At 34.4% G+C, this 72,089-nt stretch overlaps 1 protein-coding gene across 1 annotated transcript; it reads left to right on the top strand.

The window, feature by feature from the left end:
- The first annotated feature begins 45,570 nt into the window (after positions 1-45,570).
- On the top strand, positions 45,571-51,196 carry LOC150106729 (uncharacterized). Its single transcript, XM_090392672.1, has 5 exons — positions 45,571-45,698; positions 47,199-47,303; positions 48,056-48,258; positions 50,489-50,586; positions 51,111-51,196. The coding sequence occupies exons 1-4, from the start codon at positions 45,635-45,637 to the stop codon at positions 50,582-50,584; spliced, it is 468 nt and encodes a 155-aa protein (XP_090248798.1). The 5' UTR covers positions 45,571-45,634; the 3' UTR covers positions 50,585-50,586; positions 51,111-51,196.
- The last annotated feature ends 20,893 nt before the right edge of the window (positions 51,197-72,089 follow it).

Below are 72,089 nucleotides of genomic sequence, written 5' to 3'. Positions count from 1 at the left end.
CATGATAACATAAGATCTTATTTTAACATAAGAACATAAATGTGGAAGAACATAGAAGTTACTATTGCACAATATTATCTATTAACATGAGAGTGCCAGCTGATTAACTTTCGCACTGTTAAGCACAACAATCCTTCTTTTTTCCCCCTTTCTTTTTTTGGGGGGGGTTAAGGTGTCACTTCTATGCTGGAAAGTGGATTATAATGCAGTCGCCATGCTCAGCCAGGAGTTGATTCCGTGGATTCCATTCTTGGTGGAAAAGATCTAAGGTGTTGATTTGCCTATGGTGGTGATGTTCGTGTAGGATCCGACATCTCACCTTTTGTTGGAAGGCTGCAGTGAGTTGGTCAGTTGCCTATCTCTGTGAAGTTGCTGTGCTGCCTGGTCTTGTATGTCTGAGGTAGAAGTTGTATATTACCGCTTTTGCGGTGATGAAAAGGTAATTGCAGAATGAATGGTTATTTGGCTCCACATGGACGAGATTGAAATATTCCTCTTCTGTATGAAGATTACCACAGGTAAGAGCTGCCGTTTCCCGAGTCAAACTGATTAATTTAGTGTTGACTGGGCATTCCAAGTAGATATGCCGGACCGTTCCTAATTGGTAGCAGAAGAGGCAGTTATCTGAGACGTTTGAGTTAAATTTTCGTAATATAGTAGGAGTGGGTAATATATTATGCCACATTCTCCACTGAATATCTGCGTCAGGTTTGATGGCTCTTGTGCGATATGGTAGATCCCATTGAAATAGTGTTTGATCAGATGATGCAGGATTTTCCAACGAAGTGCTTTGGTTCGACTGTTGTGTTAGTGTGCTGTAGATCTTGTTGGTGTTGCTGGGTGTAAGTTTCTCCCATGAGTTATTGGTTTTTATCAGAAAGATAGGCGCCAAAACTTCTGAGTTTGGAGGGCTAAGCCCCACTTCTGTTATGCTATCAGGCATAGCGGCTTGAAACGCGGCCTTTACGGTGTCTATCTGCTCAGACTCACTCCTATATTCTACGTTTTCGACCGAATTTGGAAAGCGCCAGGTGAGGCTTGGAGAAAGAATGTCACCCAAGATCCTCACGTATCGCCAGCTCCATGGAGGAAAGAAAAATTCTTTCTGAGTGATCGGGCTTCTTACCATCGTGTTGTGAAAGATGGGTTCCATGAGGATTTCAGGTAGGGATGCTGTCCTCACTGTGTGCTGGAGGTTTAGCTTCTTCCATCGTCGAAGGGCATCTTTGTAGAAGTTTGTTAAATTTACAGGCACTTGAGCTGTTGTCATTCTTAAGGTGGTGGAGAGAGAGAGACCTCTAGTGGCAGAAGTGAAAATATACTCAGTGGTGCATTTGTGTGATATTTCCTGTTGTAGGGCATTTATGAGAAATCGAGCGCGGAACGTTGTTATCCTGTTGTCAATGGAGACCAACTTTTGTCCTCCATCTTTGAGAGAAATACATAGCTGGGAGTAGGAAAGCCAGTTTGTTTTATTCCGTATGAATCGATATATAGTTGACTTTATTTGTTTGATGAATTGCACTGGTGGAGTAAGAATCTTTAGTGTATGCCAAAGGACACTGGTGGATATTTGGTTAACGATTATTGTTCTCCCTCTTGTGGAGGCAGAGGCTCGTATTGCTGCCCACTTTCCTAGAACTTGCTTGAAACGCTTGTTTAGTGTTTCCCAGTTCTTATCCACATAAGAGGGTGTGTTTCCTAGGTAAATCCCCAGGTATTTGTTTCCCTCTGTGGACCAGGTACCAGACATTGGGGAATCGGTTCGGTTTTTCCATTTGCCACACCACAGTCCTATGGTTTTATGTGTGTTTAGTTTGGCTCCTGAGGCTGCCTGATATTGTTGGTATGCCATTTGTATGTTGTGAAAGTCCTCTTCTTTGCGGGCTATGATTGTAACATCATCAGCATATGCTGTCAGGGTTATGGTTTGGTAGGGAAGTTTAGGGCGGCATGCTTTGAGCAGCATGCTGAGTCTACACGAAAGGGGTTCGATGGCAATTGTGTAAAGAGGACCGGAGAGTGGACAGGTTTGTTTAATACCTCTGCTGTATGGTGCAGTTATGGTAAGCCTGTTGTTTATTTTCATGCAAAAGTGTGCCTTAGCATACAACATTTTGATAGAGTGAATGATGCCTGAGCCAAAGCCAAATGCTTTCAAGCAGTTGAAGAGGTAAAGGTGTTCAACGCGGTCGAAAGCTTTTTCTTGGTCTAGTGTTAAAAGATCCATTGTTTCACTGTTGTTGTTCGCTATGCTTATGAGATCCCTTATGAGGTGTAAGTTTTCGTGGATAGATCTTCCAGGGATGGAATAGCTCTGATGCCTATTTATTATTTTGCTCAGAGCGGGTTTAAGTTTGTTGGCAATGGCTTTGGATATAATTTTGCAGTCGGTGTTTGTGATAGAGATGGGTCTCCAGTTTCCTAGTTTCGTCGCGTCTCCTTTCTTTGGAATGAGTTTGATAACTGATGTTGTCATATTGAGTGGAAAGCCATTGGTATTCGCTTCGACAAATACTCTGTAGAGGATAGGTCCAAGCTGTTCCCAGAAGGACTGATAGAATTCAGTGGTGAGCCCGTCTATGCCAGGAGATTTATCTTTAGGTAAGGAGGTGCAGGCAGTTTTCAGATCGTGTAACGTGATAGGGAGTTCTGTATTACTCCTTGTTGCTGGTGAGAGTCTTTTCACATCGGAGAGAATTATATTCGTGGCCTCCATAGATGTTGGGTTGGCTTGGTACAAATTTTTGTAGTACTGCAAGGTATATGAGAGGATTTCGTCATGATTTTCTATGATGTTTCCATTATCTGTTTTAATAGCAGATATAGTGGTGCACTCTTGTTGGCGTTTTTCTAGTGAAAAGAAATACTTTGTAGGGGCATCTGCGAAGTTAATATGTTTGCGTCGTGCTCTTATTAGTGCTCCTCTTGCAGAGTGCTCTAGGTGTGAGCGTATGGTGGCTTCTAGGGACTGGTATTCCTCAGATTCTGAATGATGCAATTGCTGTTGTTGTTGCAAATTTTTAAGGGCTGAATGCTTATTCAAATTTCTTCGGTGACTATATTTTTGGGTGAATACCTTAACTTTGGATTTAAAAAGCGACCACCACTCGGAAATTGATTGTGAAGTAGGTATATCTCTGATGAGAGTTTCGATATAGATTTTAGAGGTTCTGAGATATTCTGTATCCTTTAGTAGGCTGTTGTTAAATATCCAGTATGCTCCTCCTTTGTATCTGGTGTGTCCAGGAAAGCAAATGTTAAGAAGGATGGAATCATGGTCTGATGCATGAGATGAATGGTATGTAACTTTGGATTTAAAAAGCGACCACCACTCGGAAATTGATTGTGAAGTAGGTATATCTCTGATGAGAGTTTCGATATAGATTTTAGAGGTTCTGAGATATTCTGTATCCTTTAGTAGGCTGTTGTTAAATATCCAGTATGCTCCTCCTTTGTATCTGGTGTGTCCAGGAAAGCAAATGTTAAGAAGGATGGAATCATGGTCTGATGCATGAGATGGATGGTATGTAACTCTCCTGATGTAGGGTATTGTGTGCATCGATGTGTAGTATCTGTCGAGCCGTGCCTGGTATAAGACATTGGTAGGACCACCTTTGGCTTACAGGAAGACCTGTAAGCCAAAGGTGGTCCTACGGTGGAACATCGACACTCACTAGCTCAGCTTCTCATCCTGGAGAAGCTGAGCTAGTGAGTGTCGATGTTCTTGGCATTGCTGTCTGTCCATTGCAGGATCCAGAGTGCAGTTGAAATCCCCTGCCAGTATGATGTGGTCATTGACCTTGCTGAGGTGGTTTCGCACAAACTCCAGTACCTGCACTTCAAGCTGGTCATTTTGTGGGATGTATATGTTAATGATATATATTTTCTTTCCTGTCTGAGTTGTAATGAGTGCATATATTGCACACCCAGGAAAGGTATCGATTATTTCTACTTTTAGAGCGCTGTTTTGGTGAATTCCAATGTTGACTCCCGATCCATGAAGTTGTATGGCAGGACAGTGGTGCATGGTATAACGCCAGTTCTTCCAGTGCTGATATGAAGCTTTGCTGTTGCAATGGAAGTTTGTTTCCTGCAGCATAACTATTTCTAGCCAGTGGGCAAGGATATGCTGCAGGACCAGCCTGTTTCGCAGTGGTGTGGCACATCCTCTAGCGTTTATTGAGAGAAGGTTTATTGAGGTGCTCATTATTTTTATGGTTTAGTTTTATTTGGTGCGGTAATCCTCACTTCCTTTACGGATAGTTACGCTGCCGCTGGGATTCAAGCCCGTTTATCAGGTAGTATATCCTTTTCCTGAGATTGGTGGTTTTTCTCCCTCTTTTTCCTGCCAGAATAGTTCTTAAATCTTCCAGCTGGGTGATAAGGCCACTGATGTCAGCGGTGTAGTCATAGGCTGTCAGTAGTTTTTGTGAAGAGCCTCGAACTTTTTTAAGAAAGCTCTGAAGCTGCTCACTTGTAAGTGGGCCTTCAGTGTGAGGAAGACCTGCATTTCCAGTTTCCTCTTCATCATCTGAGGACTCAAGAAGCTCGATCTCTTCATCCCCCTCTACAGGCTGTTGGGAGGGTTCCAGAATGCTTGGGGGCAAAGGTTCCCTGCTGCAGCTGCTCTGGTTTGTCTTTGGCTTTTTTCAGTTTTTGTTTCTTGCTCCTCTTCGTTATTTGTATCTTTATCAGAGTTAGTTAGTTGTCTGTGTTCCGTTTCCTTTTCTCTAGGATTGCTTTTAATCGATGAAGTTGGAGGTTCTTTCGAAAGTTGGGTTTCTTTAGTGCTACCACTTGATTTTGTCTCCTCGGTACTGGACTGAGAGCTGTTTCCTTGAGATCTTTGTTGTTTGTTAGGGATGCTCTGTTTTTGGGGGTTAGATGCTTGCTGCTTCTGATTCTCTGATCCGCTAGGGTTAGTAGTATTGTTAACCGGTTTCTCATTTCTGGGTATATACGGGCATAACTTCCTTACATGGCCTTCTTCGTGGCAGTAAAAGCACTGAGCAGCAACAGTAATATAAAAGGTGTAGGGTACTCCGTCTATTTCTGTGTTGATTATTTTGGGTATGGAGCCGATTGTATTGTCGCCAAAGTGCATTAGAGCCTGTCTTCTAAAGCTCTTGATGTGAGCGAATTCAGGCCTAGTTGTAGAGGCGCGTAGCGTTCGGATTTTACCTGTCACTGCGCCGTATTTTGATAGTAATCCGCGAAGCATTTGATGGCTTATTTCCGGTGGGACATTTGACACTGTTACTTTTGTGGGAGCAATTGCGATTGGTGAGACATTCACGTGGCATGCTCCGATGTCTATTCCCTTTTCAATTAATGTCTCAGACCAAGATGCGTTGTTAAAGTACATTTGTACAGTTCCGGCAACTCTTGAAATGTGAGTTATATTTTTTGGGGGAACATGTTGCGCTACTGTATCTAGATACTTTTCCAGTGGGGTATTTTCGATTGCGAAAATTACAATTCCGTTATCTCGGGAAAAACGGTTGGCTAGGTGAACGTTTGTACGCGCGGTGGTCGTTGTTGCAGCAGTATTAATTCGCGCGGAAGTATTAGCTACAATGTTAGCATAGGAGACAGAGAGTACTGACCTTTGTCCGTTGTTGTCCGAGGGGCTGAGACTGATGTCTTTTCCTTCTCTGGAGCTGTGGCTTGCGTCTTTTCCTTGATCGGCATTCTGCGACCTTTGACCGATTCCTGCTGAGCTCGGGCGTGGACCGGCTGCTGCTGGTGGTGATATGCTGTGGTTTATACTGGCCATTGCTTCGGGCGAATAAGGGGAAACGCAAGCTATCACAAATTCCCGGTACTCGAAGGCATACCGTTGTAACAATAAGCACACGAAGAAAGAAAATTTTTAAAATTTAAAAATTAATATAACTTTTCCTAGCTTCACAAATTTAGAAAACTAATTTTTTAACGCAATAGATTAGGTGCTTACGATTATGTAGGTATAAATCTTGAAGTTGATTGACGTATTCGACCGCACAAAATACAACTTTAGGCAAGAGCGACCTTGGACACGTCTGCACACTTCAGCGTCGCAGATAGACAAAAAAGTCAAGTTTGCACCTACAAGTATTGCAAGTCTAAGTCTAGCTGACCCTGCACGTAACGCAAGACCAAGGCAACTCATGGTAAAAGTAGAATAAGATCTGATCACTAATCTTAATATGTACCCTTAATGCAAAGCACATCTCCTAGTGGAGATGTATGATGCATTGTATTAAAGGCAAGGGGCCAATAGCAAGACCGGTTTCGACCTTTATTAAGGTCTCATCAGTGGGAGCCAGGCTAGAAATACCAAGATTTTAGTAATGCAGAGCTTATAAGTATTTTACCAGAAAAAGTTATCATAAGGTGATTTTCTGCATATATATATATATATATATATATATATATATATATATATATATATATATATATATATATATATATATATATATATATATATATATATATATATATATATATATTAACGAGACGTATTGTTCTAATATTAACAATGAAAATTTCACGGAATTTTTGAATAATGAATGATAATAATAATATCAAAAATCTTTATTATTAGATGTGATACAACATTACATACATTTGTTTACATGTGATACATTACTTGCATTTGATGACATATGATACATACTTGAGTACACATTTTTCTTTTAAAAGAAATTCAATCCTTTTTTTATTACTAAAATTATGATTAATATTGTGATTACATATTTACAACACATAAGATTACCATTTACAACAGGTTTAGTTTTTTTTATTTTCTTTTTAACAATGAAATTCATAAAGATATTTTTTCTTGCTTTTCTTTTTTTACCCCATATAATGTATTATTATTATTTTTTAATTATAATAGTAGTTTATTATCTCTCTAACAATTACATGAATATACTAATATTTAGGCAACAATGTAACTTTTTCTTGCAAATGGTTCAGTAAAAATTATAATTACTCGTAATATTATTATCATTTGTAGAATTTCTCATTGATACGCGTAAAAAGCATGTACTATTCCCATTAATAATAATCGTAGTAATACTTTACACTTAAAAATTCATAATTGCATGAGTTTTTACACTTCATAATTTTGAGTTTTTACACTTAAAAACTCAAACTCATAAGTGCTGAATTTTGTAAACATTACAAGCTGGAATATCATTAGGGACGATTATTATGATTGTGTAAAAAGATTTCAGAACTAAATGTGATTTTTATAATCTTTAAATTTTGTAATTTCTATAATTTATAATGTAATTATAATATGTATGCAAACAAAATAAAGTGTTAAAAATTAGTAAACAATTCTAATCGTCAGATAGGAGGGCACCGTCCTACTTACTACAGTCTCAAAAGTACTTTCTCAAAAGATGAAGATCGTAGTACTCAAAGTACTACGCCAATCGTAGTACTTTGAGAAAGTACTACGATTGGCGATTAGAAAAGTACTCCTCCAGAATCTAATCCTTAACTTAATCATAGTAATACAGAGCAATATGTTATTTTAACTTTATAATATTTTTGAAGTTAGTATTCATAAAAAACTGCGTGTGGACTACAGTCTGTATAAAGCATGCTTATAACACTTACAATATTAACCATCTGTACACTATCAATACATGAATAAACTCTCTTGCACCAAAAAAATAAATAAAAATATTATTATTATTATTGTTTTGAGACCTAAAACGAGACAAAGACTCATCGAGGGACACGAAGAATTACTCAACCTAGCTGTTAATCAGAGTTTGCAATCCACATACCAGCAATCTGTCCTCATAATCATAATCCCATAATCCAGTTATAATCATGGTAATTCTTCTTTGCACCCTTTCCACAGCTTCATTTTCCCATTGGAACCTGGGAGAATAAATATGCATAAATAATCCTGGTGTGGTCTTATCATATTCTTTTAAAGAGACAAAAGGACTTCCTTATCGTTACATGATAAGGTTCGCCTCAACATCGCAATCATCAGCTGAGTTGGAACTTCAAATTCTTACCCAATAATACGCCAAGATATCTTGTCTCCTCCGTTTCTTCTTTCGTTTAGCATAACCCCGCTATATAATATGCGGCTGGAATTCTAATCATTCCGAAGTGCATAGCTTCACACTTACTAACAATTAACCGATAGCCATTTTCATTTGCTCAATTTCCAGTGTATTCAAATCATTTTGTAAGTGCTGCATATCAGTAGCATCCTAGATATCTTCGCATTATCGAAAAAAAATTGCACATCTGATGTGAGACCATGCCAAATGTAATTAGTGTACCAAGTGAATTACTTTTTCTTCTGAAAAATGACCAAAAATGGTGAAAGAAGTAATATATATTTCAAAACAATATAATTATTATATAAAGAAATATTTTATTACTTACATTGATTTATTGAGATTTTCTGCTGCATAAATGTATTACTAGTTTCTATTGCTCGGCGAAATGTCTTTAAACAATGACCGGAATTTATCAGCATAACTACATTTCATTTTATCACTAGCATACGAAATAGATTTTATCTAGTTAATTTATTTTTATGAACAGTAAAATAAATTTGAAATGTGACTAAAAATGGAGGTACCGGTAAACTACTGTTCCCTCTAAAAGTCAATTCACTTTCATAGTTTTTTGGTAGTGCAGGATGTTAAATTTGAAAAGTCGACTGAAAGATGGCAGCACTGATCAAACAATATTTCTCTCGAAAAATGGTAGTTCGAGATTTATACTTAAGCATGTTTCATTATTATTTCCAGCAGATTTATAGGTGGCATTGTAACTGTAGTTGGTGCGACAGGTATCCAGCCTAATTAGAGTATTATAGTATTTATCTATTTATTTATTTTTATAAACAATAAAATAAATTTAAAATTTGACTAAAAATGGCGGTACCGGTAAACCACTGTTCCCTCTATGACGTAAAAGTCACTTCACTTTCATAATTTTTTGATAATATAGGATGTTAAATTTGAAAAGTCGACTGAAAGATGGCAGCACTGATCAAACAATATTTTTCTCGAAAAATGGTAGTTCGAGTTTTATACTTAAGCATGTTTCATTTTTATTTCCAGCAGATTAATAACTAGCAATGTAACCGTATTTGGTTACATTGCTAGTTATAAATTAGATAATTTAGAGTATTATACTCATAGTTTGAATTACCGATGAAGCAAATTGACAAACCGTTATTAAAGGTTTCTTGCGTTTTAGACAGAATTGTAATCCAGATAATTTCTCTTCAATAGCACAGTAGTAATTTCTTTTAGTTCCCAGTTCAGGTTCTGAAACACATCGACAATGTGCGTACCACGTATTTAATAAATTTTCGATATGTAGATTAGGTTAAAATTTCCTAAGCTTGTTGGAAACATATAGGATTATACTTATACGAATTTTTACTTGGAAGACTGTACCTCTCTTAGGTGTCGGTGGATATTTTTAGTATTTTAGGCTTATTGTGATCTATTTCACAGTGGCAGACATTTTGTTGCAATCATTAAGATATATTTTAAGTATTGGCTGGATAATATGCATTTTTGTGTTACAGACTCTTATAAGTGTACATTCTGCCATTAAAGGAATAATAAAGAAACACCTTTACTTTCTTCTTGATTGAGACCATCAGGAAGACCATCAGAAGACATAATAACCGGTTCTGGATTCTGTATTCCCTTTCATGGCGTTTCAGCATTTCAAGAACAAAAACTAATCTGTTCGCAGGAATGTTTCTATTTGGAATCGAATAGGAAATTCTTCATTTTGTCAAAACTAACACCTCCCTCAATCTTCCTTTTCAATTTGTTTTTCGAAAACTGTTATTAGGTGGTCTCTAATAGTAGGTGGTAGAAGCGAAATAGTGTTGTTGAATATATGAATAACAATTTTCAGTTAGCGTCCTCAACAAAACTGATATATTTCAAAGAACGTAGTTTCAGGACAAAATATGCCACAAGAATTGATATAGCATACAACCAGGACGAATGTATGTAGCACCCCTGAATCTTAAATTAAAAAATATGTTCAAAATAACAAATTTCACATTTAAAATGAAACTCGTATTCCATACTTTTTGAAATTCCTGCATATCGAAATGTGATACTTAGTTCAGGATAAGAGTTCATTTGTGATAACCTTAACATGATAAACTGCATACATTTACCTTCTTTCTTGTTACCATAATTAATTCTACGAACGATTGAATATTTAAGAAACTGTAGTCATAAAGTAAGATTGAATGGCGATTACTGATTTTATAAAAAAAACGAACAAATATTTTAGAGCGTACAAACGGTAATAAGACTATGAATTCTCATAAATAGTGAAAACTATTTCCGTTACATGTAATCCATTTATGTTTAATGCAATACGGTAGTTTTGGTTTGAAAAACAGTCCTGCTTGTAATTTTTTTACTAGGTGGAACACACATTTTCTAGCTGTCAAATTTAAAAAGTAAAAATCATCGTTTTATTACTACCTTTCCCAACTCCCTGCCGACATATCGAAGGCTAATACACCTTCCGTCTCCCCACACACGATGAGATATTACTTAGGGTAAATTCTTTATTTACTTGCAGGAAATTACATAATTGTGATCGAGTTTACGATAAAGAGATAAACTAATTTTGAGACTCCTTAAAAAAAAAAGAAGAAAAAGAAAGAAAAAAAAGATTTCGACTCTTCTTTTCATTGTATTGTCTAGTGACAATGGCATCAATGGATGAGAAAGAAGACATTCCATTACTGAAGGAACGTCTCATCACTTAACGAAACTTCGGGTAGTACGGAATGAGATTTTCTTTTTGCAAGATAAATTGAAAATTGTTAAAGATAGACTGAATCACCTTCTGCTACAGTATAATCCAGAATGCCTTATCTTACAAATTTCCTTTCTTGCTTCTTGTTTAATAAAATGATTGTATTTTTGTGTTTGACGAAGAATTGAAACATGTTCAGGCCACACCAAGGGCAAAAACAAACCCTCCTACACTATCCTTGTAACAATACCATAAAAAAAAAAATCAGCTAACGCCTTTTTATTCCCGTATATACGGGAGTAGGCGAGGCCATTTAGCCCTATCTAACTTTTGGAGACTGAGTGGGCAATTCAATCTCCACTGGGACCCAATCAGAGACAGATGGCCCAAGCCTATCACTAATTAAGCGGTACGCAGTGAAGAGAGACGGCTCAAATGTGCCGCCATCTCGTGGTGACTAACCCTAACACAATATATTTAATGTCTGAAATAATGTGGGTTCTACGGTCGATTTTCTTGAGTTTACAGGACGAAAAACCCGAGTTTCCGGGAGGAAAAACCTGCTTGCCCGTGCCAGAGATCGACTAACTCGGGAACCGGTCGAAAAAAGGCTTAGAAAAATTTTCTCTAGTCGCCGACTAGACTCGAAACCAAGACTTCCTTCGTGCGGCCTAGCGCGATGGTGTGCAAACGCCACATCCACTGAGCTACACAGGCTCTGTAACAATACCAATAACATAATATTCATTAAATAAATCATTATTAAAGTAGGAAGAACAGCAATTTCACTGAAAAGCAAAATTCAGAAATAGGAAACGTATTTTGTTTGTTGTATACACGATGAATGCAACTAATGAGCTAATTTGATTGTTGGTTACGTTTGTATGCAAATTTCATTATCATTCGCCATCAAAACTAAACACATTGAAGATGTATTTTTTATTTTCTTCCAGAGAGTTTTATTTTCTGTAAAGAAAAAAAAACAATAAATTTCCTTATATTCCTTTAAGGAGGAAGTAATATTCCAGTCATAAATTTAATTAAATTACAGCATTGTATTCCACTATGATAGCGCCGTAGACAAAATTTCAGGTATCCATCAATTAAAATGCACGTATTTCCTCCATAGTTTAGCAAACAGACAAGTAAGTCAAGTCTGTGTGATTTGACTTACTTGTCTGTTTGCTTACTTGCGATAGGGATATAAACCAGGTTTAAAATAGCTCGGTATCTTTAACTTATATTATACCCAAAGTAAAAACTTTCTACATCTATGTCTCATCCTGGGATTTTTATTTAATAAAGTGAAAGCACCTTATGGTAACTTGTTTTGGTAAAATACTTATAAGCTCTGTATTACTTAAACCTTGGTATTTCTAAGCCTGGCTACCACTGAAGAGACCTGAATAAAGATCGAAACCGGTCTGGGCAGTAGCCCCTTGCCTTTAATGCATAGCATCATACATATCCTCAATGATATATGCTTTGCATTAAGGGTAAGTACTGAGAATAGTGATCAGAGCTTATTGGGGGGGGGGGGGGGTGGGGGGGGGGGGGGGTGGGGGGGGGGGGGGGTGGGGGGGGGGGGGGGTGGGGGGGGGGGGGGGTGGGGGGGGGGGGGGGTGGGGGGGGGGGGGGGTGGGGGGGGGGGGGGGTGGGGGGGGGGGGGGGTGGGGGGGGGGGGGGGTGGGGGGGGGGGGGGGTGGGGGGGGGGGGGGGTGGGGGGGGGGGGGGGTGGGGGGGGGGGGGGGTGGGGGGGGGGGGGGGTGGGGGGGGGGGGGGGTGGGGGGGGGGGGGGGTGGGGGGGGGGGGGGGTGGGGGGGGGGGGGGGTGGGGGGGGGGGGGGGTGGGGGGGGGGGGGGGTGGGGGGGGGGGGGGGTGGGGGGGGGGGGGGGTGGGGGGGGGGGGGGGTGGGGGGGGGGGGGGGTGGGGGGGGGGGGGGGTGGGGGGGGGGGGGGGTGGGGGGGGGGGGGGGTGGGGGGGGGGGGGGGTGGGGGGGGGGGGGGGTGGGGGGGGGGGGGGGTGGGGCTCTCTCTCTCTCTCTCTCTCTCTCTGTCAGCCTTCCTTTCTTCGAAGCACTGAATTCTTCGAAGCTTTGAGACGTGTATTTCCCATCCATTCTTTGAGAGTATAGCACAAACTTAATGTGGAAATGCATGGTGTGCAGATTGTAAATATTTGCAAAGAGGCAAATCTCTCTCTCTCTCTCTCTCTCTCTCTCTGTCTGCCTCTCTATCTTTGAAACACTGAAGGCTTTGAGGCATGTATTTGTCTTTGAGAGTATAGCACAAACTTAATGTGGAAATGCAGATTGTAAATATTTGCAAAGAGGCAAATATCTCTCTCTCTTTCTCTCTCTCTCTCTCTCTCTCTCTCTCTCTCTCTCTCTCTCTCTATCTATCAAAGACCCCCTACGACTTCGTACCCGAAAGGAAGAGCAAAGTTCACCGGGGCTATGTACATGGAAAACAGGTCGGTCAATTCAAAATCTTACGCTAATGTTGAATCTAATGGAAATATCCCATCGTCCCCCAAAACACTGATCTCACACACGAATGCCACATCAGTTAGCAGTAAACCGATTAACGCAAAAATAACTACCACTGTTACGAACGTCATTTCCCGAGAAAATGGGATTGTTATTTTCGCCACCAAAGAAAATATCCCATTAGAAGATTATCTGACGGCGATCGCCAAATTGTACCCGCAAAAAATATTACTGACGCTTCCCGCGTAGCTGGAAGTGTGCAGGTATATTTTAGCCATATCTGATGGGCACAAACGGTACTGCAAAAAGGCGCCGATATTGGCGATTATCACTTCGAAGCAAATAGCACTGGCCCCAACAAAAATAACAGTATCAAATGCTCCCCCTGAAATTCCTCATCAACTCATTAGATCCGTATTATCAAGATACGGTTTTGTCACAGGAAAATAAGCACATTGTCAGCAGCCACAAAGAATCCCGAATTTTCCCATGTCAAAAGCTTTCGGAGACAGGCATTAATGCCCTTTCCAAACAACGACGCACTACACGACCTCCCAAAATTAATCAACACGGACATAAATGGAATAACCTACACTTTCTACTTATCTTCCGCATCACAATGCTTCTTCTGTCCTGAAGATGGTCACATTAGGAAACAATATCCCTATATTACCAATAGTTCATCAACAAACATCCCAACCCAGAATTGCAAACCAGTTGAACAGAATAACATCGTACATGAAAAAAATCAAAGCATAGGAAAAATTAAACCAAAAATTCTCTCCCCATCACGAACTTCAGAGGAAAGAAAATACCGAACTGGAAAAGACAGCGCTCATTTCGCTCTTGAACGTCTGCCAAGTAATGAGATCCAAGGCTCTGATAACGAAGTCTCACAGCACGAAAACACCAATCCTCCCAACAGAGATGGCAAGGACGAACTAATTAAAAGCAATCCCCACACCCAGCAACCAGAATCACCAACCCAGCCTCCCATAAATTCAAAACATCACCCTATTGAAGAAACTACTCAAAATGACCTTTCATCACCTGCAGCCAGCCAAGGAGAAACAGAGTTCCCAGACGATGAGGAAACTGTATTTCCACATGACGACCTAGAAGAAGAGGAAGCTGAGGGCGAACTTCCCCACACTGAGGATCCCCTAACCATGAAGCAGCTGTCATCATTCATACAGAAAGTGCGAGGCTCTCCTCACAAACGAACTATAGCCCTTAAATACACCACAAGAATCCCGGAACTAATATCTTAACTTCAGGACCTACACTCGAAACTGAAATGTAAAAAGAGCAGAGCAGAGGTCAACAGGAGTAAGGCGTATATACTACCTAATTAATGGGCTACAAACATACCAGTGCCAGTATTAGATTAAACTTACAATCAAACTTTCATAAATCATAATGTCTATAAGCCTTTTCTCTCTCAATGCAACAGGATGTGCCTCTGCTCTACGTAACAGAATAGTCCTTGACCAGGTACAAAAATATCATATAGACCTAATACTTCTGCAAGAAACAAACAACAAAAGACTAAAGGATAGTGCCAACGTCAAACAGTTGCTCTCTCTACGACTGCAAAGCCAATCCATATTCCTATTCATAATGCAATAAATTAAATTTAAAAATTTGCTACAAGATGGCAGCGCTCTCATGTTCTCTCATCTCTCTCTCTCTCTCTCTCTCTCTCTCTCTCTCTCTCTCTCTCTCTCTCTCTCTCTCTCTCTCTCTCTCTCTCTCTCCACAACCTTAAGAATGACAACAGCGCACGTGTCAGTGCATCTAACAAACTTCTACAAAGATTCTCTTCTAAGATGGAAGAAGCTAAACCTCCAGCACACAGTGAAGACAGTATCCCTTCCTGAAATCCTCAAGGAACCCATCTTCTACAACACGATGGTAAGAAACCGGACCACTCAGAAAGAGATTTTCTTTCCTTCATGAAGCTGGCGTGGCGTGAGTATCTTGGGTGACATTCTTTCTCCGAGCCTCACCTGGCGGTTTACAAAATCGCTTGAAAACCTGGAATACGGAATCAGGCTGAGCAGATACACACTGTAAAGGCAGCTTTTCAAGACGCTATGCCTGATAGCATAACATAATAGGGGGCTTAGCCCTCCAAACTGAGAAGATCCGATGCCTATCTTGATAAAAACTAATAATTCATTCGATAAACTTACACCCAGCAACACCAACAAAATCTACAGCACCCTAATACAACAGTCGAACCAAAGCACTTTATTGGAAAATCCTGCATCATTTCACCAGAGACCATTTCAATGGGACCTACCGTATCGCACAAGAGCCATCAAAACCCGACGCAGATATTCGGTGGAGAATGTATCGCAATGTATTTCCCACTCCAACTATATTACGAAAATTTAACTTAGATGTCTCAGATTTCTCCTTAATGCCCTGATCCTGATCGGTAGCAGAACAGACTGCTATATCCTGATTGGTATATGCTGATCGGTAGTAGAACAGACTGGAATCCACGGAACCAACAGGAGTTGGTTCCGTGGATTCCAGTCTTAGTGGAAAATTGATATCATCCCCCACGCCCCAAGGAGAGGAGAAGAAAGTTTTTTTGTGCTTAACAGTGCGAATATTAATCAGCTGTCAACCTCACGTAAATGTATAATATTGTCCTATAGCAGTGGGTGTTCAATCCTTTTTACTACGCGAGCTACTTTTCTATAAAACGTTATTCGGCGATCTACTCTTATATAGATCACGTTCCCCCAACCTGATATCTGATTACGCACAAATAAACAAGTAAAACAAATACACAACAAAAAAATAATTTCTGTATTTAAAAATGTGTTTATCACTTTTAATTATTTTAATACAACAAACAAAAATAAGTTTGAAGAAAATATTTATTTCTCTATTTTGGAAATGGAAATTTCAAGAAATGCTGGTTGATGAAAAAAAAAAATAATAATGTGAAATTTGGCATTGTTTGGACCTCGCAATATTTTCATAGTCAAGTTGATATGAAGAAGTGGCCAATCGCATACAATCATCCAAATGACCATTTGTAATTTGGTTTCTTAATTGATTTTTTATGACGGTCATATTGAAAGCGCGGATTCTGACAAGTATGTCGATCCGAAACACGACAGAATTTTTCGCGCAATATCAGTTAATTTTGGGAATCTTTCATGTGCATACTTCCAAATAACTTCATTTTTGTATTGATTTTAAATGTAAACTATTCTGAATGTTTATTATCTCAAGTTCTACTTCAGCTTGGTTTATATCAAACAGCCCACTAATTTCATTTGAAATTTCTGTGATGAATTTCATCGTCTCACGAATTTCATCGTCTAGTCTGCTTAAAAGATCAGAATAATATTACCCGGTTATTGTCTTACCCTTTTCAAAAACATTAATAAACAAAATGCCTTTAGTATCCCAAAACACCGATGCCATGATCTTGTTTTCTTTCGCGATGAACAACCGGCTTCTGCCCACTGATTTAACTTCTGTTTGGATTCTGGTGTGTACTGGTGAATTCAACCTCATTCATAGTAATAAATCGACCCACAAAATCAGAATACTGAACACTGAAATCTGAACACTGTTCATAGATTTTCATGCGATGCGTTTTTGATCTGCGCGGCACAAATCCTGAGAAAAGCTTTTTCATGCAAAATATATCTTATACGTTCTGTCGAAATGCCTATAGTTAAAATGTCTATATGTGCCAATTTCACGCACTTTGACTCGACGTTCATCAAATATCATATCCTGTACTTGATAAATGATTTTTGGTTTCTAGGTTATGTTGAAAAATAAAAATAATTTTGATATTATAAATTTCTTATTTCATTGTTAGGCCGAGAAATTTTCAGACAACCCACGTAGGGAGGTAGATGGAATGGGAGAGGAGAGTTTCCTATTTTAAGCTGAAACGAAATGATGTTGACCAGAAGCTCTGTGTGTGTTTTGCAGACTTTGGGTCAAAGATAAAAATAATGAAGTATATGTTTGGATTCTGGTGTACTGGTGAATCCATGTCTCATCCATAGTAATAAATTCACGCACAAAATCAATTTTATTCTTGTTAAAACGCTACAATCACTGTTCAGATATTTTCATGTGACTGCGTTTTTATTGTGAGCGGCACCAATCCTCCGCAAAGTTTTTTCATTTGAAATTCCTTATACGAAATATATCCTACACGCTCGTTTAAAATGCCTATAGTCTCAGCAATTCCACTCACTTTGACTCGCCTGTCATGCAATATCACATCGTGCATTTGATCAATTATTTCTGGTGTTGTTAAACTTTTTGGACGCCCTTCCCTAGGATCACCTTGAAGGCTGGGACAGCCATGTTTATACCCGGCAGCCAATTTCTTAATTGTAAGAAACAAAAGAGAAGAGTGTCCATAAATTTTTACGAACTCCGAATGAATTTCTTTTAGCGTTAAACCTTCTTTTACAAAGAATTTTATGACCGCACGGTTCTCAAGTTTATCCATGTCAAGAGATACAGACAACATTTTTGTTTCAGACAGCAGCAACTTAGGAAAAAAAAATCTTGCCGATAGTGTTGCGATCTGTGGTCGAGGCCGAGAACTTTTCCGACCACTCACAGATATATATAAATTTGTATGCATATACAAAATTACAAGAATTAGGATTGAACACCCTACTCCATTAAATCTACTTTCGAAAGCTGAATTGTAGATGAGGCTCAACGAATAAGCCTGAAAGACAAAAGATAATTATTTTAATAATAGACAGAATGAATGTGATAATTTAAATCCAGTTTACATGAAGGTTTGTGCCCTTACAATTAGGTTACTTCAGTTATAAAAGAATAACTACGTTCCGAGACGAAGACGTGACGAAAGATAATGCAATAATTGATTGAACAGAATATTGACTATTTAAGAAATTGTAGATGATATCCACATCTCATTCGGCTTAGTCCAATATATTTTTACAAAAATGTTGAGCGTGAAACGAGGGAACACGAAATCCGTTCAGTGCATTTTGAGTCCGGGCAAAAGGACAAGAGTTGCTAATTTCGTCGGAATTCGATGATGTGATTTCAGATCAGAACTTTTCCAAAACTTCATAATATTAGATGAATCGGGAATGGATTGTTTTGACATTGACACCAACATTTACCGTACATAAAGGAAAACACTCAAAACACCTCTGCCGAAGATGGTCCGGCAATCACAATCCAATATGAATATCATTTTATTTATTTATTTTTTTTTGTCTTTTTTTAAAACTTGAGGGAACTGTGAGAGAGGTATTTGTACTCATCTAACTATGGTTAATTCTGAATATTATAAAGGAGTAATGGAACGCTTGCCAAATAATGTACGTCGAAAAAAATCGCATATGTCGGCGAATGGTGAGTCGCACACATCTGCTCTTATTCGACAAAAACATTACATACACTTTATCGTCCGATTTACCGTCATGTAATGTTTTTCCTTCCAGAGTTGAAATAACGAAGAAGGGAAAGGTTCTAAATCCATCACCATACCCTATATCCGAGACACCTCAGAAAAAATTACGGAAATCCTACAAAAACATGAATTAAATTCTTGTTACAGACCATATAAAAAATTGGCATCCCTTATCCGCTCTACTAAAGACCAACCTCCCCCCCCCCAGACCTACCTGGTGTATACCAGGTCCCTTGCAGCTGTAAGCTGTCCTACTTTGGCCAAACAGGCAGGACAGCAAATATCAGAATCTCAGAACATAAGGACTACATCCGGTTTCACCAATACAACCATTCTGGTCTTGCTGACCGTGCGCTGGATACCTGCCATAGATATCCACATAAATACAAATATGAAAGACTTTTCATGGAATCAGCTTCAGCCCTTCCAAATCTCAACAAATTTGGCTGCATGTGACTGCCTCAAATTTGGGAAACCTATATCAGAAGTGCTTCAGCCCAATCGCCCAAGAATATCAATATTGCCCACTAGGGTCACCATCAAGACTTCAGGAGAAATAATAGCTTCCTGCTTCTTCCTCACTTACTGTTTGTTGCGTCTGCGTGCACGTGTCTTGTTCTTAAGTTTCTTGAAAATGGCAACGTGACGTTGCCGAAATATTGAAGTATATTAAAATTTATTTTAATGTATATCCTAGTTGACGTTGTAATTTCTTTAAATTATTTAGTAAAAAAAATAAAAGAGAAAATAATAACACTTGAAGATAAAACATTACGGTTAACATTTTGACTTTCAGTTAGAAAACGGAATTCTTGTTTCGATATATCTGTGAAAGTACACATTCCCTTTAGCATCTCACGATATAATTTCAAGGGATGAACCATTTAATAAATTCAAATCATGTTACAGAGTGTACACTACTTCTATCACATCAATACTTGTGAAAAACGCTAAAGACAATATTAGAATTAAATCGCCCATATTTATGGCGTCGGCCACCTCACAAAAGTTGACTCTCATATTCTCGATTGTATTATAAAGCCATCTGTGGAAACTATATGAAATATATCTGAATCATATAAGAATGGATTACAGTGCCATCTATTAAAATAGGGTAAATTCTCTATTAATTTTCAGACAATTACAAAAAAGATGTAAAAAGATGTAAATATCTCAAAATGCTTGCTAAAATATTCAGTTACTCAATTAAAATACATATTAAAAATCTTCAGCTAAAATTCATATTGTGACATATTAATATTCTGAAAGGGATGAGGCTCATAGATTGAAACTCATAGCCCATTTGGACGGGATATCTTCCTCTCCTTTCAAATTTACTCGTGCATTTTCAGTGCAGTTCATTTTTTAGAAAAAACAAAATCAGTAACTTTAACAAGATCATTTAGATCAATTCGAAATAGACTATACTTTTCAAAGTTCAGTTTGTATAAATGAGTCAGGTAGGAATCACAGCAATTTATATATCCTCTTAAATACTGGAAAATAAAAACTGAATGAATTCTTGGAAATGTAAAGTTTTGACAGTCGTTTGATTGCCATGAATTTCCCCGAAATAGTTTTCAAAAGAATTCTCATCTTTAAACCTTGGATGTTTTTTTTACAGTGTCTCAATTGCTCATTCACTAAGGACGAGGAATTTTAGTTAGATAATGTAAGTTCGAATAATTACCTGAAAGCGAGGAAATTCATGAGGCCTTTCAAGTATATTTATATCTATCCTCGTCTTTAATAAACACAATGTTGATAAAAGTATTTGGACACATTTCATGTCATGCAGATCTCGGATCCAACCATAAACAGATATTCGAGGAATGTCTGCGCAAGACTGATAATAAAAAGGTGAGATGTACCGCGTGTTTTACATTGTACTCGATGTCAAGATGCCATGAAAAGATGCCAGCTTAACTGACAGACTTCGAGCGTGTAAAGGTAATTGGGTGTCACATCTTTCTCTTTCTGTCCTTGTTATTGCTACCAGTCTCGGTATGCCGAAACCCACCGATTTTAATCCTTTCGTAGATAGAAAATTGGTGGTGTTACCACGGCATGAAAACGAACTGGCTAGCAACCGACACTCACTAACCGATAGCAACGCGCTCCTCTCGAAATGTTCGACCTTCCTGCACGTAATCAGCTTATCAGCATCAGTCCTGGCAGTGAATCTGAAAAATACTGCAGAGACATGTGTCTGCACTATAACTGTCCGTATGCAATTGTATGTCTTAGGCAAAGTTGGTGCGAACAAATCCACATCAAACCCTCAACGCTAAAAGATATTTGGACTGGTGTGTTTCACACCGTTCCTGGGCCGTAGATGATTGGAAAAGTAGGTTCTGAGGAGGAGCGACTAATTATTTTTCCAAATGTTTCACTCTCATGGTCATGTTTGCATCTAGAAATTACCATGGGAACGTTCTCGGCGGGACTGCATTATTCCAACTGTCAAGTATCGGGGAAGTTAGGTAATAGTATGCTGTTTGGTCCATTGATGAACGGGCACAAAAACATGACGTCCGAGGACTGCCTGGATATCCTGGACAACTTCATACATCCGACGTTCTGGAAGTACTTTGGCAGTGAATCTTGTATGCTTCAGTACGACAATGCTCCATGCTACGTCATACTGCACTGCGTGTCCGCTTGGTTTCCACAAAACAATGTTGAAATGTTGAGCTAGCATGTTGAGAGTACAGACTTCGACCCCATTTTTAGGATCAATTAGAACGACGAATAATCTCAAGACCACAGCGCTCATCGTCATCCATGGTGATAGCTTGGCTTGAGGAATGGAAGAAGATTTCTTTTGTGATCGCTCAAACATTGGTTGATAGCATACACTGAAGTGCAGTTGCTGTTATTGAGTCCAAAGGTGGTTCCACTCGGTACCAGAAATGTAATTAAAACACATTTTTTACCACTATTAGGACACGAAGTTGTGGTGTCCTAATACTTTGATAATATAGTGTATATTGTAAAGAACTTCTTAACATGTAACAGATATGTAGATAAATCAGTTGCCTAATTATACTCCATAAATTGCGTTCGTGAGAAACAACTAAATTCACTGTGATTACCTATTAGAAGAACTAAAATAAAAAGGAAAGTCTAATCATCTTCCTCACTATTCCTTAAAGTTACCATTTTACATGAAAAATGTATGTTTTTGGAGAAAATAATCATATCATCTCAACAATACTAAATGCTTACTAAAAAACATTTATCATTAATTTTATCATATAATAAGCACTGAGTAATATTAACGCAGAAAATATATTATATGGCATGCTTTCTATGATGATAATTTACTCGGCATTGTTTGTAAGTTTTTTTTATTTTTTTTTATTTTAAAGTTTTCAATTCACCAGCACATAAAAATATCGATAAAACAACTACACCTTAATGGAAAAATAGAATGTCATATCAAATAGAAATAAAATGATTTTTATTTCTATTTGATTTTTAAACACATATACTATACTTTATCGCTAAAAACGAACTCTTTCCTGTTTCAGGGATTGTTTGATTTATTTAATAATTTAAATTAAGGAGATATTAAATCCCACATTATTTCAAAGCCGAACAAGAAACTCAAAGATAGAAATCAAAGAGTTTCATGCCGAATATATAAACTATAAAGTTTCGGCGAATTGTAGCATAAGCTAAAGCACGTGGTTTTGGCTCTTTATTTCAGTATTGTTTTCATTATTAAAGTGCTAGTGACTTTTCCGGCAGTAAGTGGAGAAAATGTGTTATTTTTAATTATTATTTTTTTGTCGATAAACGCTAACAAAAGTTGTAATTTTTGTAATCTTTCTTATAAGAATTAGTCTTCTTTTCTTTCAATTAATAAAATGTGTATGCATTTATTCCATTTCCAGAAGTCCAGTTTGGTTCCTTGTGACTGATTTTATTGATGCAGCGAATAAAAATCTATATAGCTACAATCAGTGATTATTTAAGTATTCTCTTAAGTTTTGTATAAACAAAACGTAAGAGAAGATTTAATGATCAGATTTTGATATTTATTCGGAATGGCCATTTGATTTATATGAAATCTGAAATTGAAGATATCAATAAACATAATGAAACTTTTCACCTTTCTAGTAATTTCCAATATCTGTTAATTATTCAGATAAGATTTTAATCAAAATAAGACTAACTTATGAGGTAATGACAAAACATGTCCAATAATTAAAAACAAAAAAATAAGGAAACATATTTCTGTTAAACGAGTAAGTATTATAAGTGGGTGCACAAATTAATTTACATAGGCTACTTTCCTGAATATACTCAAAGCAATTGTGAACTACGTTAAAATTTAAAAATTATAATTTTTAAAATGAACTACGATAATTACTTTAATAAACTACTATATTCAGCGAATGAATTAGAGTACAATTTCTTTTTAAATTATATTGGACACCTAAGAACTGCGCGACACAACTGTCTAATAAGTAAGACAGTGATTCGAAAAAGAGTGGGCGTGCACAGCGGCACATTACGAAACTGAGAGAGCAAACAGGTACTTTTATAAACAAGCAAAAATACCAAGTAGTACTGATAGCATCCTACAAGATGGCATATGGAGTAGCGAATGTAAAAAAAAAAAAAATCCTAGGGGATGCAGTGGAAAAATAAATATTCAGACACACTAATGGCGTCATGGCAGAAAACAAATCTCTGGCTTAATTAAGAGAAGAATAATGCTATCGATGCCCGAGATGGCAAGGAAATGGAGACTAACGTTAGTGAGGAAAGGCAGCCAGCAGAAAACTCATCCAAAATACGTGGTTGATCTAAAACGTTCTCGGCGCTGACCATAAGTGGCAACACTATTGGGAAGATTTTTTTCTAAGTCCGTACATCTGTCCTGAGCATCCACGTGAAATCGCAAGTCATTCTATCAAGTAGTCTTTTTATACAGCTGTCTGAACCAAAAGTGTTGTCTGTATCCTTTGAAATGGATAAAATTGAGTATCGTGCAGTTATAAAATTCTTTGTAAAAGAAGGGTTAACCAAAAAGAAATTCCTTCGAAGTTCATAAAAATTTATTGGAACTTTTCTCCTTTGTTTTAGACAATTAAGAAATGGGCCGTCGAGTGTACACGTGGCCGTACCAGCCTTGAAGATGATCCATGTGACGGACGTCCAAAAAGTATTACAAAACCAGAAATCATTGATCAAGTGCATGATATGATATTGGATGACCGGCGAGTCAAAGTGCGTGAAATTGGCATATATAGGTATTTCAACTATAGGCATTTCAACAGAACTTGTAGGATGTATTTTGCATTGAGAATTGGAAATGAAAAAGCTTTTCTCAGGATTGTTGCCGCGCAGGACAAAAACGCACTCGCATGAAAATCTCTGAAAAGTGCTTGGAGCGTTCAAACAAGAATAAAACTAATTTTGTGCTTCCATGTATTACTATGAATGAGATTGAATTCAGTAGTACACACCAGAATCCAAACCGCAGTCAAAACAGTGGGCAGAAGCCGGTTGTTTAGTATTTTGGGATAAAAAAGGAATTTTGTTTATTAATCATCTTGTAAAGGATAAAACGGTAATCTGGGAATATTAGTTTGATCTTTTAACTAGACCAGACAAAGAAATTGGTGAGAAAATACCCGGTTTGTCGAAGGAAAAAAAAACATCTTTCATCAGGACAATGCAACTGCCCACAAAGGTGTTTTCGCAATGGGAAAATTAAGGGACCTGCACTATGAATTGTTGGAACATCCACACTATTACACAGAATTGGCACCCTATGTCTTCTATCTCTTCCCAAAAATAAAACTCTGTCTCGCTCAGCGCTTTTCTTCAAATCAAGAGGTGACTGCAGCTGTAGAAGGATATTTTGCAGATCTTACTGAGAACCACTATAGCTACGGGATAATGGCGCTGGAGCATCGCCAGAATAAATGTTTTATTCTTAGGGGAGATTATGTTAAAAATTAAAAATAAGTTTGAAATTATAAATTCGTTATTTCATTGTTAGGTCGAGAATTTTTAGATCCCCTACGCATATATATATAGGCTTTTTTTATCATGACTAATAGTAAAATAGACTAAGTGTGTAGTTTACAAAATATGCTATGTTCGTCGCCCCTTACAAATACTTAAAAATCCAGCATCTCGCAATAAATGCTATTATTATCGTCTCTGTTCCATCTCCCAGTTCATTAATGAATATCCTCCTAATTAATCCTTATCTGAAATTTCCAGACAAATACAGAACATGTTGCACATCTGTAAAATTTTATTACTCCAAATTACTCCTTTCGAAAACGAACTATGCCTCTTTACGTTTAGTAAGATCGTTTAATTCGAATCAAAATAACTGTTTTACTTATAGCAATCATTTATTAAATTATATTCAGATATAAGCAAACTATTTATTATTATTTTTGTTGTCGGAATCAGTAAAAAAGCGTTCGAAATTAATATTTAAAAAATGTATTTCCGAATAAAGATATTGAGGGAAGCATTGGATCGGATTAATTGATCATTCCTATCAGCAATTAATCTCATTTATATCTATATATTTATTTTCTTTTACGTGCTAAAATAATTGACGTATTACTTTTCAAATATATTTCCGAATGCGGTGTTTAAAACATCAGTTTCGTACTAGTAGAAATACATAAACTAGTAGAAGAGAAGAGAATTTTACATATCGTTTTGTACTGTATTTGCATTAAACTGTGAACAACGTGTAGTATGTTTTTAATATGGCTTAATGTGAAATGGCGTGAAATTAAATGTTAAGCCATTATACTGAACTTCTATCCTACATCATCCAACTGAAAATGTACAATTGTGGGGACCATTAATGGCATCCCTCTGCAGAATAACCAGTTCTTTTCAAAGTCGTTAATAGAGTAAGTTAATTTCAAAATGATTGTATTGAATGAAGACATCAGGCGTTTATATATATATATATATATATATATATATATATATATATATATATATATATATATATATATATATATATATATATATATATATATATATGGGAATAAATTTTTAACTTGGGTATATTGTATATTAGGATAACCAAGCAATTTTATATGCTTGGTCATTTTAGCTCCTAATCCCAAGTATGCAAACAATTAAGTTTGCGCCTGAAACAAAGTTCAAGTCTAAAGATGGTACAACACCAGGGCAACTCATTGTAAAGGTGGTTAAAGCTTTGATCACTATTCTTAGAATTTTCCCATAATGTAAAGCACATCTCACTAGAAGATGTATACTGCAATGCATTATGGGTGGGGTCACTACCCAGACCGGTTTCGACCTTTTTTGAGGTCTCCTCAGTCTCCCCACCCATAATGCATTGCAGTATACATCTTCTAGTGAGATGTGCTTTACATTATGGGAAAATTCTAAGAATAGTGATCAAAGCTTTAACCACCTTTACAATGAGTTGCCCTGGTGTTGTACCATCTTTAGACTTGAACTTTGTTTCAGGCGCAAACTTAATTGTTTGCATACTTGGGATTAGGAGCTAAAATGACCAAGCATATAAAATTGCTTGGTTATCCTAATATACAATATACCCAAGTTAAAAATTTATTCCCATCAATATCTCCTCCAGAGATTTTTATTAAAACTTAATACACCTTGTTGCAACTTATATAGGTAAAGTTGATAAGGCTTTGTATTACTAAAACCTTGGTATTTAGGGTCTAGCTACTCACTGAGGAGACCTCAAAAAAGGTCGAAACCGGTCTGGGTAGTGACCCCACCCATAATGCATTGCAGTATACATCTTCTAGTGAGATGTGCTTTACATTATGGGAAAATTCTAAGAATAGTGATCAAAGCTTTAACCACCTTTACAATGAGTTGCCCTGGTGTTGTACCATCTTTAGACTTGAACTTTGTTTCAGGCGCAAACTTAATTGTTTGCATACTTGGGATTAGGAGCTAAAATGACCAAGCATATAAAATTGCTTGGTTATCCTAATATATATATATATATATATATATATATATATATATATATATTTATATATGTGTGTGTGTGTGAGAGAGAGAGAAAGAGAGAATCAGAACTCCCTCAAAAAATTATTCACAATTAAAGATAAAAAGTAGATTAACGAATTATGTATACGTTTATTTATATCAATTTATTTAATTCGGAAAATATAAATAACCGATTTTTTCATATGAGTAGATGACTAGAAAATCCTGAAGTACTCTTAATTTAGCACGTTTTTGTAGTCTCTTGTATCAGGTTTTGAGTAATGTAAATAAAATAAGTAACCGAACTGCTAGGTAATTCTTTTATGTGAATGCCGCACACGAAAGAATGCTAATTTATAGGATATGATTAACTTAGACCGATGTAGACTAAACATCCGTAACTTCTGACCTAGAGGCGAAATATCGAAGTGTCAAATGCCATTTAAGGATTACGAATGTAGGTCGTGCTGGTGATGGTAATCCTAGAAATCGTCTATCACCCATTACAATGTGAAATTTTAAATAAATATTTTGGCCCTGTCGATAACCGCATATAACATGGTGAACTCTGCATTTCAAACATCTCCTGAATTATATTTCAGAGTTGGCATTTACAGGAGGTATTAAGCATTTGTTCAGGCAAGATCTATCACCATAAGTAAATTATCACATCTTTTTCACGATGATATAACATAATATTAGAATTGTGTTTTGACAACATATCACTATCCTTACCTCAACGAAGAGTTCACGATATATAAGCAACTTCAGATATAACTATATTTCAGTGAAAACCGAAAACAATATAACAGGATTATTATTATTTTTTTAATTAGCTAAACTGCAATCCTTTAAGACTTCTCTAGTAGTTGAAAATAAAAAACCTCTGCATACGAGAAATCAAAAACACTGATAGGTGTCAATTAGCACATATGTAAATATCTCTTTTTTTTGTTTGTTTGTTTTTAAGTAGTTGCATAAATTTCGTCGCTATGAAAGAATATTGGGAGTTTTTCATGATATCCAATTGCTGTTACTTTCCTAGAAACAATTTTATATGACAGCATAGAATATTTATAATTATAACGAACAAAGAGAATAACACATGCACATATTAATCATCTGCACAGAAAACTCCGGATACTATTCTTTAAAATGCACCATGAACAAGAAATTATTATCTTCAAATACTGGAAAAATCACCTATAAACCTCTCGGTGACTCTGTACGGTAACAGGAAGCTACACATCAAAACGTACAGCTTGATATAACCATCCGAAGCTATATTTCTTCGCCACAATACGAGTACTTAATGAAAAAAACTAAACGCATTACAAAACATGCTCATGGCAACAACAGCTCTCGAGAGCCAAAATATCATCTCCCCTTTTAATCCATCAACATATAGACACAATATTCTTCTTAGACATCTTAGACGTCTTATTTGAAATCTTAGGCATTCCACTATCATGATAACACACTACGTTTCCAGAAATGGCGAATGACATTAAAATTTCCATATCAAATAAGACTTGAATACATGACATACATCACAGGTAATAATAATGCATATGAAAATGATCCATCAATTCTATGAAACAGATCTATTAATAGGTCTTCTATACAGTAAGAAAACCTAATATTATTTGCTACTCTAAAGAATGTCTTCTGGTCCTTATCCAAAAGACATTCTTTATATGATTATATTGTGACTAAATTGTGTGATTAAAAGTATCCGGAAACCCCTCTGTAATTCGTAAACTGACGTTTAGATGTAACTACGTCCTCACGTATAGGTATAAAAGGTGGAACGGGGGAGTATTTTTCAGTGATATGAAGTACGTGCAGAATATGGGAGATCAGTGACTTCGAACGTGGACTAGCTATTGGTTCACACATCAGTAAGAAATCTGCCAGAGACATTTCAACGCCCTTCAATTTGTTACGTCATCATTTGGCGATGTGATTGTAAATTAAAAACGTGAAGGCACAACCACAACAAAACCACGGTCGAGTAGGTCGCGTTTAATGACAGACAGAGACAGTCGAGCGTTGAAGAAGGTGGTTCGTGAAAATCGTCAGATATAGAGTGAAACAATCACCCGGGAGTTCCGCAGTGCTGTTAATTGTCTAGACAGTACCATGACTGTGCGTCGAGAATTAAGAGGATTGGGTTCCATGGTCGAGCAGCTGCCCATAAACCAAACATTTCTCCTGTGAACGCTAAGCGCCACCTGTGGTGATGTAAAGAGCGATACCACGGGAGAGTCGACAACTAGAAACGTGTGATTTGGAATGATGAATAACGCTGGGAGGGTCACGCAGTCAAATGGGTGGGTCTGAGTGTGGAGAGTGACTGGAGAATGTTTCATGCAAGCGAGTGTAGTGCCAACAGTGAAATTTAGAGGAGGTGGCTTTACAGTGTAGAGGTGATTTTCATGGAATGGAATTGTCCTTCTCTACACGGAAATCTAAATGCGGAAGGATATAAGAACATTTTGACCAGTTGCATACTGTCTGCGATAGATCACTTCGGTGATGACTATTGTCTGTATAAGCATGACAATACAATCTGCAATAAAGCATGGTCGGTGAGGAAAAGGTTTGTGGAAAATAACGCTCCAGAAATGAACTGCCCAGCTCAGAGCCCTGACCTGAATGCCATAGAACACCTTTTGGATGAATTAGAACGTCAATTTCATCGACCCCAACGACCCATATCACGACCTGCTCTGGCTACAGTTCTTCAGGAAGAATAAGTTACCATTTTTTCATAGACGTTGGGACACTTGTACGAAGTCTCCTTGGCAGAGTTAAAGCTGTTATAGAAGCAAACGGTGAGCCAAACCTGTATTAATGTCCACTATTGGAAAGTGTATCACAGAGAAAGTCTGATTACAGTTTCGAGTAGGTGTCCGGAAACATTAGGATCTGACTAAATTAATTCACACACGCACACATAAAAACACACAACTTATTATACATTATATTATACCTAACATATATTATATGCAGTATATTATTATGGGTATTTGTAGATATTGGGATTTTGAAACGTAACAAACGTTGTGAACTGACAAACTTAATACACACACAAACACTCTCTCACACACATACACATAGTTTCTATATCTTACATATAGGTATATTGGTATTTCAGTAAACGTATCCTACTGCTTCTACAATTCTTACCCCAAACTCACCGCCCCGCATTCGGGTCAATGGTGAGGTACCCTAAGAAAAATATTGGAAGTTTATTCTTCCAGAAGGGCTATCTTACGTTGAAAGCTGCATGAACATACCTGGGGAATACTGGAAGCGTTTACCTGTTGGATTAGGTAGACCTCTAGAGAAATTGATCCGCAATTGCTAAAAAAAATCATACAGCTGTATCGGAAACAACCACCAACGGAATAACTAAAGCCAAATTAAAAGATGAAATACTCATAACTGGTACATATAGAATGTCAGACTACTGACAGCAAAAGATTAAAAATTAGATAATTGAACTGAAAATCATAACAATATCATTTCTATAATAATAAAGGAAAACGCAAAGGAATGAAGTATATTGATGTCGTCGTTAATTATAACGCCAAGAAAATCTACATTTTATTTCGCAGCTGAACGCAAGAATTGTAATATTATTATCTGGAAATTTCTTCCGATTTCATAATACGTCGAATAAAGCAAATGGTGAAAAAGAGAGTTCTAAAAGATTATTATAATCTCAAATATGGAAACCGAAAAATTCTTATTTTAGTTACTACTACTACTAATAATAATAATAACGATGACACGCATAAACTGTCACTTCGCATTAGAAATAAATGAATATTCGAAAGCTAGATGCTTTGTTATTTTCCTATAGATGAAGAAATAAAATTTACACATTCAAAACACGTTCTAGCAACACATATTTCGTATGACGACTAATTGGAAGAGGATGCTCTTAATGAGATGGTATATGGAATATGGGGTATAATGAGAGATCATATCGCTGAGAAGTCGTTGAGAGAGCGATATCTAATTAAGTATTAGCATGAGATGGGACACCTAGTGGATTTTTAAACCACACAAATGATTTGTTATAGAATTAGTCAAGGTAAGTCAGTCATAATATTTTACGTATTTTCAAATATAGATGATACCTTTATATATATTTGTATAATGCTTCTAGAGCATCTGTAGTTCATTTGGTCAGTCGTCGTTGAACTTTGTGAAGAAAGCAACTGGGTTGGAATTTCATATGCGACGCGAAGAAGAAGCGATGATTTCAAAATCACAATTTTTTACATTCCATACTCGTATGAATAAGTTAATGAAAATAAACGAAATAATACAGAAATAAGCTAATATGTAAAAATTATCATCCTTCATATATGAAAACGTTCAACTTCACAGAAAATTATTGTTTATTAAATTTCAGCACACAGACAAAGATAGAGAGAGAGAGAGAGAGAGAGAGAGAGATGAAAATTACGTAATCACGTCATATCTGCTGTGGTAAGATACATGAATAGAATATATATTCCAGTATAATATTATCAAAGAAAAGCATGAAAAAGTGAAATATTAGCAATAAGAAATGAAAAGAGAAGAAAGGATTTTCTGAAAGTGGTTCCAAGAATTTCTTAAAATAGTAGTTTATATCAATTTAATTTCATACTTAGATGAAGAAATGGTTATGAAATATCGATAATATTGCGATGTGCTAGAATATCCACAAATATACAATTTAAAAAATGTTCGGCAATATAAACATTAGTTAAATGATAATCACTTCATTTTAGCATTACAAATATATTTAAAGTATTTTAAATGTTAAAGTTAGAGATTTTAAAATATTTGAATTTTTTTCAAAAAACCTGAATTTCTAAATTGCTGATTATGAACTGCTTCCAGTTACTGATTTAGTTTTGGGATTTTGAATATTAATTTTTTTTTTTTGTTAAATTTTATAGAGAGTAGCTAAAGATGAGTTCAGTTGGTGAAAACCAGCACTTTGCTTGGATCGATCCAAATTTCGTCTATTATTTGAAACCCTTCATCAAATGTTTTCATATGATGAATTAGCCTCTCTTATATGAAGGTGAGGATTTTTGTACATATATTTTTTATTAATTAATTAATTTTTTTTTGTATAAGAAATTCAGTTTTTCGTCTCTCAGAACAGTCAAACCGGTAGCGCTAAGAATTACTCACCGTATTCAAAGTGACCGCACTGTTATAATGTGGGTCTTTCTTCTAATAAGCGAAAATCAGCAAAAATAGCCAAGAGTTGAAGACGAAGCTGTTGGTGTTTTTATAGTGAACGAAACTGTTCACTGAACAGTTTCGTTCACTGTAAAAACTTTAAAACTGTTCACTGAACAGTTGTGAACTTTGATTTCTAGAAATTACACCATTCTAAGTTAACATTGTTATTTTCGTCATATCTTCTTATTCTCTACAAGATGAGACTGAAGGCGAATGTTGAATGCTCCTGCATCTTGATATGATATAAAGGAGTCAAAATTGCGCATTATATGTAATACAGATGTAGCATCATTACTCTCATCAATGGTTTTTTAACAGGCACTTACGCACTAACTACCAGGTATCTTTGAATTTCGTAAACATACATGTATAAGGTTGTCAGCAATATGGCTAAATATTCTTTGTAAATAAATTGTGCGTGTTCTGCTGTCCAGTTTTCCGGTTTGCGGAAAATAACCTATTTCCTTGGAAGGGTTAACTCATCTTTAGTTGAAATGCCCTGATAAAGATTATTCGCTTCCTCGATTCGAACCCGCTCTTTTCAGCCAAAGGGCTGCAATCTATATCGACTGAGCTACGGGAGGTATAGTTGTCGCTTAGCACTGCGAAATGAGTTTTGCGATCACACGACTATTAGAGAGCATTTATAAAATAATTATTCGCATCACAAACCCAATTCATGAGAAAAACAAGCAATTTATTTACATGCTAAATGGTATTGTACACTGTTTTCGTTAAAACACATTAATGATGTGTGTTTTTAAGTTGCTTATTATCGTTCCAAAATAGATATGCCGCATTGAACTACAGCGATATTTACGACAGTATAGAGAAACAAAGGAAATAGAAACAGATGGATGATATCGAAATATTCGAGAGACTCGCTCATAGCAAACGTCTCATTAGTGAAGTTTTTGCGTCATATTAAAATGTAAATGTAAGTTCACCGTAAATGAAAACGACCGTTTTCATTTCACAATATCTTCAGGCTGATATGTCTGTTAGCAAACAGAAACTAATATCTCCCTTTAATGACACTATCCTTTGAAAATGATTAGAAAGTGTACCCTGAGTGCCAGGGTGTCGAATTCCGATTTTGAAATCTACATTTTTCAAAGAAATGTCTTAGTATAGGTTTTTGTCGTTTACCCTAAGGAGCCCTACTCAGAAAGAGATAATGACAGATTTATTTGAAGTCTGATCGGATTTTTCAAGTATTTGCTAAATTGGTTAATTTACCTATTACTCTGTAAAATTATTATTATTATTATTTTATTATTATTATTATTATTATTATTATTATTTTATTATTATTATTCGCATCAATACATTCCAAGTTATTGCATGTGTGTGTGTGCGTGCGCGTGCGCGCCAATTTCTCAATCATACATTTCGTAGCTTCCCAACACAGCAAACACCAATAAATAATAACCAACTGGTGCCATCCTCAGATAAGCCTACATATAAGCTTCTTTATTTCTTATTTCTTATTACATGTAAGATCTTATTACATCTTATTTCTTACCTTTCTAAAATGTAAGAAATAAGATGTAATTTCTTACCTTTCGAGGATGAAAGCTAAGAAATTACATCTCATCCAAGATAAAAGATTAAAAAAAAAAAGTATGTATCGTATGTAAACAAATGGATGTAATGTATGTATTATATGTAAGCAAATGTAAGTAATTTTGTATCATATGTAATCAAATGTATGTAATGTAATCTAATAAAAAAATGTAAATAAGGAGTTTACACTGTATGTTTGTGAGAATTAGGAAATATAATATTTTTATTGCATATGTGTAAATACTGTTGTTATAATCACACCTTTTCAAACTTGGGAAAAAAATAGTATACTGCAACATTCATCAATTATCATCATCAAATTCCTGACATGTACCCTCAACGGGTGTAAAGGATATGATAGTACTACATGAAAAAGTTTAATCATTACTAACTTCCTATCTACAATTTTCCTCCAAATCAGTTTGTTACTTGTCAAGACTCCAACATTATCAGATCTTATATTTCTATCGTCTGAGGCACTTTGTATCGTATCAACCCACCTATATCTTGGTCTTCCTCTGGGTCGTTTTCCTGCCAACCTGGCAGAGACCGCTTGCTCTCTGCCAGGTTGGACCACCTGAGATTAGCTCTGCTAACGCATTCCTGGATGCTGACAATGTCAAGATGATCTTTCCTAATATCCTCGTTTTTAATATGATATTGCCATTGATGCCATCTGTTCACGCCTCTAACTTTCTCAGAACTCTCATATCTGCAGTTTCTAGTCTGTGGTCAAGTGTTTTACTTCTGACCCAGCTCTCAGATCCATAAGTTAACACTGATTTAAACACTGCCTTGTATACAACTAATTTAGTGTTCTGACTAATTTCTCTCTAATTCCATATGAATTTATTCAATTGACTTCCTACCATACCGGCTTTGTTGATTCTGTTGCCTATTTCCATATTTAATTTACTATCTTCATTAAAAATCGTGCCTAAAGTAGGTGAAATGTTTTACTTGTTCCACAGGTTCCCCGTTCACAACACAGTTGATATTTTCAACAATTCTATCTATTTTCATTGTCTTTGTCTTTTTAATGCTGACCTTCATACCATATCTATTACAACAGTTATTCAATTTAGTCAGGGAATCTTGCAAACTTGTAGCGGATTTATTCAGAAGTATAACATCGTCCGCATAAAGCAAAGAGCTGACATTAACATCTCCAATTCTGATATCATGTTTAATACCACTTTCCTTCATAATGTGATCATCCATATAGATAACGAATAACAGAGGAGATAATGTGCATCCTTGTCTCACACCAGATTTAACATTAAACCACCTTCCTCTACTTCCTTCAATTCTAACTGCTGACTTACATCTCAAATAAAGACTAAGTATTGCTTGATATAATGCCCCATTCACATCACATAACTGTAGCATATTGAATAGCTTCTCTCTTGGCACGTTGTCATATGCCTTTTCCAGATCGACAAAATAGAGATCTTTGTTATATTCCCATGACTTATCCACTATTTGTCGTAAAGTGAAGATCTGATCCTGACAACTCTATTTGGCCTGAATCCAGCTTGTCCTTCACTAAGCTTTCTTCGACAATTCTTCTCAACCGTTTCTCAAGTGTACTTGCATAGATCTTCACAGGAACACTCAGTAGGGAAACACCTCTATAATTCTCACATTCAGTTTTATTTCCCTTTTTATATATGGGTACTATTAGAGTTCTACTCCAATCATCGGGAATTCATCTCTCTGTCCAGGCTTTCTGAACTATGCAGTGCAGCCCAGTAAGAGTTTTATACCACCATACTCCAGCATTTCTGGTCGAATATCATCTATTCCTGCTGCTGTTCCACATTTCAAGCCTTTGATGGCGTTTTCTACTTGAAGTATGGATATGTACTCCTGACTGTATGCCTGTTGAGTGTTTTTTGCTGCTGTGCTATCACTTCTTGTTTCATTTATCAATTTTTCGAAGTAATTACTCCATACTTCAAGGATCTCTTTTTCTCCTGTTTTCATGTCACCATTATCATCTCTAACTCCTATTACAGCACTCTTTCCTCCATTTCAAAGCTTCTTCAACAACCTCCAGAATATCTTGCCACCTTCTTGATATTTATTTTCTATGTTCTTACCAAAGTCCTCCCATGACTTTTGTTTAGCTAGTTTTACACAGTGTTTCGCTTTCTTACATTTGTCTCTGTATTCTCTAAGAGAAAAAACTGACTTATTGCCAGGAACTTCTGATATGTTTTCTTCTTTTTCTTCACTGCCTTTTTAACTTCCTGTGTCCACCATGGAGTTCTGATTTTTATATCCTTGCAGACAACCTCACGACATGCCTCTCTGGCTGAATCAATCAGGGCTTTCTTCAAGCCACTGAATCTCCAAGGTTTGGTTCCTGTTCTCAAACTCTTTAATTTTGTTTTCAATAATCGTTGTGTATTTTAGTCTACAGTTCACATCTGAGAGCTGCTCAACTTTTATTCGCTTTAAAACTTTCTTGCACGTTATTTTTCAATATGAAATTCAATTTTATCCTGCTCAATACTAAATAGTGATCGCTTCCAATTTCAAATCCTCTGTACACTCTGGTGTCCTGCTCCAGGGAGAAAACATGACTATCAACAATAACATAGTCAATGAGACTTTTCTTATTGCTCTCCTCTTCTCTACGTGTGAATTTGTGTACATTTTTATGTTGGAACATGGTGTTAGTAATAACCAGTCCATGTCCTGAGCAGATATCCAACAGGTATTTGCCATTATTATTAGCTTTGTTCTTTTCTCCAAATATTCCCAAAATATTTTTTTATGTCTGAGGATCATTTCCTCCTCTGCTATTTAGATCTCAACAAGGACCAACTTTTCCTTTTTTATTGTGCCAGTTGCTTTTTCTAAAGCAAGAAAAAAATTCCTCCACTTCTACCTTAGTAGAACCTTCTGTGGGACCATTGGCACAAATAAGTTTCATTTTCCTATTCCCCATTCTGATATTTGCCGACATCACTCTGCATCAGGCTGCCTGCCATTCAAGAAGATTAGTCATATCTTATTTTGTTTATTTTGTGTTGAATACTATGGCTATTCCTTCTTTTCCTTGATTGTCATTTACTGAATATAACATTTTGTATTTATTGCTCAGAAATATCTCACCAGTTTTCGTCTTTTTTGTTTCAGTCGCCCCTATTATGTCGATCTGGTCCTTATCTAATTCCTCAGATAGCTCCATTTCTTTGCCGTCCATGCTTCTTTTCTTGATAGTACCAATCTTTAACTCTGGTGATGTTGAGTTGGGGTGTGTTTTCAGATTTGTTCCAGTAGGTGACTTTTCGCTTTCCGCCGATTCCCTGACAAAAACAATGGGGGCCTTGTTTAACCGGGCGAAGCCTCAGCCAGCATGAAATTTGGTCATGTTGAACCATTATTTTCTATATTGGTTTACGCCATAAGAATAAAATTTGGTCAGCTAAATCCCAAATTGCCAGCCCATCCTCGTTCGATAAGTATCCAGGTCTGACCTTCCAATCCTCACCTAATGTCCAATCCCTGTTGGGTGCACCACGAGAAGGTGAGGATTGGACATTAACTCATAAGCCCTGGTCGGTTCTCCGCATTCCTTCGAAGGCTATGTGGAGATCTCCTCTCAATTATACAGCTTGACCGTTAAGTACCCCCGTAATATTATATAACTTATGTAACGCTGAACAATATAATTGTAAATTATTACTGTGATTGTTATTATAAAAACAAATAACAAAAAATATTGTGACGTAAGTGGTTTGCTGTCAGTATTTCGTGTTCTGACATTAGAGTGTATATAAAGTTGATATTGTCTCTTTGTTCCCAAAAGATCAGTTTTATCATTTTGTACTATAACGGCATTAATCTATTTATTTGTAGGGTGCAGAGAAAAGAATATGTTGTTATTGCGAATCTTAGTATAAATTGGCATAGTGCTTTGTATATTAGTATTTTTAGACGAGTGGGAACTATGTCTTTTAACCTGTAGAATTTGCCAGTTGTTGTTCTGAGTTTGTGTAGACGGTTTATGTGGCTATTCCAGTTCATATCCGCAACGAAGTAATTTCCAAGGTATCGTATTGGTTCAACCTGAGTGATTGTAGTGGTTTTACTGTTCTGTGTATTTTGTATGTTGGAGAGTGGATGTGGATGATTATATATTTGTTATCAACTGGTTGAGTCAGTGGATTTTTTCTGAGTATCATTAATTTTGTCTTATCTGAGTTTAGGTGTATGGAGTTTTTCTTGAGCCAGTTTGTGATCATATTTATGTCATGATGCATATTTCTTTCGGCTATGCTTGCGTTATTATGGATAGATATTATCGCTGTATCGTCAGCGTATTGGAATATCTTGCCTTTGAGTGGTAGCTGATTAATATCGTGCGTGTATAGGTTGAATAGATTTGGGTAGAGTACGGCTCCCTGTGGCACCCCACAGGTTACTGGTAGCTCTCTGCTTCGGTTTGATCCCATACGTGTGATATGCTTTCTATTTTGGAGGTAGTTCGTAAACCACCTGTGCAAAGGCCCGTCTATTTCAACATGCCTCAACATTTCTAACAAGGTTTCATGTGTGAGTGTATGAAATGCTTTAGTTAGATCAATAAAGACTACCATGGCAATTTTGTTTTTGTCTAAGGCGGTATTAATTACGTCTGTAAAGTGTTTCAAAGAGAAATATTGTTCCCTTATTTTTCTGTAAACCGTATTGTGTTTTGGGGATAATATGAAAGGTCTCTGTATATGCTTTAATTTTAGTAGGATAGGACCTAAGATAGTTGCATGTTGCTTGATATCCTCAGGTGTTATTCCATCAATTCCTGTGCCTTTGTTTGCTGTGATTTGATGTATTACAGAGAGAAGTTCTGCTTCTTTTATGGTTGGGAACCATATTGTCTGTTTTGATTGTCGTCCAAGTGGAAGATCAGGTTTTGTGATTGGGGGAATATTTCTATACAGTTTTTGAATGGAGTCTGCATAGTATTGGTTAAAATCATTTGCTAGTTGTTGGATAGGTTTTGCGTCTTTCATGAATCTAAGGTTTATGTTTTCGGAGGCAGTGATGCTGGTAGCACAATCCAGCATCTCGTTGATCAGATGCCAGGTTTCTTTCATGTTGTTTTGTGCAGAGGTTGATTTGTCTCTGTAGTAGTTTCGTTTTGCATTTCTTATTTGTGTTGTAAGGCGATTCCTTGTTATCTTATATTCAGTTTTTAAAGCTGCGTTATTTTGATGTCGCTTTAATTCTTTTCATAGAGCGTCCTTTCTGCGTATTTCTAGAATTATTTGTTATCCAAGGATTTTGTGTTGTTTTTGAACGAATTCTGACTTTCTTTGTAGCTTTCTTATATATTTCCTCCAGTGTGAGTTTAATGTTGTTGTATAAGATATCTGTCCAAGGAGGTTTTTCTTATTTCTCATTTGACTATTTCTTCGTCTATTATTGTTTTGTGTTGCTTTTCTTCTGTGGGACATTGCATTGATATTGTCTTAGTCTGCAGGTTTAGAGCTGTGAAGTAATGGTCTGCTACTTTGCACTTTATGACTGCCTCAGTTATAAAGTGCTCGGACGTTTATATGATCTATGCAGGAAGCAGTGATAGTATTTCCGAATATTTCTTCCCTAGTACATGATGTTTTTGTTGGTATTAGATTATACATGGATAGCGTGTCTAGGTATTGTACAGTATTGTTCTGGTATTCGTTTGCAATATTTATGTATATGTCGCCGATTATCATTAGGTATTCGGTTGAGTATATTTCTTGGCGTGAAAGCCAGCAATTGAGTTCGTGCAAGAATTTTATCATGTTTAAGTTTGGTGACCTGAAAATAGCATTTAGTATTATGGGATGCTGTTTATTGGTGGCAATTTCTTTTGCTATTAATTAATTATTCGATAAATACTAATATTCCATCCCCTCTTTTTGTTTGGCGTCATGATCTATGTTGTTGGAAGCCTAGAATTTGGAAAGCAGTCGCTTCGTCATTAGTTATGGATACTTCAGTTAGGACCAATATATCAATAATATCGGTGTAATTCATCAGATAAGTGTGTAACAATAACCAATGTTTTCGCATGCTTCTAATGTTAATATGCAAGATTGAGAGTCCTCTCGCTTGTACTTTGTGTTGTTTTCATGCATTACACAAATGGAAAGTGCAATTGCTGGTGTATTCTGGTGTAATTACATCTATTCGATGGTTCACATTCATTTTGGTTGTGTTGAGGTTTTAGTTTTGAACTAAATTGGAGTCTTTCGTTTCACTCTGGCAGCTTATCTATGTCTTCCGAGGGTTTTTATTTGATTAGACTATGAAGTTTGTGACTTTCTCTAGAATATCTTGCCGTCTTTGATCCACAAAAATTGATAATTTGTTTCTATTTTTGCTTTTCTTGTTTGCTACAACAGATTCTGATTGGAAGGTGTTAAATACTCAGATAGAAAGATTGGTGTGTTGTCGTCGGATGCGGTTAAGTCCTTGACGACTGGTTTTTTCAGTCTGCTGGCTTTTGTGAGATTGTCTCTTGTAGCCTTACTTGTCAGATGAACTATGACTGCTGCAGGTCGTGGCAAGCCTTGATTTTTGTTCCTCCTGGGAATCCGATTTATAGTCTTAATATCATTACGCTGTAGGGGGATGTCAATTACATAGCCTAACTTTAAAACTACCTCTCTAAGATTTTCTGTGAATTCAGTTTCTGGAAAACCGTTTATGACAAGGTCTTCTTTATGTTGACGTTGATTTAAAAGTTCGTATTGTAGTTTTAGGGAATTAAGTTCTTAACGGAGTTCCGATGTATCTTTCATCAATTTATTTTTCTTATCAGTTAGGGTTAATGGTTTTAATGTCTTTTACCGTTTGTAAGATTCTTCGACTGTTGAATTATTAAATTTAACCAACTCTTAATATTCGCTAATTTTTTTTGTTATTTTTTTATTCTGTTTATCAAAGAGTTATTGGACAAGATGTACTAAGCTGGCTCTTATATTCTCTAAACCTTTTTCTAGTAATCAATTTACGTAATTCAAATTATAAGACTGACCGTTATGTTTTATTTATTTAGTTCATCGTCAGATTCTGCCTCTTGCTTAATCAGCTGCGCCTTGATTGCCGGCGTTTCTTTGTTCTCTCTGCAGTATAAGCACTTTCATTCCTCTCGTTTGACATTGGATTTGCATTGCCATGTTGTTTCTGAAAATCTGGAACATATAATGTGAAGATTTCTAACAAATCTATGTATTGTTGTATCATATGTAATCAAATGTATATAGTGTTGTATCATATGTAATCAAATGTATGTAATGTACGTATCATATGTAATAAAAAAAATTATTTCTTCGCTAAATTACGTGTTTTACATAAAAGATGTCAAAAATAGATATATAACATCATAACGGATCCTGGTATCATTCATACTTTAATATTTTGTATTCTAAGAAACATGTGTTCAGGTTCATAAACAATAGGCTCATAAAACATGTTGCCTTCAATTCTGAAAGAGTCTGTCGCTGTGACCATAACTACCTACACTAGAACCTGTGATTACATGTTCGATAATGACATATATTTCCATCTAAAATATTTGAACAACACTTAAAATATTTGTCGTATGTAAATAATATTATTTTCCAATAAATTACGTATCATAATAAATGATTATTATAGTTTTGTCATCTCTTGAATTATACAATATAAATGATAAAATAATTAAAAAACACTAACAAGTTTTTTTTTTCCTTCGGTCCCAGAAAGAGAACAATACTACTCCACCCTAAAAAAGAGATAATTTCCTTGTTGTGAATTTATTACTGTATGTAAAATGCATTAGATGAACACACATGCACATTCACACACGTTTCAGTTAGCGTATTTTGTGCCTCACTTTTATTATCGAAGCATTTAACATCCGATTTTTAGTATCTTTTTGTAGAGAGTAAGAAGACATGATGAAAATAACAATGTTAACTTAGAATGGTGTAATTGTAGTAATTAATGTTCACAACCTTTCACTGAACATCTCTAAAAATCAACTTTGTATTCGACTCTTAGCTACTGTCTTCCTGAATTTCGTCGCTTGCAACAGTCGCTTGGAATACGGTGATTAATTCTTATCCCTGTAGTGTCCTATATCTGCATATTGCGTGTACTCTTCTGGCCAATTTTCCTGGTGTGAGGGACGAAAAACAGAATTTCAAATAAAAGAAATTCTGAACTTCATATAAAAGGGGTTAATTCATCATACGAACACATTTGATGATGGGTTTCATATCACAGACGAAATTTCGATCTATCCAACCAAAGGGCTGGTTTACACCAACTGAACTACGGAGGTTCATCCATAGCTACTCTGTATAAAATTTATCAGAAAGATAATTTAATACTCCGAAACCATATTTCCAAATTTGTAAAATAAAATAAATAAATAAACAAAATAAATAAATAAATAAATAAATAAATTATTTTTATATTAAATTATAGTCCGCTCGGTTAGACTAGTGGTTGTGCACTTCGCAACCACATGCCTGGGGAAGGAATGTCCTAGGTTCGATTCCTTCGGAGACGTGAGGAACTTAAGGATCTTCCTCAGCCATAGCCAAGTTAGCAGGTCTTGGGCATGGACAGCAGGGTATTTTCCCAGTTTATCCTGGGATTTTTCATCCCGAAAACCAGACAAACCGGCCTTGAGAACTCAACACTACGGACATAGGATACACAGGAGCGTACAGCGCTGAGCATCTTATCCTGTGAACGGTTTAGGTCCGATGATTAACAAACCCTCAACACTGCAAGGTAAAAGAGAGTAAAAGGAAGATGAGATGAGAGAAAACCATAAAATAAATCAATAACTGGAAGCAGTTCATAATCAGCAATTTCGCAATTCAGTTTTTTTTTTGGAAAAAATTCTAATGGTTTTAAATCTCTAAATTTGACATTTCAATTACTTTAAACATATTTGTAATCTTAAAATGAAGACATTCTCACTTAAATCATGTATATATTGCCGAGTGCTTTTGAAATTGTACATTCGTGGATATTCTTTACCATCTCAATTATCAATGTTTCACAATCATTTCTTAATTAAAGAATGATATTAAATTGATATATATTACCATTTTACTAATTTCTAGAACCGCTTTAAACATCGTTCTACTCCTTTAATTTTCATTGCTTATATTTCACTTTGTTCATACTTTTCTTTGATAGTATTATAATACCATGAATATTTTATTCATGCATCTTAGCACAGCAGATATGACATCATATACACTGGTTTCACATCTCTCTCTTTCTCTCTCTCTCTCTCTCTCTCTGCTTGATTTCTCTGTGAATTTGGAAGTATTCATATAAGGATAATAATTTTTACTGATTCGTTTTTTGATGTTATTTAATTTTATTTTGGTTACCCCTTTCGTAAGAGTATGGAATTTAAATTATCAAAATTGTTTTTTATTTCATCGCATCTCGCGTTCAAAATGAATTCCAACTTCAGTGTTTTCCTTAAAAAAGGTCATCGACGACTGAGTTACTGAGGCTCTAAAGGCATTATACAAATACATACAAAAGAATTAGCTGTATACGAAAATAAGAAAGAATATTATGACTGATTTATCATGACTAATGCTAAAAGAGATCATTCGTATAGTGACAAATTACAATTCGTGTGTGTGTGTGTGATACTTCATCAGAATACGTAATGAGAATTTGATTATAAGAATCTCTCATTATACTGCGTAATCTCCATAAACCAACTCATCACGAACATCCTCTTGCAGTTAGTCATCATATGAAATATGCGTTGCCAGAAAACGAGTGAACGTTGCAAAATTTTATTTCTTCATCTATCGAAAAATGAGTCCGCATCTAGTTTTCGAATGTTCGTCCATTTCTAAAGTGAATGACAGTTTTTACCTATCAGTGTCATTTATTAACTTGTTGTGAACTATCACTAATAATAACAAGAATAAGAATAAGAATTGTTATTATTATTATTATTAATAGTAGTAGTAGTAGTAGTACTAGTAATTGCAGTAGATAAATAAGTTTTTATCCCTTTCCATATTTGGGATTATACTAACTTTTTAGTATAATCTCTTTAACTTTTACATTTAAAGAGAACAATTTCGCCACTTGATTAATGCGACGTGTCATAAAAATGAGTGATATAAATTTAAAGCTAATAATATTACGTTGAACAGTTCTCGAGTTCAGTTGCCAATTATAAATGTACATTTTCTTCTCGAATAATTAACGACGACATCAATATACTTTATTCCTTTGCCTTTCCTTTATTATTGTAGAAAGTTCATTGTTATGATTCTCAATTTAATAAGATAATTCTTTGTATTTTGCACGTAGGATGTCAGGCTAGAGCAGCCTGACATTCTACGAGCCAATCAACAGGATTTCGTCGTTTCATTTCTTCTTTAGTTATTCCGTTGCTGGTTGCTTCCGATACCACCGTATGATGTTTTTAACGATCGTTGTTCACGTTCACTGGCAGTCTGCATAATCCAACAAGAAAATTCCACCCGTATTTACGAAATATTTTCTTGTAGCTTTCAGAGCTATGTGGTCTTTCTGGAAGTATATATACACTTCTGATAACGTTCGTTAAGGTTCCTCACAGCTCACGAGTATGCACTGCGGTGAATTTGGGATAGGGCTTGTGGAAGCCAGTACGATACATTTGCTCAAATACCTATGCACAAGATATAGACATCTATATCTTGTGTATAGGTTGCGTATATAATTAATGTGTGTGTGTGTGGGGGGGGGTTCTTAGCATGATAGTGCAATGTCTAAAATGTGTTACGGTAGAAGAGGTTTATTGGTATATGTTGATGGATTAAAAGGCGAGGCTCTGGAAAGCTATTGTTGCGATCAGCATGGTTTTTAATGCGTTTAGTATTTTCATTAAGTATTGTGGTGAAGAAGTATAGCTGGAAGTATTTGAAGGTGACATAACTTGTACGTGGTACATTTTAAAGAATAGTGCTGGGAGATTTTTGTGTACATAATTAACATATGTATGTCATCGCATAGTTCACTTAAAATCCAGGTATTCCAACTTTAACTTTCTAGATTGTGGGGTAACAAACGTGGCTATTAAGATATGTTTCTTTTTTATTAAAACGTAAAACTAACTACACTCAAACTAAAAAATAACAACAGAAACAACAATACTACTACTACTATTAATAATAATAATAATAATAATAATAGTAATAATAACAACAAGTGGCCCTATCTCGAGGTTCCTAACCGTAACACAATATTTTTTAATGTATGAAATGCGGGAGTGAGTTGTGCAGTTATATATATATATATATATATATATATATATATATATATATATATATATATATATATATATATATATATATATATATATATATTTACACCAAGGGCAAGCAGGTTTTTCTCTCCTGGAATGTAGGTTTTTCTTCCCATCAACTCGAGAAACTCGACCGGCAGGGGCAAACAGGTTTTTACACAATATTGTGTAAATTTACACAATATTTACACGATTTTGATGTGCTCACTAAAGAGAGTTCATGCCAAATCACGTCTTACTCCTTCAGACTGTACTCTTCTCCTTATTCTTTGTATTCGCTCATCACCGTACATAATTTTCGTTTGATCTTTCATTGAGTACCATGAACATTATCGGGTCAAAATTTCATGTTTCGTAAAATATTCTTTCCTGTGCTTTGCAATTCGCACATTATATGAAGTTCTATCGTATTTTAATTTATTTTGTGTTAATCGTATATTACGTTTTATATGAGTCATACTATCATGCAGTGCGAAACGTTAGTCTATATTTCTTAACTTCATATTTGCGTCATCGGTAGTGCTGAATGACGGTTCATTTCCAGATTTGCTAATCAAAATTAAGATAGCAAATACCAACGCATCATATTAAGTTCAAACCAATCAGCATCCACATTTCATATTTGAACCTATTTGCTCAAATAAACTCTCGTGACAGAAAAACACATGCAAGTCTTTATACGTCTCAATCAAGGAATTTGTTAGAAGTCAGTATTGCTTTGGAATCGGCGGGCATCTCTCTCTGTCTCTGCATCATCATATCTGAAGCCATGAAGGGAATCATAGTGTTCACTATTCTGGCTGCCATGTTCTCTCACACAGCTCACTCCGGAGGTAAGCATACACTGTTTATTTGTTCTGTGCTAATGAATCACATCACACTAATTCCTAGAATCCCCTCGGAGAGTACCTAGCTAAAGCATCTTCAGCCGTTTGCACGAAGGGCATATCATTTCCTTCTTAAACTACAGACTCTCTCTCTCTCTCTGTGTGTGTGTGGGGGGGGCGGTCTGGTTGGACGAGTGGTCAGCATATCTGCTCTCCATCGATGAGGCCGTGGCATGGATGTTTTTGTTTGTCCTTTCCAAATATGGACTGGAACACCATTGGAGTAGTAGACCCAAAACCTCCAGCAATGGGAGAGACTTTGAATCTGCAGTGGAAAGAAAATAGTTTGAATTTATCATATATATAGAAAGAGAGGGAGAGAGAGAGAGAGAGAGAGAGAGCGATGACATCTAGAGCCTTCAGTGTATTTTTTTTAAGAAAGTCATGCCTGTAAAGATTTATTAATTATGAGAAAAACACAGTGCCCAAGGCGCCGGTCAAAAAAAAAAAACCTGATAGACGAAGTCTGAAATTAGTAGGGGGCAAACGAGATTACGTGAATATCTCAGTTAGCTCATAAATTACTGAATTTTATTTGGAAATAGGAGACATATAGCACTTTAAACTAGAAGTTCTGTAAGGATAATCGTGCACGATATAAATGGGATGTAGAGTCTTTAGTGCCAATATTTTTAAGGAAAAGCGATATGTGTCCACATTTATTAAATAGAATTGTCGATGGCTTCGGCTGATATGTTCAGAACTTGAACTGCGGAATTAGTGAAATAAGTACTATCCGAACAGTAGCACCGTGGATACTTATGCGCAATATTTGTAAGATGTTCATGTTATTGATGAAATTGTAATTATAGATTTTAGGTGGGAAGTGTCTAAGAAAAAGCGAGAACGTTTCGTGGTATGGATGTCAGTTCATGTGTGTCCATGAAATTATAAAGATTTAAACTTGGGCACTGATGCTATGTAAAACAGTATTCTACATTTCGGTAGTGTGATGGAACCTGACCATACAGCATCAGATACCGATTACACTTATTATCAAAAAGATTAATAGAAAATGAAATTTTGCGAATAATTTTGGAATCACTGCGCCGGTTATTCGAAGCCACATTCCGAATTCGACAGAACATCTCCAAAATCAATACAAAGCAATATTCATACATCACCAAGAAACCCACCTCCATTATTAAAAAGTATGAAAAGAGCACGGGAGTCCAATATTACCAATTCTCTTCCGAAAATTAGAAATAATTTTTACACTTCAAATATCGGCTGACAATAAAACCTGATAGTGTGATGTGAATTTCTCACAATAAAAAAAAATGTCTGCGCATACCCCTCACTTTTCATAATATATTGCTCTTATTAGTGATGATATTGAATGAAGTTTATAGTAACACATTATCGGTATTTTCATATTTAGTTATTGCCTTTTTACTGAGCAAATGATTTTTCTGATTGTATGTTATTTTGTTATTTTAAACAAAGAACAACCGATAGATGTAGCATCATGCACTCTTGGAGACTGTGACTTGCTTACGACTGACTCTTGTCCAGTGAAACCAGGACCACAATGCGTCGTAATTAAGGGAAGTGAGTGACAATATTTATTTATTTTTATAAATGAATGCATCATTATTTTCATTTCATGTCTACTTTCTTAGTAGCGAAATATATGTAATATGATCAAATGGGAAACCGTTTTATATTTGAATGAAATTTCAAATGCAAAGGTAATCCTAGTTACATGCCTAATAAGCAGATTTGTTATCGTACCTGATCTGCAACCAGTAGACAGCGGGTTCGAATTGCAAGAGTAACTGTGCACCTGAAGTTTGCCGCACATTGGCTTGAAAATCTCTACCTTTTTTCTTTAATGCAGGTTTCCACGGTATCAGGTTTCTTCAATTAAAATCATTTATTAAAATATATAAAATTGATACACATGAAAAATAATCCCTCAGCCAACCTACTCACTGTACAAATATACGTGGGTTTTCTAATAAGCTTTCATGGATGGAAATCAAAAATAAAGAAATAAATAAAATCAATCCAAATCATTGGATACGTTACAGATGTATTTTAAATACGTTTTGAGAAAATGACACAAAATTAATTAGATGAAATTTTTCGATGTACCGATTTGTATTCTTCTCTACTGTCGGATTCAAGTGTCATCCTTTCTTTGTATTGTTTAGTGTAGTAGTCCGATACTTCAGAGATATGTCATCCAATTAAATTATTTTGCTTAGGTTTAAACCATTTATATCAATTTATGTACTTTAAAAAAGATGAGATATCACTTTCAGAATAGTATAAGTAAATACAGTTTCATTATATTTTAGTGGTCGCCATACTTATTATCATAACAGACATTATAGTAGAAGTGTTTGCCTGTCCTTCTTCTGGAGTATGTCAACCCTGCAACGTCACAGGTATAACATGTAAATCAAGCACATCAGATGAATGGGGCGACTGTTCTTTGCTCAATTTAAGTTTGCTTCTTAATATCGAAATGCGCATCTGTTTCATTTGTCCTGCGCTTACAGTAAGTATTATAAAACATTCTTGTTTTGATTTTTAACAAATGCAAATTATACATGAACTGGTTAATTTAATGACAAAAAAAGACAACAAAAGAATTAGTTCTTTATGTAGAGTAGAAAAAACAGTTCATAGAACACAACGAAAAAAAAAAATGAAAGCTGACTCATCTAATCAAGGTTTTCCCAATATGGTGATACACTTTGTCTACTTGTATAAAGAAATACGATTATTTCTTTGATTTTTGTGTCTGTGAATTCAAATAATTAGCTATCGCTAGGTATTTGAATCAGTCTTCAAAAAAATTGTGACCTTTCCCACAATCCATGGCAATATACACGTCCAAATGGATGTGGGTTGTAAAATTTGCAAAGCTAATTAACATAATCTGAAGTATAGTGATGTGCCTATATACTGTATAAATAGTCCGTTTTAACCCACTATCCATCAAGAATTGTTCATACACTCTTAAATTAAGTTATAATTAACAAACTTGAAGTGTTCTATAACTTAATAGAACGCTCTAGGTTTGTTAATTATGTAAAACCGATATAAATAGCAGGAAGTACTATTTCATAGTAGCAGTCGAATAAAGGTGGCATTGCAATACTACGTAAACTCATATTTCAACCTCGACCTGTCACTAAACTCAATGCTGCTTTTATGGAGGAATGGAGACAAATTCCACCTAGCCGCACGTTGGTGGAAAGCTCCCGTGAAAGAAAGGGTGCAAGAGTGATCGAAGGCAAAGGTGGACATTCCCGAAATTCGCCTGCTGGTATTATTTGTATATAGCTAAAGTGTGTATATATATATATATATATATATTGTTTTTTTTATTCACTGTGGCAGACTTTCTATGTCTCCTGAACTTTTAATTTGTATCAACGTTAAAGTTTGTGACTTCCTTATGAATATCTTCGCATCTCTGGTCCACAAAAATTGGTATTTTTTTTCCATTTTTGATTTTCTGGCTTGGTACAACAGATCAGATTCTGGTTGAATGCTGTTAAATTATCGGATAGGAAGATTGGTGTATTTTCTTGCTGTGCGTTCAAGTCCTTGGCAACTGGTTTTCTCTGCCTGCTGGCTTTTATGAGATTGTCTCTTGTGGGCTTTCTCGAAAGACGAATTATGACTGGTGCAGGTCGTGGCAAGCCTTGGTTTTTGCTCATCCTAGGAATCCGATTTACGGTCTGAATGTCGTTAAGATGTAGGGGAATATCAATTGCATGGCCTAATTTTAAAACAATCTCTGAAGTTTTCCGTAGGTGCAGTTTCAGGAATACCGTTTACGACAAGATCTTTTTTATGTTGTTGCTGATTTAAACGTTCGTATTGTAGTTTTAGAGAATGAAGTTCTTAACGGAGTTCGGATGTCTCTTTCATCAACTTGTGTTGCCTGTCATTTAGTGCCTTAATGCCCATTTTAATGTCTTTTACCGTTTGCAATACTTCTATCACTGCTAAAGTATTATGTTTTACCAAATCTTCATATTCGCTAGATTGTTTTGTTATTTGTTCGTTCTGTTTATTAAGGAGCTCTTGCACAATGTCTACTAAGCTGGCTTTTATGGTCTCTAGACCGTCTCCTATTAGTATATGTAAAGAGTTGAAATTATAGGACTCACCTGCATCGTCTGATTTTGCCTCCAGTATAATCGGCTGCGTCGTAGGTGGCTGCTTTAGGTGCGTTTCTTTCTTCTTCCTACAGAGTACACACTTCCATTCCTCGCGTGTTATATCGGATTTATATTTATGTTGCCCGGTTGTTTCTGAAAAGCCGGCACATTTTAAGTGTAGAATCCAACTGCATTTCGTACAAGTTATATTATTTCCGTTGGACGATAAACCCTCCAGGCATTTAATACCCTTCATGACTCACCTTTCTTCCCTTAGGCAGTGAGGCGTGATTGTAAAGATGGCGACGTCCTTTGTTCTTCGCTTGTTCACGGTCCTCTCTGTTCACTTTTCGACACTTCAAAATTTGATTTCTTCTTAGCCGATCTCGTTGAATTTTATATCACTGTTCTTGGCGTGAAACGTAGGCTTACTTGGGAACACGTTCAACTTAAAACAGGAGTTGGAACTACTTTAAAAATATATAATAATAATAATAATAATAATAAACTAAATAATATTTATTTAGAAATAAATATTAGGCTTGTTTCTATAAAACTGCAAAGATGTCATAACTTTCATTTAAGAGTAAAATTAAAACGTTTTTCTTACAGGGTGTTATCAAGCTATGTATTACTCTCATAGGTATCATTGGATCTCTTTATGAGATAATTCTTGTCAGCTTTTGCGGAAACGTGTCTATCATATAGACGTAAGTAAATATCTAAATCACTTCATTACGGTTTAATATAAAAAAATGTAATGATATTATTTTTATTAGCATTAAATACCGTATATTTTGGAAAAACGTTGAAATTTGCTCCCCAGTGATTTGGGAAAATTACATACAATAATCTACTTTTGATCCCGTCTCTACTTAATTTTATCATAATCTTATCTCATTAACGTTTAGCTAAGACTCATAAAATAGAGTAAGATTTCAGTTTCTTTTGGAAAAATACAACATACTTTATGGGAATCTCTTTTCAAAAGTATGAATTCTGAAATTTCGTTAAAATATTCAAACAAATAATAATTAAATAAGTAGTCAGCAAGAAACTCATCAAGTTAGGCCTTCCTTCATTTATTTTCAAATATTTGATTATTTTTGATATTTCAAAGTATTTACTTTACACAAAACGGGGCCTAAATATTCAACTGAGATTTTTGTTTAACAACCTGTATTTGATATCCATTTCAGTGTGATCCAGATACATTTTCTTTCTTTCTTTACAGATTCACAAGGCTTCCTCTCTTGAATTCCAGTACTGTAATACAATTTCAGAATACAAACTTTCAAACGTCATCCAGTTACTATTGACGAAAAAGTAGAAATCGAATACTTAATATCAGTAAACGATTTCTAAGATAAATATTAATGTTTATTTAAATAGACGTATTATTCACAAAAAGTTATATTTTAGATTGTCAATAAATATTTTAAGAATATGTATTTGGAGTGATTTACAAAGATCTATCCGTAGATCAGCATATAGAGAGATTCATGTACACCTCTCAAATTTAGACAAGTGATTTACGAAATATAAAATTGAAACGTTTTATAAATAAAGATGCAAACTTATAATGTCTTAATACCAGTCCCGTGGAAAGACGATTTACCAGATAATATCGAAACAATATTCCATTCAGCTATGTTTCTCCTATATTCATCGCCCAATGAGAAGGACGGTTGAGATTGAGCATTGCAATGATACGTGTTTTTCACCTAAAGACAATTATCAACATGTATGTTCTCATGGGAATTTCATAAAACAAGGATGTGTCTTGAAGAAAAGACACGTTTATCAACTTGGATAACCAGGAATAGAAAAAAGGATAACGAAATAACTTTTAATGAAATAAATTTCTTCCAGACAGCCTTAGTCAAAATATATGCAACATAGATAAATTACAGTATATACACAACATATGGAAATTACATACTTATACATATCTACTGACATGACGGTTAGTCTTTGAAGGCAACTAATATGTGTAAAGAATACTAGATATATTTATTCTGAATTCAAAAAAATTAGAATGCAGTTGATATATAAGTTTTATGATTCTTTCCTATAAATTCCACCCACCAGACGCTATAAACGTATAGGACATTAGTAGCTTAAACAGCTGATGGTTATTAATAATCCTAGCAAACCAAAATAGAAATTTCCAAGCCAACTGAGGAGGCCAAAACATGGGGGTGGTCTCACAAATCTTAATACTATCTACCGCGTAATGAAACACAGACAAATTCATTCATCCATCATACTGAGAAATGTTTATCAAAAACTTTGTGTAATATACAAAAATATATTAGCAATAAATTTCGAACCTCTTCTCATGTTATACATTACATTACTCAGTACCAACACTTATTGAGAATGAGTAATTTGCAATAATTATTTTCGCGATAAAAGAACCTAATTTCCAAAGTGTATTTTTAAAACAAATCTTCTAATCCAGATAGATTACATAATTTACATTTAACTATGTAAACTGTTTGGATATTTACTTCTAGTAATCCACAGATGTGGATAATTTCAGATTCAGCCAAATCATTGCAGATCTTCGCAAAATTATTCGCTCGTAAAAAAAGGCGGATTTCAAAATAAAATTGAACGACTGTGTTTCTTTATTGGATTATATTTTCTCGATTATTTTTCAAATATTGTGTAGAATATAAGAAAAATAATTTAACTTAAAAATTTAATTATAAAATTTTTTTTCATATTTAAACCCTCTTCTTGACTTATTCACGACCGTATATAAGTGAAATAAAAATTTACTTGCCCCTTTAAGTTTAAGAGATATCGAGAAGAATAATTGACTGTTTTTAAAATTGATGAGCGCTTTAAAGTTTCACTAGAGAGTGCAACATGAAGCTCTAATTCATTGCTTTCTGAATATTCAATAGTAACAGTAACAAATATCCTATTCTGCAGTTACTTGGTTAAATATAGTATATATTATTCATTGTAATGCTGTCAATAAAATTTTAATAAAACCATTACAAAAACAGGTAAACTTCAAAATTTCATGTAACGCTTGAAAGTATTTAAGTGGATACATTTCGTTCATTTTCCTTCAGCAATGGTGAATCAAAATAACTACTGCTTCTTGATGAATTCTATAATATTCCCATGAAAAATTCATCTCATTTTCGTCTTAAAATACGATCATATTTGTGGATCGATAGAAAACAGTTTTAACTGCATAACGATATATGCATATACAGTACAAATATCAGAGATATTATTTTCGCAAGTATTGTTTACTTTTAAATCATTGTATTTTAAAACAACTGTCCTCTATACATTTGTTCAACTAAGCAAATTTTCTAATCTCCAGATAACAAAACTGAAAACAGAAGTGGAATTGCGTTAAAACGGTTAGAAGATAAAATAGTTCATATGGTTTCGAATATAAACTGGTTAGAGTGTATTCTTCAAAACAAAGCATATTTATAAGCTTATTAAATGAAGTTGGCTTAGTCAAAATCTCATTCGAGGAGGAGGGGGGGGGGGAGAAAGGCCTGTATTTGTACTCGACACTACACACGAAGTACGTCTTAAATTTTATACGATTTCAGTAACTATAAAAATAAATAAATAAACGTCTTCCGATATAAAATTTGAATAAATTAGAAAATTTTTCGGAATTTATTGTGTGTGAGATTTATTAAATTCGTGTGTTTGCATTACAGTGTTTGTGACATTCATGATTCTTTCTCTGTGCTTTTCGATGGTTGAAATTTTCGAATTGTGCCGAAGCAATTCTGAGGTTCTGGGATCTGTATATTGTAACTAACATGTGTGTGTGTATACAATGTGTGTATACTTGACGCCTATAATCTGCTTCTATGTGAAAAAAAAATATATCTACCCTATAATATAAAATGATAAGGTTTTTTTGTAACGTTTTTGTGTCACGTTTTTTGTCAAGTTATTTGAAACGTTTGAAACTCAGGGGCTACCATGAGTGTCGCGTCTTTAAAATTCGAATCATCAGAATTCAAGGAAAACCGGCTGTCAGTCCGGAACTCGGGGGGGGGGGGGCTTTCGATGAATGGCGCACAGCATAGAACTGATGCCACCACCTATACGCTAATCCTGACGTAATATATTATTGATTTAAATACTATATCTTCTATAGTCGATTTTCTTGAGTTTACAGGATGAAAAATCCAGTTTCGGAGATATTTTCCCTAATTTTTTCAAGACAATATTAAATAAAAAAAGATTATCCTCGAGTAAGAGACGAAAGATTTAAATTTAGAACAGGAAAAATGCCCACAGTTTTTGAAGAACATCAATTTCAGGGAAAACGACAATTTTTACAAAAAAAAAATATTAAAAAATAACCTTGGAATGAAAAGTTTATTCTGAGGAATGAGTAAAACTGGCGTAAGAAATAAATAATTATAGGAATATAATTCTTGTAATAACAACACACTAATAGAATTTCTATAGAAAGTAATATTTTTCTTACTTACACTGATTTAGAGAGATTTTCTGGATATAAAAATTTCTTTTATCTAAACAACGTGATCCGAATTTTTCAAGAAAACTACACTTCAAGGTTAATTATATCGATGGTATAAGAAATAACCTTCCATTTATTTATGTTTATATAAATAAATGGCAGTAAAATAAATTTAAAAACTGAAAGGATAGTGGCAACGCCGAACAGTTGTTCGCTCTACGACTGTAAATCCATATTACTATTGATAATGCAAGAAATTAAATTTGAAAATTTGCTACAAGATGGCAGCACTGGCATGTCTTCTGTCTCTCTCTCTCTCTCTCTCTCTCTCACACACACACACAGACATACACAAACACACAATGTGTTTCTCAAAGAAATGGTTATTATTCACTTCGGTATGTTTCATTATTATTTCAAATCAATTTTTTACTAGCAATATATTTGGTGCGACAGTTGAAATACTGCCAAAGCAAATTCACGATCACTTGCAATGCTCGTCTAAAGGCTTCTTCCATCTTAAAAAGGATTCGAATGCATACACGGATTTTCATCCAAATATTCGCAAATGTCTAGATTACGTAAAGAGACACACGAAAGTATAAATCAACAATTGATGACACAAGTTTGATATGGGGAAGAATTCAGTAATCTTTGTTTCTATGAGCGAAGTGGTCATTCCTGTTACCTATTTAGAATATATCTTTCCTGTAGAGACGTCTGATATGATTATAGCGCAGTTTTACACTATTAGATACAAAGGAATGTTGTAGGATGGGCTATCCAAATTAATTCTGTAAAAATTGTCATGTGATGGAGTGCTCCAAGGGGATTTGGGTGAGACGGATATTTAAACGAGATAACAAACGTTTATATATATATATATATATATATATATATATATATATATATATATATATATATATATATATATATATATACTTTGTTATCTAGAAATTATGATTTTCTATAGAAAGTTATTTTTATTAGAGAAAACATGTTCAATTTAGCGTAGTGGTTTAGCATATTTTTCGAAAAAAAATATGTAGGACTCGATTGAGATAATATAATATATGTAGATATATTCTCGTTCATAAACATACGTAATCAATTCACCACCAGCTTCAAATACAAAACGAGCCACTCATCCTTTTCCTTAAAATTAACCCAAAATATAAAATTATTTATTTTGGGGGTTAATTTTATTCAGAATGTTTCCCTTCAGTTTAGGATTATAATATACAAATATTCTACAGTTAACACGGTTTAACGCGGATTCGTTTAAATGGGGCTCTTTCTCGCCAGTCTAACCTAAACGTCACTTCACTGTCTATTCTTTGCTACACACTTGCTTCCATGTAAGGAAATAATTCCACTGTAATAAAAAAAACACTCGTTTCAAGTTATTTTGCATACAGTATTACAATGCGAATGTAAAATAGTAATCAATCAAAAAAAAAAAAAAACAGGCAAACTACGAGAAAAAGGTCATCCGCTTAACGATGATATCCGCCTTGCACGGATTTCTAAGATGGCATCCCGACTTAAAATTGAGAGTATCAGTATTATTTTTTGCTGAATCAGGAAATGAAATTAATAATGTAATTGCCATAGGTCATTCCGAAAATTTTAACTCTGTTATTTTATATAGTCCACGATCCCATTGATTCTATTCAGGGAAACAAAGTTTATAACGAACTTTCCTTAAACATTTACACGTCTAACAGAAATATGCTTCCTCATTTTTTAATTCTCGCACATATTTCGTAATTACCTGATATTACTGTTATTTTGATTAAAACATTCTTTTTATAATCAATAATTCTATGAACTATTACACGGTTTTAGAGTTTCATTGTACTCTCTGCTGAAGTGATGCAACTGAAATGAAATCATTTAATGATATCTTTAATTTCAGGTTTTGTTTAAACGAACAGTATATCGAACATATATCGAACGCCTATCACTTATAATCAGCCTCAATTCTCCACATAGTAGAGTGGATTTTATTATTGCACCTTAGAAATCAAAACGAAAGGATTATTGAAGGATTGTTCAATTGAAGTACTGAAGAACTCTTGAATTGGAAAATTGAAGAATTATTTTAGTTTACAAAATTACAAACTTTGTTAGCTGAATTCGACAAAAAAATTAATAACATGTTTCTACTTACGACGGAACAAGCCATTTACACTTTAGTAATACAAAAAATAAAATTATCTGCATCTTTCACAGTTATAATCAATCAATTAATCTCTAAAAAAGAAAGAAGTGTTTTTAGCGAAAGTTATGGTATATATGTTTTCAAAATCAAATATGTAGCATTTTAGAAATACAAACAATTATAAATTCCAGGCAATACAATGTATGTAATTGCATTATCCGATGAGAAATTTTAAAAGTAGATCGATTCAATCATATAATGCTCAATTTTATTATTCTCATTTCAACAGAGATACCAGCGTCAAATATTTTACCTAAAAGTTGAAATTTGAAGATATGCAACTTTAAGTGAATGCCTCAAAATGGCTTCAGTTTCTTCGATCCATATTTTTTACAAAACTCACTTCTTATCTTTCAGAGATATTTCATATTTCCTACTAGTTTCATTCATTTTTTAAGTGCTAATTAAGTGTATTAAAAGACTTAAAAACGATGCTCAGAATAAATTTCCAGGATGGATATTATGCCATTTCGTGTGTTCATATTATTTAGTGAATATAATATGATATTATAATATTATAATTTATTACTAATTAATTACTAATTATCTACATTCATTTGGAAATATTTAATGTGACTGTTTTCTCAGAAAACAAATTTTTCATAAAAATAGTAATCACTAGGATTATTGAGAAACTTGCTTGCATTTTCATTATTATTTTTGATCTAATAAATGATTGTACTTAATTTATGTAATTTTCATAAATTTAATTGACGCTAAGTTTTCCAAGATGCATTAGACGACAAAGTATCTTCTTATCATGCAGTACATTCTTCTATATGTTAAGAGGTTGATTTCAACATATATTAAAGACTTTGCAAATCATTTATCATTTGCAAGAAAGACATATAATGTCTAAGAAACTTAGACATTATAAGTTTCTTCACTTTCTGGAAATTATTCGAACTCAGATTTATATACGCAAAACTCGTCATCCCCAGTGAGTGAGTAATTGAGGCGGCACTTAAAAACATCAAAGCATAACAATAATAATTCTTCATAACAATTTTCGGGAAATTGATAACAACCAAATGATTGCTAAATCTTTACATACTTTTCAGAATTCATCCTGTTGAAATTTGACTGTATGTATTTAAAAGCATACATAAATTGTTATAAATTGTTATTATAGCTACAAAATCAATTAAACACTGAATCTTCAAACCCTTAATATTTTTCGAATTTACCTAAATAATGAATAAGAAAATGTAGAAGTATTATATATACGGAAGAGGAACACAGAAATAAGCAAACGAAACACTCGTTTGTGCGCATGAGTATGGGTGAAATATGATAAGTTTTATGTCATCAGTTTGTTTGTGATTCAAATTTGTAATCTCACTGACGTATGGTATTATTCAATAAGAAATCGGTGCAGTTTAAGTTGTTTGAATTTAATGCACGCAATGAATGATATGAGCTTCCGTAGCTCAGTCAATATAGAGGAACCCTGTTGTTGGAAAGATCCGGGTTCGATTCCTGTCTAAGACGTGAGGAATCTTTATCTGGTCTCTTTTGCCTAAAGTTTAATTAGCTGGTCTCATAAGAACGAAAATGGTTTTTCTCCAGGAAAATCGTGTTTTTATTCTCAAAGAAAAGGAAAACAGGTCCCATGAACACATATAGATTACAGTCAGCAATACTTCCCTTAGGGAATAAAGCAAGGAGTGATGACCCAGCTGCATTAATTATCGTAAGCCCTTTCACTAGGGGAGGGATTCAACCCGTTCTAGGATGGATGGATGAGTATTATAAGATTGTATTATAAGTATTATAAGACTGAATAACAAACAATAATTTTACAGTTGTAGAATAGTCACAATAAAAACATATACGCATTAGCAAATACGAGTGATTCAGATGTTTTAATGCAGTGCAATAATATATTGCAGCCGACATTCAAAGTGCGGTAAGAGAGAAATATATACCTATGTGCACAAAGGTATAACTGCCTCTCTCTCTCTCTCTCTCTCTCTCTCTCTCTATGGAAAGTACTTAAATAATAATGATAATTTAAGTATTTCTCTAGATTTCATAAATTCTATGAGTAATTAATAAAATTATATTAAAAATGACAACATTTCAAAGCTCTTGCATGTCTTTTTGTTAATATCCCTGACACTAGGTGCAAAATAAATGGCGACATTTAGGATACTTTCTATTCTACGATTTCGAAAACCTTTTCTGAGTGTTCTTTTCAACCGATTTCAGAGGTCCTTAAATCAATCGGCGAGCACGATGGCATTTGGTTTGAAATACATTGTTTACAATTCTGTCAAGGATAAGAAAAAATCTTTAAATGCTCCTTTTATTTAAAGTGAAGATAAGTGAGCCTGTCTGAAGGCTACTCATCAGAGATGGCAGAATCCTGAAATTCCATGCTGCTCCTCTTGAAAAACAGACATACCGCCCTGGGAATGCATTAAAATGATAGACTGAAGTCACTGTGCAGATTACATTAACTGTCCTGACAGAGCATTAAGAATAATTGTACAAAGGCAAGTTACCATACAGGCTATTTGAGGCTAACGTCTTAAGACAGCGTGAATATTCCAGAGTTTTTTCAAATGCAAAAAAGGTAAATAGCATTTTTTTTTTATTTTGGAGAAAATCAGAGCTCTTTTTATTTCGCAGTACAGAAAACCTGACCCATAGAATCAACTTGAGTGTATAAAAATAAAGAAAAATAAGGATTTGGAATGTCACCTGATATCGAAATCTGGAAGCTCAGCAGTGGAAATTACATTCGACTTGAAAATGTAAGGAGCTACGTCCATTTTGTGGCATCTTCTTCCAAATTTTTATGTCACGCTATCTACTCCTATGAGCACGTCTATTTATAAGAATTTAAAATATCAAAATAAAAATTTTAATTAAAAGCAAAATAAAATTATTTCTTTTGCCATACATAAGAAGACCGTGATCTCACAAAGTCGGAAATATAACATCCAAACGCGGGTATTTCGAAGAAAGAATAAATAATTAAATAAATAATAAAAAAAAGGGAGTGGTACTAACAAGTAGTCGCATCTAAGTAATAAGCAGACCCTGCATAAAATGAGGGAATAACGCGTAGTGAAAGAAGAAGTCCCACGTAAAATAAACACCTGACTCTCAGATGTAGCTGAGTCACATAATTATTACGACACTTGTAATAAAGCTTTAAACAACGATTGTAATTAATGATAACCTGTTGAGAATTCCAATAATATACATAGATATTTTAAGAATATTAGAAGATCATTGTCACAAAATATGATAATCTCTTCGTTAATCAAAACATTAATAGAAACTTTAATGATATGTTGCAGCATCATACGAAGTACACACACCTAACACGTCGGTACGAACTTTTAATTAGTTATTAGATCATTCTGATTATTGTAGGAGGAACCTTCGATTTGTAAGACTCATCCACTTGGTTCCTATAAGTCGATTTAATCAGAATTATTTGTGTATCACCACCTCCGATGGGTTATTTAGGTTTGTTAATTCTTTGTTGTGTTCTTCCTTGTGATATCGCATTCATCCGGTAAGCTTAAAGTCTTTTTTTTAATCTGCTCTAAATTATTTGACTACCTTTGAATAAAGGAGCTAAATTACTTATAGCTAGTATGAGTATTATAAGTTTCTGGTACGAAGTTTTCTTATTTTTTTAACTTAATTATAGTCTGTCCTCACATGAGAGAACCGTAACTGTCACAAAGCCAAAAGAGTCGATTCATATTGAAGGTGATAATAGGAGTAAGGCAATGACCAATTCCGAATTCGTCATCTACACGCCAAACCGCTTTATATGTTTCAACTGTTATACAAGCAAAATTGTTACAACGTTAAAAACTATAATATTTATAAACAAAAAGCTAATTTGCAGACGTGTAATAATAAATACTCACCTCACCAAACTCGTGGAGTACCCTATTATCGGAATGGTTTCGCCTTCTTCTACCATGAAGGAAGTATCGAGGGTTCTCTCATCATTGGTCGGACAAATTGCTTTCTCTATTGTAATGTTTATGTTATCATAGACAACAATCATTTATTTATGTTATGTTTCTTTCATGTTAACTGAAGATGCGTATATCACGCCTAGAGAATTCACTCTTAACAACTATATAGCAGCTGTTCCAGAAAAACAATGCCCATGCAATCCAGAAGAACCACAGTGCATTGGAATTACAGGGAGTAAGTAATTTTAATTTGTGTAGCTATAAATGAAACTTTCATAATGCTACATTTGTAGTAGGGTTATTCTGAAGGAAAAACATCTTAGCTATAGCTAATGCGTTTGAATTACAGTCAAACAACTTATGATGTCCGTCTATTAAGTTTGTTAATAGGGAGAACTGTAGGGCGATTTGTCCGTGTTGTAGGATGAAAATTCAGTGTTTCCAGGAGGATAACACAGACACCTCTCAATGATATACAATGACTCTCACTCAGTGTCTCAGAGATTAATGGTGTCGTAGAAGTGATTCAAAACTATCTCTTACCAAAACAAGTCTCGTGTTATTTTAGAGCTTGTACTAAGGAGGCGTGATAATTCTGAGATGATATTGTGTATTATTTCAGTAGGTTTTTTTATTACTATTTTTATGTTTTTTATAAAATGAGTGAAAAACTCGAATATATAGTTATTTCCTTCCAAAAAGGAAGAAAAAAAAGTGAAGTGGAGTATATTTTACAAACAAGTGGAAGGGCACAAAAAAGGTTAAGGAAGTTCTATGTTTTCTATAACTGATTTACGATTTTACGGAACAAACCAAAATAGATCTCCAAACATTTCAGAAATCTTAATTATTTTTCATCTAATTATTAAAGTTTACAATAATTCGTTCAGGTTAATTATTTGAGAAAAAACATGAATCCAAAGTCTATTTTACGGACGGCATACTAAGTTTAGGTATTTTTCATTTCAGTTTGGCTACTGTTACTCCAGGTTTCTCTAAGTTTCCGTTTTGTTATTGTACTGTACACAGGTAAAGTAAACGAGTTGACATATATTATTTACTGAATTTAGAAGAGAAATAATTATTCTGTAAATTTTCTGAAAGATTACCTCGTTATTATAAATTCGGCTATTATAGCCTGTTTTTGTTTAGGAGTGACCCTTATTTAAATACATTGGCTATCAGTACTCAAGGGGTATATATATTTAGGGCATTATTGGTAAAAGGATGAAGCTATGAATTTTAAGAAATATTCAAGTTAATTTTACCGCTGAATTGGGGGAAAGTTAATTAAAATTTTATTATTTAATTTAAAAATGTTCTACCGTTGTTTAATGTGCTCGCTAGTAAATATGTATGGCAAAATAAAGTTAAAAATGAAAACTAAAGTGAAATACTGGTCTTTAATATCAAAGAAAAAACAGTTAACAGGGTATTAAAGGAAATCAGATTTTACCCTACAGGATTAAACACTTTTATTAGATGTACGTATGGCCAATCTGATCAATCCCAATCTAAAACGAAATCAGATTAAGTTTGTGTGACATTGATACATCTGACTGTCGATTCGAGATTTGACTTTGGTTGTTCATTGCTCACTGAGTGGTTCTTTTAACCAAGGTAAAGAAAAAAATTATTAACTGAACTAATAGAATCGAATGCGGTGCGTTTCAAAGGATAAATGCAAAATAATAATTAGTCTGAACCTCTGAATTTCTGTTCGTTATCATTAAAATTTGAAATTACAAGATCTCTCTGATAAATTAAAATAGAAAAATCCCTCCCAGAAAAATAATAATAGAAAAACAGTTATTTGACAGAATTTTTTCCTCCCTAAATAATAATATAAAACAAATTGTAGAAAATGAAAACGCCAGACGTTTAAATACAAGTACAACAAACCTCTGGCCTTTTCATTTTCTACAATTCATTTTAATATGAATTGTAGAAAATGAAATTTTCTGTCTTCATTTCCTTTGTTTCTGCACAGAAAATGCAGAAATGCCTTTCTAATCAAAAACTCATCATCGAAAGCATTCTATGGAAGCTGTAAATTCATTATATGATTACGCGTATAATATGCTTCTATTTGAAAACATATATAAAAAATAATATAACTGATTAATAAAAATGAATCTAAAACTGAACCAAACGTCTAGATTTCACAGAATACACTATCATCGCCTCGTAATAGTCTTAAGATCTCTTTTTGTACTCCCGGTTGAATAACCAAATTATTAAGAAACATTCCTCTTCTAATTACTTATCATCAGAAATACTCTTGCCAAGAGAAAGAGAGAACGTGCTGTTCATTTGCGAACTATTATTTCTTCACCTCTCTCAAAATGAGTATTACATTTGGAACCTCTTTTATTTCGAATGCAAAATTTATTATACAACTTATTAAATCAGTTGTACAATAAACAGTTGTACTTTTTATTGTACAACTGATTTAATAACTTATTGCAAACTATTCCAAAGAAATTATTACTGTTATTTAAATTAAATACAATAATAAAGCAGATAGGTCCAAATATTCGTCTTTTATTATTTTGTTGTAGATAATAAAATCTAAAATAATATATAAAATATATATAATAAATATGATAATATATATATATATATATATATAATAAAATAAAATTACCTCTGATAAATTTATAATCTAACTGGTCAACATTTCGAAACTTTCGAGATTTGTTTAAGCATACATGCAGCTTTGAAATAATGTAGAATCTTTAACATCCACTATTTTCATGTAATATAACTTACATGGGCTAAATTATGGGATGTCAATTCATTCTTTTTGTAAATATTGATAGTAATCTGTACATCATCTCATTCAAGAGCCTGCTATTTTTCTTTTGTTTCAAAAGTACTTTACAATCTATAACGCACCTTGACATGAAACTGTAAACAAATATCCTTGGAGTCAGGAATGCTGTAAATCTTGTTTTTGGTTAGTCAACATTGGAAAATATGTTTGTTCATCATTAAGGATAATGAAATATTTTATAAAATCTCTCACCTAATAAGCCGTTTGCATAGGCTGACCACATTTCCTTGAGACAAAAACTGGATATTGGAATGGCAAAAATAGGGTTATGTAATATATTCTGTACTCATGAAAAAGTAAAATGATAAAAAATTTTTACTTTGTCCAATATGTATGGTGATAAAGCATTGGTAATTATTGCTTCTGATTTGGTACGTGCTGAAGAAAACTTTGGTTCATAAATTTTATTGATCAATGTCGACAAATTGTCATTTGCGCGAAAACTTTGGCTGTCACTCACAGTATGAATAGCAACAAGAGCTTCACTTGCTGCAGTTTTATCACGTTCGTTATCACCATCACGGCTCACCATAAACGAGCTAATTTTTTTTTTTTTTTAAACTGAAGCTAGAGTGTTTTCAGCATCCTTATGTTTCTGGCTATTACTGTTATTTAGATGTTGATATCCCTTCTGCCTCCATAAGAAACGGAAAAATGGACATTACAATGTAGACATACAACTTTTGTTTCATCACTACACAGCTTGTCCAGTTTAATAAATTTGAATTCTTTATGGAGATCGTCATTAAAACTTCAGTGTTTCGTCTCTTTGACATTGCAAGGATAGACTTAAAGCTTTAAAAAATAAAACTTAAAACTTTAAAAAAATACGAAACTTAAACCGCCGGCATTGAATAACAAAACCACCGGTTAGCATACAGGCAAAACAAAAACTAACGCTACAGCATAACGGACGCTGCGTCTGAGACGCGCAAGTGTGGCCAACATGTATTTATTATTTTCTCTCAATAAAGTACTGCAGATATCGATATTAATGTCGAACAATGCGACTCCATGGTTATACAAATTACTGGTACTCATGATATCGATATAAGATTATAGGTTATGAATAATAATTTATGATTGACCAATATTAAATTATATTCATATGTTTTATTAAAAACGGGACAAAATTGACATTTTTATTAAAACGACGGGACGGCCGGGAAATAAGAAAAAAAGGTATTGTCCCGTTCAAAACGGTACGTATGGCCTACGTTTGTATCATCTTTAGAATAGAAACATTACATGCACCTCACTTCAGAAAAGTGGGTGCATGCTTTTTGTTTGCTGGCAGCTGTATGACTGAAATTGGGGATGTTTACATTCAAGAACGACTCTCTCTCTCTCTGTCTCTCTCTCTCTCTCTCTCTCCCTTTGTGTGTGTGTGTGTGTGTGTGTGTGTGTGTGTGTGTGTGTGTGTGTGTGTGTGTGTGTGTGTGTGTGTGTGTGTGTGTGTGTGTGTGTGTGTGTGTGTGTGTGTGTGTGTGTGTGTGTGTGTGTGTGTGTGTGTGTGTGTGTGTGTGTGTGTGTGCCTTCCTTTCTTTGCAGCACTGAATCCTTTGAAACCTGTATTTGTCTGTTTTGAGTATAGCACACATTTAATGTGGAAATGTTTCGTGTGCAGATAGTAAGTATTTGCTATTAGGTAAATATTTAATGTAAAACTCATACTTGACATTTTGGCTAAGTAACTAATACCGATTATTCAGTTACATTGTTTTTCGTTTGCAAATTACAAAAGCGTCTGTAGCAGTGGTAGGATTTTACTTATCCCTTGCTAATAGATCATCTACCTAACCTTCAACGGAAATCGTATATTTTGTGGATTAGATTCGGAATTAAATTATCTAAACAAAGCTAACTTGATGCAATTTTTCCAATATGATAAGGAAACATACCACCTTTTGTTACTGTTAAAGTAAGAATGCACATTTGTACATTGAGCTGTTGACTGTTTCAAAAATTTCAAAATTAATCTTATAAACCTAGTAGAAATTCATTCTTCTCAGTGATGTACAGCGCTAGTGTTCAAGACATTTAAAATCATATGCATTAGAATTTCAGATCATACCATTGAATGGTAAGAAGTATTGTGAGGTAACGCCTGAACGCTGGTCGATATTTAATTGATGATTGACTAATCCTTATAGACATAACATTACTGAGTAACATTGCTGGCAGCTGTTGGCAGATAGGATATCCTACCCTTTCTCCCTCAAGCAAATAGTTATTTCAATTCCTGCTGTGTGCATTGTTGTTTGTCTTTAGTTGCAATGTATATTTAATTAATAAGGGTGATAAACCACTGGCCTCTTTATTGTGAAGCATGAAGTAGATTGAAAAATGCTCATAGTATTAGTATGTCATTAGTATATTAGTAACCTATGCAAAAATACCAAAGAAAATGGTTAGAAAAAAAAGCTAAGGAATTCCAAGAAGCATACCAACAAAACAACCTTAATCTTCCATGATACTGTAAGAGAAATTACAAAGGAATTCTCAGCCAAAGCAGTAAGAATGATAAACACACAAGATGACTGAAACCGGAAATATTGAAGATATTTCCGGTTTCAGTATAATAAAACAAATCTGGTCAAACCGTTTTAACACTATCTTCCACCAAGGAAACAAAACTACAATGCCAACAATAGAAGAAAATAATGACCACCCAAAAGTTTTACAAGAAGAAGTTAGATACGCAATAAAACAGGTGAAAAACAATAATGCACCAGGCATTGATACTATCCCTACTGAGCTGCGGTCATATGGAGGCAGAATATCAATAGAATATTTAACAACCCTACTCAATAAAATACTACAAAGAGGAGTGATCCCAAATGACTGGAGAACTGGAAAGATCATCCCAATATACAAGAAAGGAGACAAACGAGACTGCAGAAATTATAGACAATCAATTTACTCTCCCACACCTATAAAATATTCATAAGAATTATACAAAATATATTAAAAAACACCTATGAAGAAATGATAGGCATAGAACAATCTGGTTTCCGATAAAACTATTCAACCATAGATCAGATTTTCACATTGCATAAACTAGCAGAGCTCAGCTGGGAAGACCATAAAGAACTATGTTGTTGTTTTGTGGACTTTAAACAAGCTTTTGATAGCATTAACAGAGAAATCGTTCTTAAAATTCTACTAGAAAAAGCAATAGACAAATATATAATACAGTTTCTGATAAAATATTACTCTAAGACAAATGCAGTAATTAAAAAGGATACACTCACAACAGAACCCATAGAGATCCAAAAAGGAGTAATGCAAGGATGCCTATTATCCCTATGCCTATTCAACATATATCTAGAAGTTGTAAAGAAGGCAATAGACAATGAGCCTGGAATCAGTGTCAATGGCTTAAACATAAATAATATTAAATATGCGGATGATCTCATCCTTATTGCAAGAGCGCCAAATGAACTACAAAAGTTGATATACAAGCTAAACGAAACCTGTAAAACATATATGACATGACACTAAATAGACAAAAGCCAAAATTGATGAAAATAGGGAGGAACGGGACTACTATCTCAGTCACCCTAAACGGAGAACAAACAGAACAAGTAGACAACTTCATATACCTTGGACCAAAACTAGCAGAAACAATAGATGAACTCAAAACAATCAAACACAGAATAGCGATAGGATGGACCACCATGGGAAAATTACAGAAAATCTGGAAAACAAAACAGATATCTAAGAAAGCCAAAATCAAATTATATTAATCAATAATTATGCCACAGTCATCTATGAAGCAGAAGTGTGGACAGTTAAGAAAAGAGAGGAGAAAAAAAACTGCAGGCATTTTAAATGAAATGCTTAAGAATAGAACAAGTTGGATAGAAAAGAAAACAAACAGCACAGTCAGACAAGAATTATTCTATAAAAAGACAATAAATAGAAAAAATTAGAAAACAACAACTGAGATGGTTTGGCCACACTGTATACGCATGAACGCAGACAGACTTCCTAACATCATAATCAGTACTTTTCCAACTGAAAAAAGAAGACCTGGAAGACCAAGAATTACCTGGCTGAAATTAACAAAGAACATCTCGGGATGAAGAACATATAAGGAACTTTATCAAACAGCAAGGAATAGAGAAGACTGGAAAATCCTGCTCAAGAGAAGACGCAACCAGTCTTAGACGAAAGAGAAGAAGAAGAAGATCATTAGTATTAGTATGACATTTATAGATTTTTATTATTGAAAGATTGAGATTCACATTAAAAATCTGGTATAGGGTTCTCCTACCACCTTTGAAAAACTATTGAATATGAATTATTGCTACTATTTCAAAAGCTTGAACATATATAGAAACATTACAACCACTTTTTCTATATAGAAATAAAAAGTCTTTGTTGGACGACTGTATTCTCAGTTGATAATTGGCTCTTGATGCGGTTGAAGTGTTATTACTGGATGTTTATTGTGGAGTTGACTCGCACATAATATGTAAAATTGTGGTTGCTTATCTCTCTGATTCGAAGCCTGGTTATTAATATGTTCAATAGTTTAAAATGTTGAGCATTATTAATCCAGCAATTTTTTATGGGAGATATAATTATGGACTAAAACGAAAAAATATTGCCTAGCCTTGTTGGCAGAGTGGTCAGTGTATCCGCTCTCCAGCCAGAAGGCTGCATGTTCGAATCTCACCGTGGGAATGGTTGTTTGTGAGTGTCTGTGAAAAGACTAGTGGTGTTGATTGGCTGCAGATGGCGTTGGTGTAGATGATAATGGTAGATGCAGTTTGTTGTAGTTGGTGGAGACAGAGTGTTGCAGAGTCGGTGCTTTCCCTCGATGAGTCTTTGGACTCCTTCGATGTGTTTCTGAGATATATTCCCTAATTTGTTCAAGTCAGAATTAAATATAAAAGGAGTAAACTCAAGTAAGAGATGAAAGATTTAAATTTCGAACAGGAAAAATTCCCACATATTTTTCATATCCCACATATCAATTTCAGGGGAAAACGACAATTTAAAAAAATATTAAAAAATAACCTTGGAATAACAAGTTTATTCTGAGGAATGAGTAAAACTGGTTAAGAAATAAATTTTTAAAGGAATATAATTCTTGTAATCACAATACACTATTTTTATAGAAAGTAATATTTTTGTTACTTTCTGGCTATATAAATTTCTTTTATCTAAATAATGTGATCAGAATTTATCAAGAAAACTACACTTCAAGGTTAATTATATCAATTTTATAGAAAATAGCCTTCCATTTATTTATTTTTATACGTAGTAAAATAAATTTAAAAACTGACTAAAGGATGACGGCAACGCCAAAAAGTTGCTCTCCCTCTACGACTGCAAAGCAAATCCATATTACTATTCATAATACTACGAATTAAATTTAACGTTTGCTACAAGATGGCAGCACTGTCATGTCCTCTCATCTCTGTCTCTCTCACACACACACACGCGCGCGCGCGCGCGCGCGAACACGCACACGTGCACGCACACTGCATTTCTCATAGAAATGGTTATTATTCATTATTTGTATGTTTCATTATTTGAAATCGATTTTTTACTAGTAATATATTTGTCGTGACAGTTGCCCGGTTAGATTATTTTACTCATACTTCGAAATACTGTTTAAGGAAATTCACGATCACGTCTCTCGTCTAAAGCTTCTTGCATCTTAAAAAGGATTCGAATACACGGATTTTAATCCAAATATTCCATATATGTCTAGATTACGAAAAGAGACACACGAAACTATAATTCAACAATAGATAAAACAACTCTGATATGGGGAAGAATTCAGTAATCTTTGTTTCTATGAGCGAAGTGGTCATTCCTGTTACCTAGTTTGAATATACCTTTTCTGCAGAGACGTTTGCTATAATTATAGCATAATTGTACACTATTAGATATAAAGGAATGTTTTGGGAGGGGGACTATCCAAATTGTTTCAGTAAAAAATTATGATGCGATGAAGTGCTCCAAGGATTTCAGTGAGACGGATATTTCATCTAAGAAACAATGATATATATATATATATATATATATATATATATATATACATAGGTCTCCACAAATTATGAAATTATGATTTTCCAAAATAGGGAAAACATATTCTAATTTACCTAGTGGGTCAGCATATTGTCGGGAAAAAAAAAATATATATATATAGGACTCGACTGATATAATATATAGATATACACTCGTACGTAAACATATATAATCAATTCACCACTAGCTTCAAATACAAAACGAGTCACTCATCCTTTCCTTAGTCTCATTTATTGTTTGGGTTAGTTTTCTTAAGAATGTTTCCCTTCAGTTTAGGATAATAATATACAAATATAAGATTTAACGCGGATTCGTTTGAATGCGTCTTTTTTTCGCCACGCTATACATAAACGTTACACCACTGTCTGTCCGTTGCTACACACTTGCTTCCATGTAAGGAATAATTTCATTCTAATAAAAAAAAAACATCTGTTTCAAGATATTTTGCATGTTTTCTTAAGATATGAAAATAAATAAATAAAAAAAAACAGATAAAATACGTGAAAAAGGGTATCCCCGTTTAACACTGAAATCCGCCTTGCACTGATTTCGAAGAGAACATCCCCGCTTAAAACTGCAGTTACCAGTATTGCATTTTGTTGAATCATGAAATGTAATTAATAAAGTAATTGCCGTAGGTCATTCCGAAAATTTTAAATCTGTTATTTTATGAAGTCCACGATCCCATTGATTATATTCAGGGAAACAAAGTTTATAAAGAATTTTGCAAACTTTCCTTAAATATTTACTCGTTTAAAATAAATATGTTTCCTTATTTTTTTAATTCTCGCACATATTTTTAATTACCTGATATTACTATTATTTTGATTAAAATATTATTTTTATAATCAATATTTTATTGTGCACTCTGATAAAGTGATGCAACACTGAAATGAAAACATTTAATGATGTCTTTAATTTCAGGTTTTGTATAAACGAACGGTATATCGAACATATATTGAACCCCTATCACTTATATAAGGCTTTAAATCAGCTTCAATCTCTCCAAGTAGTAGAGTGAATTTTATAATTGCACCTATGAAATCAAATCAAAAGAATTATTGAAGGATTGTTCAATTGAAGTATTGAAGAACTCTTTAATTGGAAAATTGAAGAATTATTGAAGTTTACAAAAATTACACATTTGATTAGAAGAACTGGGGAAAAAAGACTTAATAATATGTTTCTACTTACGACTGAACAAGTCAGTGACACTTTAATAATACAAAAATAAAAGTATCTGCAGCTTACACTGTTATAATTAACCAATTAAGCTCTAAAACTGAAAGAATTATATTTTGCGAAAATTATAGTATATATGTTTTAAAAATCAAATATCTAGTATTTTCACAAATACGAACAATTGTAAAATCCAGCCAATATATAATTGCATTATTTCATGAGAAATTTTATAAGTAGATCCAGTCAATCATATAATGCTCAATTTTATTTTTCTCATTTCAACAGTGATACCAGCGTCAAAATATTTTACCTAAAAGTTGAAATTTGAAGATACGCAACTTCAAGTGAATGCCTCAAAATGGCTTCAGTTTCTTCGAACCAACTTTTTCACTACCAAACGGACTTGTTATCTTTCAAGGATATTTCAGATTTCCTACCAGGTTCAATCGTTTTTCCAATATTCTTTAAGTGCTAATTAAGTGTTTCTAAAAGACATAAACGATGCCCAGAATATAATACATTTCCAGCATGGATATAATGTCATGTAAGATATTTTGTGTGTTCATATTATTTAATGACAATAATACGATATTATTAATAATTTAAGTTATTAATAATATTAATATTAATTGATTTATTAATAATATCAATATTAATTAATTATTAATAATATCAATATTAATTAATTATTAATAATATCAATATTAATTAATTATTAATAATATCAATATTAATTAATTTATTAATAATATCAATATTAATTAATTTATTAATAATATCAATATTAATTAATTTATTAATAATATCAATATTAATTAATTTATTTATAATATCAATATTAATTAATTTATTTATAATATCAATATTAATTAATTTATTAATAAAGTAAATGTGCAGATTACATTAACTGTCCTTTCAGAGCATTAAGTATAATTTTACAGAGGTTAGTTTGTTTGAACCAGACAGGCTATTTGAGGCTAACGTCTTAAGACTACGAGAAGATTTCAGAGTTTCTTCATATGCCAAAAAAGTAAATAGCATTTGTTTATTTTTGAGAAAATCAGAGCTGTTGTTATCTCTCAGTACAGAAAATTCGACCCATAGAATCAACTTGAGTGTATAAAAATAAAGAATATTTAGGATTAGGAATGTCATCTGATATCGAGGGCTGGAACCTCGGAAGTGGAAATTCCACTCGACTTGAATATTTGTAAGGAGCTACGTGTTCTGCGGCATCTTCTTCCAAATTTGCATATCACGCTATTTACTCCTTTGAAGAAAGCAAAGAGATAGAGGATTTATTTTGTATTTATAATAATTTAAAATATCAAAATAAAATTTAATTAAACGCAAAATAAAATTATTTGTTTTGCCATACATAAGAAGACCGTGATTTCACAATGTCCTAAATATAACATCAAAAGCGTGTATTTCGAAGAATATATAATTAATAAAATATCTCTTAGTCTGATTTCATTAATATATTAAAT

The sequence above is a fragment of the Typopeltis vanoorti genome, chromosome 5 (genome assembly GCF_054136105.1).
Source record: "Typopeltis vanoorti isolate ZY-2024b chromosome 5, IOZ_Tvanoo_1.0, whole genome shotgun sequence".
NCBI lineage: Eukaryota > Metazoa > Arthropoda > Arachnida > Uropygi > Thelyphonidae > Typopeltis > Typopeltis vanoorti.
Note: the sequence above shows the minus strand (reverse complement) of the source record. Positions and strands in the feature narration are given on the sequence as shown.

Bases quoted from the DNA above. Each gene is read 5' to 3' on its own strand.
- LOC150106729 (XM_090392672.1), top strand. From the start codon at position 45,635: ATGAAGGGAATCATAGTGTTCACTATTCTGGCTGCCATGTTCTCTCAC. The intron at 47,304-48,055 runs GTGAGTGACAAT...ATTATATTTTAG, and splicing joins ATGCGTCGTAATTAAGGGAA to TGGTCGCCATACTTATTATC. The intron at 48,259-50,488 runs GTAAGTATTATA...TTTTTCTTACAG, and splicing joins TCATTTGTCCTGCGCTTACA to GGTGTTATCAAGCTATGTAT.